We start from the raw sequence: 62,712 nt of genomic DNA, 5'->3' as shown, positions 1-62,712 counted from the left end.
GTGTGGAAAACTCTTGGAGATAGAGGTCTTGAGTGGCTCACCGAACTCTTTAACGAAATTATGAGGTCAAAACGCATGCCGGAGGAATGGAGGAGAAGCACGTTAGTGTCAATCTATAAGAACAAGGGGGATATACAAAATTGTGCAAATTATAGGGGAATCAAGCTCATGAGTCATACCATGAAATTATGGGAAAGAGTGATCGAACGGAGATTAAGAAAGGAGACTCAAGTTACTGAGCATCAATTTGGTTTCATGCCGGGAAGGTCGACCATGGAAGCGATTTATTTATTACGGCGGGTGATGGAGCAATATCGCATGGCCCAACAAGACTTGCACTTGATTTTTATTGACTTGGAGAAAGCGTATGATAGAGTGCCTAAAGAGATTTTGTGGAAAGCTCTAGAGAAGAAAGGGGTTAGGGTTGCATATATTCGAGCTATCCAAGATATGTATGATAGGGTATCGACTAGTGTTAGGACACAGGGTGGAGAGTCAGACGATTTTCCCATCACAATTGGTTTACATCAAGGGTCAACCCTTAGCCCCTACCTTTTAACCTTAATTCTGGATGTCCTCACGGAACAAATCCAAGAGATAGCGCCGAGATGCATGCTTTTTGCAGATGACATAGTCCTCCTTGGAGAGTCGAGGGAGGAGTTGAATGAGAGGTTGGAAACTTGGAGACGAGCTCTAGAAACACATGGCTTTCGCCTAAGCAGAAGCAAATCGGAGTATATGGAATGTAAGTTCAACAAAAGAAGGAGAGTTTCTAACTCAGAGGTGAAAATAGGAGACCATATTATCCCTCAAGTCACACGGTTTAAATATCTTGGGTTTGTAATACAGGATGATGGGGAAATTGAAGGGATGTGAATCATCGCATTCAAGCAGGATGGATGAAATGGAGAAAAGCATCGGGGGTGTTATGTGATGCAAAGGTACCGATCAAGCTAAAGGGAAAGTTTTATCGAACTGCGGTAAGACCGGCGATTTTGTACGGAACAGAATGTTGGGCGGTCAAGAGCCAACATGAGAATAAAGTAGGTGTAGCGGAGATGAGGATGTTGCGGTGGATGTGTGGTAAGACTCGACAGGATAAAATTAGAAACGAAGCTATTAGAGAGAGGGTTGGAGTAGTGCCTATTGTAGAGAAGATGGTGGAAAATAGACTTAGGTGGTTTGGGCATGTAGAGAGAAGACCGGTAGACTCTGTAGTGAGGAGAGTAGACCAGATGGAGAGAAGACAAACAATTCGAGGCAGAGGAAGACCCAAAAAGACTATAAGAGAGGTTATCAAAAAGGATCTCGAAATTAATGGTTTGGATAGAAGTATGGTACTTGATAGAACATTATGGCGGAAGTTGATCCATGTAGCCAACCCCACCTAGTGGGATAAGGCGTTGTTGTTGTTGTTATATTTGACTCCTCGTATCATTTGACACTTCCACATGACTTTAATTCACATACATAATCCCGGTAACTCTAATTGCTTTTTCTCACGGTGAAGATGCACAATGGTTACTGAGGTCATATTTGTCTTTTGAGTGTCATGCATGTCTAAGGTGGTCTTTTTATTTTTAAGCGCGAATTTGTATAAAAATATAAATTCGGTCTGCTGCTTAAAAAATAAATAAAAATGCCAAGAAGATAGAATTTGTCATAATAATACAGTATGCTCATGAACTATTGTACGGGTGAGTAAGTGTTTTGTACAAGACATCTTATATTAATAAAAGTAAAAAAAAAAAATGGTGAGATTTTTTATACATTTAAGCTGTGGAAAATTTTTAGAGCAATTTTTTATTTATTAATTCAAAATATTATATAAATATAATAATTAAGGTAATTATGATTAGTATATATATATATATATATATATACTCTGATTTGGAGTTTTAAATAATTAAATTAATAATTATTAGCAAATACAAATTTTAAGAATTTTTAATTTTTTTTAATTCAGAAACTATATAAATATAGTAACTAATGTAATTATGATATATATATACACGCATGCGTGCATGCACTATTTTTAATTCACAATAAATATAGTAATTAAATAACATTTTTTAGAGAAAACTTTAATCAACGAAAAAATCATAAAATTATATAAATATAGTAATTTAAATTTTTAATAATGAAATTAGTTGTTATCGAGATTATTATGACAAGTATTTTGAAATTATGAATAGTTAAATTAATTATCAACAATATATATATAAATATATATTTTAATTAAGGTAATTAAGATTATTTTAAATTAAGATAACTCTATAATTTTAAATTAACTAAATAATTACGGTGCATCATATTGAGATATTAATTTATAATACGTAATTTCCTTTTTGTAAATAAATACATTTATTTTGAGACATTTATCATCGCATGATGTAATAATACGATGAAGGATTGATAACCAAGATAGTTTTTTGTCTTGGATGGGATATTAATTCGAGAACACACTAAGTATGTATGCTTTAGTAAAAAAGGTCAACAACTTGATTAAGTGAAAATCAATATCTAATTAGTTCTTTGTTCTCTCATGGAAAAACCGGATATGCAATTAGCAATACGCAAAACACTTTGATTACAAAATAGTACAAAAGGAAATAAATCGATCAAATCTGATAATTGAAGTACGAAAAAAAAATCAGGATCAATATTTAGTTTACTTACCGTGAAGACTTAACTCAGACACTTAAATGCATAAATTATTGAGAAAAAAGAGAAAAATAAGAAGAGTTTGATGATCATGTCTGTGAATAATTTTTTTTTACACTTCAAATGATTCAAAATATTTTGTTAATATGATTTTTAAGATAATTATTTTAAAAGTTAAAACTTATTATATATGGTAAGTTGTAAATGAAAAACAGAAAAATAATTTTATACTATTAGTTTTTTTATAAAAAAATAATAATAATAATAAATATAATGTGTGATGTAATAATAAAAGAAGTCAGATATGGTAAAAAGAGGTTGAAATTGAAATATAAAAAAATTAAGATTGATATTTATGCATTTTCTTTTGTTTTAAAAAATAGGCTTTATGGAAGCATTTTTCTGCATTTTTTTTTTGTTTTCCAGAATATGCTTTCTGGAAGTATACTCGAGTCAAATGGATCTAAAATAGGTATTTTGAAAGTCTGTTATGCAATTATACAATAAACATTTCTTAATACACTTATAAATCTGGAATATATTATATAATACCTATTTCAGAAGAAGAAAAAAATTCATGCTTTAAGATTTTAGAATTAAAACATTTGGGAATAATTTAATCCACACCAATAAAAATGAAAATTACATGAAGCAACTGATGAAGTGCATAGAATAAATGCCCTTGTTTTTAATGGAACAGGCCGAAACGGGCCAATCAAACAAAATGAGACTTACAGGCCCATTTTTTCATCCAAAAATATTGGTAAGAAATTTCATCCGATGGACACAAATGAGGTAGGAATTAATTGATATATGATGATATGATTGCTAGTTTGCTCCGGAACCACGGCTTATAGGATATATTTTTTTGTCTGCATAATTTGTCTTGTTCTGTATCAAGTCCTCAGCATCTATTTCTGTCACCAACATTGCTTTGACTTTGACAATTTGGCAGATATCCAAACATACATATAATTTACCAAGAGTTTTTTGTCAAAGACACAGCTGTGAAATGTTGATAACCTGTTTATCTCACATCTCTGACTTTTTGTTTCTCAAGAAAAGTAATTGTATCAGTAAACGATAAAGGGTAAGGTATTTTAACTTGGAAAAAATAAACTTGTTAAGCATTCTACCCTTCTCTTCCTCTTGTGTGACTCCCTCCTTCTCTGATCTTTTCCCAGCCACTTCACTGTCTCCCTCCCCTTATCTGCTCATTTTTTTCCAACAACAAACTCTCCATATTTTCTTTCCATTGCTCCACCGATTCTCCCATGTGTTATTGTGTTGATTGAGTTTCTCATACCTTTCGGGAATTCTTTCCCAAATCAAAGGACATAGAGCAAGATAATCAATAAATAGGGAAGAAGTAGTATAGGTTTGTTGACTTCAAACACGAGAAGCCACGGAAATCCGCTTTCCTACTGGAACCAGATCTACAAGACGTTTCTAGGCAACAAACTGTGAGTTTAATGGAAAAGAAAGTCGTGGGTCAACGAAGACCCTTAACCACGTTTTAACGTGAAAATTTAAATTTTTATTTTTTTAATTGCCATGGCATTAAATGGTTGGTGGGAGAGGAAAATGGGGATACTTTGAGATGGATAGTTTCAATCCGATTCATATTAAGTTTAGACTAGACTTTCTAAAGATGGTGACTGGTGCCAGCTAATGATCAAAGTCTAGCTTGTTCCATTTATAAACCTGAGATTTTATTTACAGACCATATTCATGCATGATATAAATTAAGAAACGTATACACTATGTACTATATATAGCAGCAGCCAGCCTTAAAGTAGATAAACACTTCCCGTTTTGTGAATTAGGCATTATCCAACCACTTGCACGTGATAATTAAATGAGCAAAAATTTGCATTAAACTACATCAACAATTGCAATAATACGGCAATCACGTTTCTATTATTTTATTTTACTCGTTTTCTAGAATACAGGCGAAAAAAAGGGGACTTCGTTTTGTGTGACAAAGAAAACGAAAGGTAAACATCACGGCAAATAAAATTTAGCAAAAACATAATGATACACACTTGTTACATTGTATATCATGTATGAGGTATGACCACATCATTAATCAATTAGTTTCTTGTTTGCACCTTGAGCTACAACAGCATCATCCTTTGCCAATAGTCTTACTCCTGAGTTGGCACCACATGTTTCTCATCTTTCTTTGCGTTGTTTCCGTTCTCCACCTTCGCCATTTCAGCTTCTGTCACCGTGGCTGCAGCATCCCGGTATCTCTTGTATATGTCACTTTTGTAAAAGGTTCTTGTCCTAGCTACCAAGATGAGTGAAACAATAACACCAAAGAAAGTAGCAGCTGTGATAATAATGAAGGATAACTTGAAGCAATGGATCCCAATGCAGTTCAATTCCTGTCCTTCCTTTCTCTCAAGCCCCAATTCCGCAAGTTGCTTCTTGGCTTCTTTGTCATACAAATGCCCAGTCATCACCACATTAAGCACATATAGCCCTAGTGGACTTGCTGCACTTCCAAAGTTATACAAAGTTGCATAATATTTATGTCCAAAAAGCTCGGATATAATGGCAAAAAGTAAAGGCCACTGTGCGCCAAAACAAAACCCAATAATCACCGAAGCCGCATAAAGACCATTTGGCACGTCAAATGCAATCAGAAGGTGACCAGCACATGACAAGAGCATGGTTAGTGTAAGCATGAGAGGACGAGGGAACTTGTACTTTTGCAGATAATGTTCAGAAACAAATCCAGCGAAAACCCTTCCTAGATAATTCCAAATGCTTACTAGGGACACGAAAGTGCTTATGCTTTTCTTTGGGTATCTAAGCGACTTTCCTATCTGACCAAGGTTATCTATTGCGGTCAACGTGCCACCAATACCAAATATGCTACATATGAATAGTATCCACATGTCGATGCTGAATAGCGCCTGAAGTATTGTATAGTCCTCACCTCTTGCTGGTGGACTAAAAACATTTTCCCACCACCTGGTATCATTGGAAGAAACTGAATTGCTGCTAACATTAGTAGTCTCATTCGGTTTCACCTTTTCACCCTGATCGGTTACTATTTTCACCGGGGAGGGGTCAACCAAAGCGAGCCTTTTACTCTGCCAGACCTTATATTCCTCCATAGAAACAACAGCAAGTGGGAGGAGGAGCAGAAAGAGCACCATAGCAGAGCTGACACCAAACTCACTCTGAGTGAAGTTGACCCTTTTCTGTACAGTGATCATGACCAAAAGAAACCCAGCAAGGCCAAGAGAAATATACAGAAACTTGTAGAAAACATTGAGCTCATTAGGCTGCCTAACAGGCTTCATGTAACGAATGGTTCGAAGGGAAGCGAAGGAAATAGCAGCGGGGAGCCAAGCTATGAGCAAAATCAAAGCCCTTGTGTCATCATAGTATATGGCAGAGTAGAGTTGTGTGATGATTGCACCACTAAGACCGAGGTAACCTTTGAGGATACCTAACACGACCCCGTTTCTTTCTGGAAAGTTCTTGATACAAGTGACAAGGGAACCAGTGTTGGCGAAGGTCTGAGAGTTAGCGCCTATGCAGATGTAGAGACACATCTGCCACACTTTGGGTTTGGCTATTTTTTGGGTGACGGAAAGCCAAATCATGAAGTAGCCAAAGAAGTTGAGGATGGCACCAATGGCGAGGACAACCCAAGGTGGAGCGACCTCGTTGATTAGGCCTGAGATGACCCCAACGTTGGTGCCCAAGTCCTTGAAGAAACTGAGGAGATTGAGAGTGGTTTGGTCGTAACCGAGGGTTGTTTTGATGTCGCTGGAATAGAGACCGAACATGTAGGTGGCTCCAGCGGCTGCCATGATTAGAAAGGAGGCGAACACCACGAACCATCTCCCGGTGATGACTTGGACGGTGAGACTCTTGATGTCTCGCCATCCATGAACACCGGTATTCGAACCTCCAACTACCATGTTTGTGGATATAGACCAAGCACTTGCTGCTTGTGTTAGTACAAACTACAAAGGTGCATATGAGTGGAAATTAAAGTTCGTATATATAGTGTGTGACTTGTGAGTACTTTCCATATTATATAGGCGGAGTGAACCGTTACATTCTCTTCTCTACTTTTTTTACGGCAATTTCATTCTCGCCAACTACTTGTGCTTTCGGTTCTTAAATGTTCTCACTGTTAGATTCTGTAAATGATCATATATTTTTAAATCTCTGTCTTTGATTATTTTGTACGTCTTGCTTATTCTTATTCATTATCTATCCTTTTCATTTATTTTATTTTTTTTAGATAAATTGGCATACGTACAAAATACGCGAGTTAGACGTTCCTTAAAAAATTAAAGAGCAATGGACTTGTCTGATCCTAATTTAATAGATACATATTCTATTAATAAATGCAAATGAATAAGTAAGCAAGTGGAGAGTGGAGATTGATTTTGTACGTATGCCAATTTTTCTAAAAAAATAAATAAATGAAAAGGATAGATAATGAATAAGAATAAGACGAAAATTAAATTAAAGATCTGTTTGTTTGTTTTTATATTATTAATAACATGGTCTGATTATTTTAGAATTATATTTCAATGGCTTCTAAAATATCTGACTTTGTTTGTCATAGAAAATATCTTACAGGCGCAAGTACAGTTGTGTCCCTGCTTTGGAAAACGATTTCTTTTGTAATCACGACCTTTGGGCTCTGGCCTGCTGTTCAAACTTTCGACTTTATCATTGTGATTTCTGAAGCTTCCACACCCTATTTCAGGCTTAGAATAATCATGTTTAGTGTTTTTTTTTTTACATCAAATCATGGTAAGTTGTTGAATTTGTGTTTACCAACAAAAAGTTATTGAATTTACTTTCTTGTTAATTGTTATAAAGCTCAAAACTATTTTTCAACAAAAAATTTAGCATGCCGATCCAATTACAACTTAAGTTGTGCACGTATTAGAATATATGATACCTATTTGTTTTAGATTTAATTATAAAATACTTATTGATGTTTTAAATGTAACTGAAGCATGTGTTTAAATAATCTTAATTATAAATTATCTGTTAAAACGCATATTATAATATGTAAAGTTGATTTGGGCCGTTATTAACGAAACCAGGTCATAAGAAACGGGGCTGCTGGGCAACAGAGACTAAAATGAATTAGTTGACCCTGGAATATTGGGTTCTCCTTTAGACGTGCAACCAGATCCGCTCATTCTGAGATAAGCAGAATATCGTAATTATTTATTGGCTAAAATTATTTATTGGGTTCTCCTTTAATGTGAGAATATCCATGATCTTCATAGAGATTATTACATGCAGTATGGTATCGTTGTTGAAGATTATATAAAAAATTTCACATTATTATTAAACTATATAAAAAGTCGTCAATAAAATTTACAACTTTATTTATTTTATTTTTTATAATATCAACAATAAAAAGATTATATAACAAAATTAAAATATAAAAATACATAAATGGTAGTTGTAATTTATAGAGATTTAAGTTTTTTTTTATAGCATTATGTATTTTGTAAACCTGGCAATATTTTTCTTTAAAGAAAATATTATAAATTATTTTTAAAAAATCTGTAAGTACCACTAACTACACCGTTGATAATTTTGGCACATTTTTTGGCAAAAAAATTTCCTAATTTAGGATAAACTTTAGAACAACAACATTATCATTAATTTAATGCAAAATTTTCCAAAGGTGTAGTTGTACCCTTGTTTTTTTTTTTTTGTTGGAAAGTAGTTCCCTTGTTCGTATGCGTCTAATTTTGTTATTATTATTATTTTGAATGATAAAATGCAAGAGAGTTCCAAGAATTTATTAGAATAAGAACATGTGGTTCAAGACTCACTGAACTTATAGATAATTTACTAACAAAGTTTAATAGAATTTAAAGTTATATTCTTTTTAAATATGAATTCTATTCTTATATATCAACAGATAAATCTTTGTGTTGTTTACTATATATATGTCTAATTTATATAGTTATCAATTATCAAGAAAGTAGGGCGTGGGTAACGTGAAGGTTGGATTTTCGATGCGTATGTAATAATCCTTATTTAATTGGTTTGGCTGGCAGTTGGTAAGTAAGGGCCACGGTGCATCTCCGAGCAAGTTCCTATTTTATTCTGTAATTATAATATTATGACGATGATTCTGCCTGTATTGGATTCACTAGAATGATAGGGTGTGTCAAGTTTATTATATGTCAAAGATTATTGTGATATGAAATCTCTGATTTTACGTGTTACCTCGATTGATTTGCAGGTATAGCGTATATGTTGCACTTCCTTTAAATTACTCTATTGAATCTAAATAATTAACATAATCATGTACGATATTCTTATATTTACTCAAGTGAGAATGATGATATATTTAACGGGAGAAATTATATTGATTCTTATTATATAAATTTTTTGAACCAATGCTAGTCACATGTTATAAGTAATATTATTATTTGTGAATTGAAAAATACTCATATTCTCTTATTTAGGAGCAAAATTATTGTATTTTTTATATTTAAGATGTTTTAAGTCAATTATATTTTTTTTTCAAAAAAAAATGTTTAATTATAAATTTTTGATTGTGTGTGTAACCAATAGAAAAGGATATAATCAAATAATGAATCAAAAAAATGATTAAACAAGTAACTAAGTTTTATAAACTAATTAAAAATTTAAATAAAATAATTAACCAATAGAATAGTTTTTTTAAAATAAATGTAACGTTTAAATATTTTTAATATTTATTTAAAACGACTTCATAAATCTTTAAATAAAGTAATAATAAAAAATTTCATTTCATTAAAATGATATATTTTATTACATTAAGTGAATAACGTGATGTTTGTAAAAAAAAACGATTTTCATAAATCTAAAAAAATGAGTTTAAAAAAAGCTCAAAAAGATGTATGACACTCCTAAAAGAAAAGAGTGAAAAGCATGATCTTCATGTTAATTACTGTCAATCATTTTATTTACACCTTAAAAAAATTATTCATACACAAATGTTTATATATAAAGCCACTACCAGAAAAAAAAAGCAAATATAAACGAGATGTACATACAATTTTTCTACAATTTTATTTATCATAACTTTTTATTTTCTTTCTTTCTCTTTCTCAGTTCATTTTTTTCTTATCACATTTCCTATTAGATTTCGCTCACTCTCTCTCTCTTTCTCCACATTTCTGTTTCCACTGAAGATGATAGACCTTCTAACAAATATACAACCATTATTTTATATAATATTTAAGTCCTCTCTATTTTTTTTCCTAAATGGTGTTTTAATAAAAAAAATAAAGAAATATCATTTCAATGTTTGAAGCAAAGAATATGTTATTCTTAGATTACAAAGTAGATTTTGCTTCAATAAAAATTGAAGGCAAATTATGATTTTAAAAATTTAAACAAGGTATCTAAATCTAAATAAAACAAAGGTTTTCTATCATTATAATTGTTATTCCCTAAAAAAAATCATTATAATTTCTATAATGAATTTTGAAAAAAAAACTCTTCTCTCCAACTACAATTTAATTTAATAGTATTGTATCTTTTTTTTTTTAATTTATATAAAGTTAGTTTTATGGTGTACGTGGCCAATTATTATGATTGTACGTTAATTAAATTTAATATATTAATTTAAAAATTATAATTTAATTTTTATTTTTGGACCCTAAAAACATTTCTTAACTTTGTCTCTCTCATTGATAAAATATCACCATTTTAAATTAATATATATATATATATATATATATATATTCATTATTAATATGTTAACTCTTAGTTTTTTTATAATTTAAGATTTAGTTTATGTTTCTTTTTTTATTATTATTAAGAAAGCAAAAAAGTCTATTATTAAAAATTCATTATGAATATAACCATGAGATGAAAAAAAATATAACAACTAAAAATATTATAATTTTAATCACATGCCATATTTTAATTCAATCAAAAAGTGATATAAAATATAACTGTAATTTCAATCCATTTAAAAATTATATTTTTTTATAGCATACCTATATTTTTCTTTTAAAAAATGAGGTGGTCTAACTGTCCCAAGTAAAAATGGGATTAAATAATCCCATCCATTGACCCAATAAAATTACATAAAATTTTGTGCATAATTATCCAACAAATGAGTATAATTTTGTTGGATCACATAGGATGATGAGGTTGTTTAATCCCATTTTGGTTGAGATTAGTTAAACAAACCCTTTGTTTAATATTGACAAAATTAAAACATTAACTGTCATGACAAATACTATTTTGATTGCCATGTTGACTTGGTTAACTGTTTTCTTCCACATATATTCCCATTGTACAATTTTTTTTTTTGAAATATTATTCCAATTTAACAATTATGATATGCAGTTTGTGAATATTATTAAATATATTTTTAAAACAATTTCGATTTTAGGGGAGTAGAAGATGAACAATTTAGTCTTGTCAGACATTAACAAGCCCGAGAATACTTCTCGATGGATCAAGCCTGTTTGCTGCTGGCACTTTAAAGTCCAATATTGGTGCATCTGTTTTCATCAAATCCATGGTGCGCGCTTTTTGTATGGGAGCATGTCTTTGAAATGCAGATGGAGAATTTGTAGCTACAAGCTAGGACATCTTTTCAAGCTGGAGTTATTCCTAGTGTCGAAGCTGAAGCAGCATCGTTACTGGCAGCTGTTAATTGGATTATTGATACGAGGCTTCAAAATGTGATTTTTCAGATAGATTGCAAGCATGTTTTGCCAGTATATATCCACTGCATTTTGCGCTTGATATCAGAATTGGGATCCATTTTGACAGCATGTAAACAAAAACTTAGTTTTATTAACAAATCATCCATGAATGTGATCGCAGAAAAGTAAATTTAGTTGCTCATTCTCGAGTTTATATTAGTCTACAGTTTTATACTCCTTTTTTTATCAATGGTTTGCTTATTAATAAAATGATATGAACACACTTTTACAGTTTTTTTTTAAAAAATTTGCAAGCCACTTGCATGTGATAATTAACTGAGCAAACATGCATTAAACTACGTCAAATATTTTATTTGAAATTGTGCCTTTTGATGATTTGAAAAGACAACAGCAAACCTCGAAGCGAAAGGAGGAATCGTCAACGGCAATCATGTTTCTTTTATTTTTATTTTAATCGTTCTAGAATAAATGCGAAAAAAATTGCACGTCGTTTTGTGTGACAAAGAAAATGAGAAGTATACATAAGGGAAAAGAAAATGTAGCAAACTATAATGTTGAATATTACATATTGTCCAACATGTATGACTACATTATTAATTAATTAATTTATCGTTTGAACATTGATCTAATCAAGCAACATCGTATATCTTTTACCATTAGTCCTACGTCTGAGCTGGCACCACATGTTTGGAATCTTTCTCCGCCATTTCAGTTTCTGCCTCCGTGGCTGCATCCCTGTATCTCTTGTATATGTCACTTCTGTAAAAGGTTCTTGTCCTAGCCACCAAAATGAGTGAAACAATGGCACCAAAGAAAGTTGCAGCTGTGATAATAATGAAAGATAACTTGAAGCAATTGACCCCAACACAATTCAATTCATGCCCTTCCTCTCTTGTAAGCCCCGACGCTGCAAGTTGCTTCTTGGCTTCTTTGTCGTACAGATACCCAGTCATCTTCACATTAAGCACATATAGTCCTAGTGGACTTGCTACGCTTCCAAAATTGTACAAAGTTGCATAATATTTAAGTCCAAAAAGCTCGGATATGATGGCAAAAAGTAAAGGCCACTGAGCACCAAAACAAAACCCAATAATCACCGAAGCCACGTAAAGGCCATTTGGCACATCAAAGGCAATCAGAAGGTGACCAACACATGATAAGAGCAGAGTCAAAGTAAGCATAAGAGGACGAGGGAACTTGTACTTTTGTAGAAAATGTTCAGACACAAACCCAGAGAAAACCCTTCCCAGATAATTCCAAATGCTTACTAGGGACACGAAAGTGCTTCTAGTTTTCTTTGGGTATCTAAGCGAGGTTCCTATCTGACCAAGATTATCTATGGCGGTCAACGTGCCCCCAACACCACATATGCAAGTCATGAAAAGTATTAGCATGTCGACGCTGAACAGCGCCTGAAGTATTGTATAGTCCTCACCTCTTGCCGGTGGACTAAAGACATTTTCCCACCACTTGGTGTCATTGGAAGAAACTGAATTATTGTTGCTACCATTAATAGTCTCATTCGGTTTCACCTTTTCACCCTGATCGGTTACTACTTTCACTGGGGAGGGGTCAACCAAAGCGAGTCTTTTACCCTGCCAGACCTTATATTCTTCTATAGAAACAATAGTAAGTGGGAGGAAGAGCAAGAAGAGCATAATAGCAGCGCTGACACCAAACTCACTCTGAGTGAAGTTGACTTTGTTCTCTACAATGATCATGACCATAAGAAACCCAGCAAGGCCAAGAGAAACATAGAGAAAGTTGTAGAAAACCTTGAGCTCGTTAGGCTTCCTAACGGGCTTCATGTAGCGAATGGTTCGAAGGAAAGCAAAGGAAATAGCAGCTGGGAGCCACCCAATGAGCAAAATCAAAGACCTGGTGTCGTCATAGTAAATAGCATGGTAGAGTTGCGTGATGATTGCACCGCTAAGACCCACGTAGCCTTTAAGGATTCCCAACACAGCCCCACGGCTTTCTGGAAAGTTCTTGACACACGTGACAAGAGAACCTGTGTTGGCGAAGGACTGAGAATTAGCACCTATGCAGATGTAGAGACACATCTGCCACACTTTGGGTTTGGCTATTTTTTTAGTGACGGAAAGCCAAATCATGAAGTAGCCAAAGAAGTTAAGGATGGCACCAATGGCTAGAACCACCCAGGGCGGAGTGAGCTCGTTGATTAGACCTGAGAGGATGCCAACATTGCTACCCAAGTCCTTGAAGAAACTGAGGAGGTCGAGAGTGGATTGGTCGTAACCGAGGGTGGTTTTGATGTCGCTGGAATAGAGACCGAACATGTAGGTTGCTCCGGCGGCTGCCATGATTAGAAAAGAGGCGAATACGACGAACCATCGACCGGTGATCACTTGGACGCTGAGACTCTTGATGTCTCCCCATCCATGAACACCGGTGATTGCCATGTTTCTTGATATCAAGCAATTAATTTGATCTGCTTGTTACAAAATAGCTAGCAGGGGCAGGGTAGTACTAGCTGCCTGCAGATGCCTCAAAATTCAAGTCTCTGTATATTAAATATATATAGAGATGGACAGCATAGTTAAATGTTGCAGGTCTTTTCGACATTTTTTTTTTCCATTACTTGTTTCTTATGGTATTATTGACTAACTTATTCTTTCCACACTAACATGGATAAGGAAAAAAGAAAAAAAGATAAATGGTCACTTTTCGTTCCGCTTAAAGCAATAAGTAATTAGTAACCTATTACTATAACATTATAACTGCATCCTTACTGAGATTTTCATATCAATTACAGATTGCCATATCAAATTATCAATTACAAGTTGTAATATTTGTTTGTATCAATTATAGGAGATTTTGTAGATTACGTTCCTTACATTCAGCCTCTCTGCTCTGCTTATATGTTCGTACTTCAGCTTCCTAATGCAATGACATTTTTTCAGCCTATATATTTTCCTATTTCTTTCTTGGTAAAGTATGCTATGTTCCTTCATTTGAGATAGTAGCAAATGGTTTATCAAAGTACTTGCCACACTCTTAACTCTTAAGTTTTGGAGCTTTAGGGACAAACTCGGAGAGCACAATACACCCCTTCGTTTGAGGAAGGGAGTTAAAGCAATTAATGATTTGTAACCTATTACAATAATTACCATCATAACTGCATCACCACTGCTATTTTTGTTCTGTTTAATAATATTAGGATACCTTTTTTCCTACCAATTTTTTCGAAAAAGAAAGTTTATTTTTGCTCTTAACGAAACCAGCTCATTAGCATCAAAGGCATCTTTTCAGAAAAGAAAAAAAAAAGAAGAAGCAACAAGGAAGCTGGGCCATGATCTTAGAAATAGTATTAAATATATAAAACAGGGATTTAATTGACTTTGGATGTGTGCATCGAGAGATCTGGTCAATCTGAGATAAGAGAGTAGAAAAGTCACTCAGAAATTATTAGTGGCTAAAAAACTACAAGTGGTTCAACGATAGCTATATGAAGATCAAGGATATCCTCGGATAATAACTCTGTCTCATTGTATTTAGAGATAAGCGGAGTAGAAAATTCACAGAGAAATAATTAACGGCTAAAAAAGTACAAATTGTTTTCCAAAATAGTGTATAATGTGTGCGTGTTTGTCTCTTTCGTTGTCTCGTCTTCCTATATGAGTGCAAAGTTTAATTAATAAAAAATTAAAATACATTTTGAAAATTTGATTAGCCGTGTGTATAATGTAATGGTTGCAAAAAATTACTCTGACCATTTTGATTTCGTAAACATGTTAAAGATTGAGACGCGCACACTTCCCTGTACATACTGGTACTACTACATAGTATAATCTTTTATAGGCACGTGGCTTCATCATAGACATGGGTGTATCCTTGTCATTCAGCGATTTGTCAACTATTGGACTTATCAAATCTTCATCCACCTTTCAGTACTCTCAAGTCTCAGCCTGGTGCTTTCTCCAAATTCAGCTCATCAACCAACTGTTAGGTTAAAGATGAACGTGAAAAGTATAAATTAATATCATTCATTCAAATATCACTCTCTTAGTAAATTCCCCCAACAACTAGGAAAAATCTATAGATGCTCCGCTCCACCGTAATGATTTATGATTGAAATTTTCTTAATTAAATTACTAGTAAAATAATATTCTAATCTAAACAATTTGGCAATTGATGAGTCTAAGTAAGATACATGAATAGTATATCTATCTTCGATTTTTACGTATAAAAATAATCAATTTAGCACTTGTGGCCCCAGCCAAGGCAGCATCAAGTTGTAGCTTTGAATTAGGCTACTGAACAACACTTTACCAAGGCCTGACAACTAGTCCAAGTTGTGCATAGAAAAGAGACTCTCTTACACCCAAGCCAGCCAGCCGCAAAGAACGGGAAGAATACCATGCAGATAAAGAAGACTGAAAAATGCTAAAGTCAAAGCAATGTCATTTTTTCTTTCCACACAACAGCATCAGCATGTCTTTCACCTCAGAATATAAAATGTAGTGGTGATGGCAATAAGTTGGATGAGGCATTAATTCAAACTTAGGTCTAAAAATGGAGTGGCGATGGCAATAAGATTACTAATGTGCAACCCGTGGAAGCTTCAAAAGAATACTAGTTTCAAAGTTTGTGGGGGCTTGAAGATAAAGAATGCAGTTATTATTGATATGTTTTCAAATAATTTTTTTTTTTACAGGAGGTAAGAACTAGATGTAGCCCATAAGGGGTGGAGTAAAAATCTCATTATGCTCTCTTGCTTGCTTCTCATTTAATTGCATAATTAAATTGAGTTTATTGTGTAAATTAAGATATAAGTTAGATAAGTTTTAAACTAGTTTTTCCAAATTAGATGCATTACTATATTTAGTTACAACAAAACCAACATCTGATAATAACTAGAAACTGCATTTTTTAAAACAATTTTAAATTAGTTTCTAAACATTTAGATTTACTTTGATTGCATGTTTTAAAAAGTACGAGAAAGAAATTTCTTACTCTAGCTCTGAGCATAAAAATTAAAATATATCTTTAACGGTTAACCGTTTAACTTGAGCAGAAATAAGACTTTGGCTATGGTAGCCTGAATTTCCATGCACTTTAACGCAAAAATAACGAAGAAAATCCTTTGAGGAAACTACGTTTGAGGAAACGCAACGTTAACATAAACATACACCTAATCTAATGAGAGTCACTATTTACCTCTTTTGGTGACTCTGATTTACTTCACATATCAATAGTCTACAGAATTCAAACATTTTAACACCATAGAAGATAATATTTCAATAAAGATATATATTATACATATCTTACTAAAATAAAGAAAATATTAAAAAATTGAATCAGACATATGTGATAAAAAAATTTAAATAAAACTAACCTAGTTAGTTTTTTAGAGAACGCATATAAAGAAGCTGTTTTATTTGAAGTGTTCAAGTGTGTTTCCTCTAGAAGAAGAAATTTTTACACAATCATACAACAAAAAAAACTAATATGCATATCCCTCTATTTATTATTGATAATGTAAATTCAAGTTAGAAGGTAACTAAATCTACACTGTGATTTTTTTAAATTTTGCAAAACCAAGTTGAGAATTCGAAGTTCTGAACCCAAATTCTCATTTGTGTGTTTTTTTAAGATAATAAAATAATATAAATAAAGGAAATTAATTCAAAATAATAGTTAAAAAATAAAAATAAAAATAAATTAATATTTATATTTGTTTAAGATATCACACATTATTTATATTATTTTATTAAATTTTTAAAAAATTATTTAAAAAAACACAATTGAGAATTTGGATTGAAGGACCAGAATTCTCAATTTAGTTTTGTAAATTTTTTTAAAAAACAACAATGTAAATTTGAGTTTTTCTAGAATTTACATTATGAATAATAAAAATATGTCTGTGTAAATAATAGAAGAAGATGAATATGTAATATTAGTTTTTTATTGTATGTTTGTGTAGAAATTTCTCCTCTAGAAAAGCAAAATAATGTTTTTGTTTAACGGCAAAAAAAGGATTTAATATGTGAGGGGTTCCACAGATGACAATTACTAATAACTAACCGTTAACCCAGGAATAATACAACACCGCCCCAGAATAGACTCAATGCCACTGAAAACTCGAAGATATATACTATGCCCCCATAAATGCCTTTCAATTGCTTCTAGCAAGATATATACATTACCCCTGCATCAATGCATGAAAATAACAGCTAAAATACCAATATAATGGTATTTGCCCATTTGGTAATCAGGAAAAGTCACTCAGTATTAAAAAACATACCAGTGGAAAAAACCATGTCCATATATAGCTAGAGATTTTTATCAAAAAGAAAATTCCAAAAATCGAGATTTCACTTAAACAAGTTCTCGAATGGTTAAGTTTATTTTTCTCCTGAGGATAGATAGTTGAGTTGTTGGGAGAGGATTCGATGACAGTGATTTTTCTATTTTTAGGTCATTAGATTAATTTGATGGTTCAGATTTTGTCATTTATTTCAAAAGATATTATTATTATTATTATTATTTAAAATCATACAAATATTACTAAGTACATATGTTAACTATTATAAAATTTAACAATCTTTTTTATGCACTTCTTGGGTATTTTTCATTAGAAGTAATACTATGTTAATCGAATAGAACTGTTATGAATCGTAAAATATTTTCTAGATATCATTGATTAAATTGAATAATTATGTACTAATTAATTTACAAGTTGAATCGTATTTTTATGATTTTAAAGTATAAAAAAATATAAAAGCTAAGTTAATTATAAAATTAAAAAATATCTTTTAAACAAATGAGAATATCTAAATCGTCGAATTTAATCTAATGGTCTAAAATAGAAAAAGTGATCCAGACATTCACTGAATCCAAATCCTAGGGATATAAAAAACTGAAAATTACTTACTTTGTCCTATAATAATTATTGTGTAAAAAAAATCTAAAATAATTATTGTTTTAATTTTTCAATATAATATAATTATTTTTTATTCATATCATATATAATGTTAATGATGAATAATAAAAATTAAAAATAAATTAATAATTTTCTTGATTTGTATAAAATTGATAAGGTTAGTCATTATATAGTTTTCTTTTTGAATGAATTATTTGATTTTTATAAGTTGTACACTTTGATTATCATTATTGACCAGGATATTACTGGTCAATGGCACTAATTTCCCGGCATCAAAATCTACTTTATCTTCTCTTTCTGGAAATTACTTCAAGAAGGAATAAAAAAAAAAAAAAAAGATGTTAGATTTGAGAAGTTATAATTTTCAAAAATCTTGACTTTTGAAGTTTTGATCGTCCAATCCAGATATACACTTCCGCTTCCCGTACTACCTTTGGGTTGCCTAACCTATATATAAAAATAAAAAGTTTAATTATTTATTTCATTCATATAAATGTACAAACTTTATTTTTTAGTTTATATGCTAAAAATAATATTTTTTTAGTTTATATACAGAGCAAGTTTAATACTTATGCAATATAAAAATTATCCAATTATAAATTACTGTTTAAATTACTTTAATATTATTATTTTAAAAATCAAAAAAATTATCACATAATCAATTATGATTAGATACTTTGTAAAACATTTTTTATATATATAATTTTTTAGTTTCAATAGTTTAGACTGAAAATAAATTTAAAATGTTATATATAAAACCTAAAGGGATTAAAATAGTATGAATAAATAATTTTAAATTATAAAGACTAAAAATTAAAATTTGTATAATTTTAAGAACTAAATAAATAGTTTAATCAAATCAAAAACACCAAGTTATAGCCCATTTGAGCATCATATCAATGTAGTGTGAATGACAGAATCCAAATATAGGAAATTTTGAATGGTCGGTCCACCTAAGTTGAAACTTAAATGTTTTATTATGCAATAATTTTGTAACTAATTGTTCAACATTATTTATCTCTAACGTCATCACGGCGAAGAATATCCTTTCCGATCCATGTTTGAAAAGTATCAAAAGGAATCAGCACGTAAAATTGAAAGGTAGCGTAGCTTATAAATAGAAGTATTTTTTATACAATTATAAAAGTATTTTGATTTTTAAAACAAGTAATTAGACACGAATAAAAATAATTTTGTATATAAGATTTTACTTACTTAAACCGAACTTTGGATAAATATTAAAAAAAAAAACAAAATAAAGACTTTGCTTACGTTCCACATTATGAGTCAACTCTAACATGTATGTTGATATATATGCATTCAACAAAGACAGCTATTGGCTGGTCAAAGAATGCATCGTGGATACGTTCCCACGCAAACATGGACCCAATTAGTAGTTTGTGACATATTTAATGCATTAGTTATTTCCAGAAGAAATGGATAAGCACTAGTACAGAACACAATTGGCATGTGTAGACAAACCGACAAACAATGGACTTGGTTTTTTTTTTATTAAGTAGCGTTACATACCAAAAGTTTTACTAAGAGCTTATTTATTTTTGGTCACGATGATATATGCTTGCATTTTTATTCTTTATCTAAGTAATATGGTGAGCTCATTCAAATCAGCAAGTAAAATAGAAATTAATCATTCTAGTTCTAGATGAAAGAAATACGATACGACAAATCATTATATAAAGACACACTGACACAAGAGGTGAGCACATTTAAATCTGCGTATAAAATATCAGGATTTATTTTTATTTTTATTTTTTTGGTTAAACTAAAGTTTAAGTGGATTGAATTTTGAGGGTTTAATTGGGTTAAAATATTTCAAAATGCTCAAAGATATATTTATTACTTATCTATTAACAAAATCCTTATATGGCCAACGAGATTCAAATCTATAGACTTGGGTTTTATCCTTATCATAAGAATAACCTTTGTTGGCACAAAAATTGGTTGTTATAAATGAAAGGCTAATTATTTATTAGGAAATGAAATTCAAAGTTCTTTATTTGAGTGACTACGAAATTGGAGCTTACTTGGGTTTCCTTAAAGTCAACTTGCATCTCGGAATATCCAAATGGGAGGGAGAAGTCAAGCCATAATATGATCCCAATCCATTCCATGACTAATAAAGCAGATGATTTTATTTCCACAACTTTTTTTCTATTCACACGTGTGTTTGAATTTTTTTACTAAAAGTATTTTCTTTTAAAACTGATTTTCGAAATATTATGCCTTAGCAATTGAAAGTGTTAAGATTTCAACCTTTTCAAAAACTAATTTAAAATATAACATTTCTGGAGCAATAAAAGTTAAAAACAATCGCCAAATGTTACTATCCCATCAAAAAAGGAAGACCAGTCTGCTATGAAGCAAAATGTGACACATGCCAATCATGCATTCACAAATATAATTTCCAATTATTCCAATAATCAGTGCTTTCAATTGCTAAAACTATTATTTTTCCCCTTATTTAACAAACGCGTTCATTTTTTGTACACCTTTTCTGGTTTCTTTTATCATTGTTATAATTAGGGATAAAAAAGGTTGGGTCAAGGACGGATTTATCTATATCCATCCCTGTCTCTGAAAAAGGCCAAGCGGATTCAGGTGCAAATTTATCAAAGATGAGGTAAAAAAATATAATCAAATTTCATTTCCATCATATTTTATCGAATTTGAAGAAACATGTGGAAAATCCATCTCATATTATTTTAAAATAATTGTTATTATATTTTAAATAAATCAATATATATATATATAATTTAATAAAGAATAATAAGATGGAGATATTTAAAAACTAAATTATATTTTTAGTTAAATGTACAAATTTTAATTTTTTTATAATTAGTATTATATTATTTATTTAACTATTAAAATAATTATTCTATATTTTAGTAATTATAAAAGTAAAATATAAAATAATTACGTAATTAACAATTACATATAATATATAATAATAAAATTAAATATAAATGCATGATTATATTATTAATAATTATAAAAATATAGATAGCGGAACCAGTACGAGAACAAGTGTGAGATGAAAAGTGACATATTCGACCCTACTCCCACCATCGCTTTCTCAAACGGAAAAAAATCTGATCCCAACCTTAATCAAAGTGAATTTTTCCCGTCCAACTAAAAGTGGGATCTAACGGTATCCACATGTTTAATTTTTAATTGTCATGCCTATTTTTTTTTTTTTTTAACAAATTACCATGCCTATTTATAATATAGTTCTTTAACTTAAAAGTCAAATATTGATATAAAAAGAAGTCAAATACGACTTATTTCTTTTTAATTAATTTGTATATTCAATTCTACTTTACGTAAAGGAGTTAGATCGACAAACTTTTCATTGGCCTTTACTTAAAAGTAACCTGCCACATTAAGGAGGAATTAAGTCCAATCATACCCTAAGTTACACCCATTAATAATATCTTCTAAAAATGATTTTAATTTGGACCAAAAAAAGCTAATTTTATTAAATTTTAAATCTTTCGGACTTTAGCCTCACATGCTATAAATTCTTTTACAGGATGTTATATTAGTAGTGGGTAAACAGGGGTAGGTTTGAATGAATTTTTTTGTGGCCAAAGAACAAATTTTTAACCTACTTCTAATGCTCTTAAATATATTTTTCAACCAAATATTGAAAATGAGTGGTTATTGACAAAAAATGTTGAGTCAAGAATTAAGCCCGAAAATAATGACGAGTTATACCAATTCTACGTATTTCAATAAACACATGCCCCTTTCACCTGTGTACTCTTCCTGGGTGAACACTTATACCTGACAAAGAAAAGTTTGGAATGCAGCGATAAATCATGCTTACTTGCATTAGGGAAGTTAGTCAAAGCGTCAAGCAAACGCGGGGGAAAAATCAACAGGGATTGGCACGATCTAAATAAGGAAACAAACTATGAAATCCACAATCTATGAAACTACAATCTAGCAGTAGCAGTTGTCCCAAACAGGATGTCCTACGTAACAAGAACAAGAACTAGGTCTCTAATGTGGCTTCTGCATTTGGATTTCCCGTTAAAAACATCAGCAGTAGAAATCAGTAGCGATCAAGTGATGAACGAGAACCCCTGCTTGGGCGGTCATATGGACCAGGTCTACCCCTATAACTCCTTCCTTCATCTCGACCTCCCATTCCACTTCCATACCTATCAGCACCTCCTCGTGGACCACTGTACCGGTCATACCCTCTTTCCTTGCCATAACCATTTTGTGGGTAGTCTGAGCCAGCGCCATATCGATCACTTGCAAATCGATCTCCACTGGTTGGATACCTACACAGTTTTTCATTAATAAATATGGTGACAATGATAAATACATAGAACTCATGGAATATCCAATAAAGGTACTGCTCCATTTTATTTATGAAGAAAGAACACATACTACTCAAAGGCAAATCAGATTAAGTGATCATCAGATCAAGTCTTTATGCAATCAGAGTCTTTGTAATTGCCATATTATCAATTAAATGAAGTAAGAATTTATTTTTTTTAGAAAAATGGCAAAAGCACCACCAGAGCAGTAATTTAATAACAACCACAAACATATGTATAGTTGTATACCTGTCACCAGCATAGCGGTCGCGGCTGCCATATTTGTAGTCACGGTTATCAAAACGATCCCTATCTCCATAACGTCCTCCATCATACCGATCATCAACGTATCGATCACGTTCACCACCCAGGCGATCCCCATGTCCACCAGCAGCTCCAAACCTAGGACGTGAAGGAAATGAACTACCACCCCGACCACGACCACCTCCTGCCAAAGGACAATCTCGGGCCCAATGCCCTGGACGCCCACATTTGAAGCAGTCATCCTGTCCTACCCTATCTCCAGCACCATAGCTTCCCCTACCACCTGATGAGTAGCCACCTCTGTAACCTTGGTCTGCATCATCACCCCCCATCTTGGGCTGTGCTTTGTTGACTGAGATGATACGATCACCAATTTCCCGTCCATGCATTTCCTTGATTGCATCCTCCATTCCCCTACGGTCTGCAAATGTGATAAACCCAAATCCACGTGGACGGCCTGTATCCCTTTCCATCATGATCTACAGGAAGCACCACTTGAGAACCACATGCTAAGTAATAGCAATTCACACAACTAATGCTAACAATTTTTTATTGCATTTATGAGGATGAACAATACCAATGCTTCTTTTGATGCAAATGACCACTGTATAGCCATTATTGTAAGACTCATTAATTGAGAACACACAAAATGTCTACCAGCAATGGATAGATAGCTAAGTCAGCACAAATAAATGAGAAATACCAAGCTACTATAGTTAGTAGAAGAAACTGCAGCATATATGAAGCTACTCCCTGACAAAGTTCATTAGAAAACCAGTAAAATAGAACCACATCATAAAAACAAGATGAGGATAAAAAGAAGACAAGTAAAAGACAGGTCAAAATAGCTCTCATGTCGCAAAAAGAATAAAAAGTGCACATTGACCATCATGTGGTGAACTCTCCGCCCACACAAAGCCAAAAAAAGAAAAAGGCCCTCTTTACAAATTGCTTGGACAAACTGGGGGCCTAAAAGAAACTGTTGTAGCTAATGATTTCTTGTTAACAGTCACAAAAGTATCAATTTACAAGATTTCAACTACAAAAGCTGGAGCCTAGTTGACCACAATGTTGATCTAACAATTTCTATTCAACACTCGAGCATCATTGATTAATGTTGCCTGATATATATTCTTAATATTGTGAGTTACTGCCCAGACTCCATCTCTGAAAATAATCTCAGATATTTCTGGGGGTCATTCTCAATTCAACAAGGCTTAACCCATCACCCACCACCCAAACTTAAATAGATAAAAACATAAGAAAGAAGTCACACAATTGCAGCATAATCATTACTCCAAATTGCTGATGGTCAATAAAATGATTCTTACAGGAACAGAATTAAAAAAAAAAATATTTGAAATGGGCATTCAGTTCGGACAAAGTATTATCCATAAATAAATGGAAACATATGACTGAAGAAAGTTTTGTGTTGCAAGTTAAGTTTTAGTATTTTATTTACTAGATACAAACAGCATTTAATTAAAAAGCAAAACTTATAATCAGGCAACTTACTTCTGTGTTACAATGATAAAGCACCAGAATGGTTTTCATATAGCTAAGCCATTCAGAGGAATTCCAAGTCCATATTTGACAACAAACATCTCTTACAACAATTACTTCCACATTCTGAGCTAGAATTTCAGCATGTTCCATACTGGTTCATGACTTCATGAATGACCTTTAACAATCTAATTCCTCAAACATACTCTTAGCATCTGACTTATTTGAAAAAAAAGCACTTATATTAGGAACTATTATTTTCCGACCCAGAAGAATTAACATTACAACGATATGTAGCCACAAATGAATAATCACAAAAATCCAACTGTAGGGCTTTCACTTCAACAGTCACCGGATCATTTTGTCGTAACCCCAATTTTATGATGAGTTTCACATTGTATATATCTTCATAACAAAAACTCTGCCAGCAAATAATTTTCCATAATTCTGAAAGACAGAATGCAAGACAGGCATTCACAGCATTCCATTATGGAGATCATGCTTTCATTTCTTGAGCAATTCAGCTACATTCTGTGATTTATTCACCTCATCAGATGCAAAAAAAAATCAATCTTATGTGGCAACAATACTGAGCAACATGGGAGATGAATGCATAACATTGACTACACTGCAATTATATGCCTACCACTCTAGGTAATTCTGCCGCCTCTTAACTGACTTATCCAACAACACACCAGCATTTTAGCAGAAAATCATTCTTATGCAGCTGTGGATTCTTTATCTAAGAGCACACCAACAAAATCACGGCCATTCAAAACCAAAGAAAACATCTCCAACCAATGAACTCTATTCCAAAGTAGAAGAAAGTAATGACTAAATCAAAGGCATTCATTCAACCTTCAACACTGTTAGCTATAATAGGCAGATCAACTGGTGAGACACAGTATCTCATAAAGAAGAGAGGAACTCACTAACTGAACAGCAATTGCCTATGATCCCAATGCTTCAGATTGAAAATTTTGAGCTCTGCAGCACTTAAGTACTAACAGGACCCGTAATGATGCAGAACTTGATGGTGTAGAGTCATACGCAGTTTGGGTATTTACAAGAATATGTTACAAGAGCGTTGACATCAACCAGACACAACAATATCCAAACACCTGAACTTTACATTGCTATGAGAAACTATTGAAAACTGCCAAAGGTGCAGCAAGTTGGGTTGCTCAACTGATGCAAATATGAAAGACTTCTTGAACTCACATAACAAATCACTTTAGCTGGTCTACTGAGCACCACACAATCACAGCCCATTGAAATGGTTCTATCTATACTTTGAAGGGAACAATATTAGTTAGTGGGGAATTCTCATTTCCATTAAAAACAGAGAGTACATTACTTTCTTCCTTGGGAACTGCATTACGTATGAAGTATCTGAATCTTTCCAAATTTCAGGACCACAAGAAATGACACCTTACCAAATGCATTGTCAGTATATAAGATGGCACGTCTGTTGCCCATGCTTCTACAACTAAAGAAACGGGTATAAGCAGTTTTCATAGCATATCAAAATATCAAGGGACAACAAAAATTGAAAAGGCTTCATGTGAGATAGCAGTCGTTAATGTCCTTTTTCTAATTTCCTACAATCATATTGGACAATAATTGATTAGAGACAGAAGCAAAAGAAGGAATGTCCAGCATAATAAGTTTCTTATATATGCCACTGGTAACCATTGCCATCATGTAATAGATTTACTACTAGAATAAGAGGGAAGCCAATTTACAGACAAGACATGGCTTCTTTAGTTTGGACTTTGGATTTGGACAGGAAAAAAATTTCTTTACCCAAAAGAATTGTGTAACTCAATCAAACAAGTGTCATGTACTTCTCAGTTTATTAATCATGCAATCAAGGCATAGATCTGTGAGCCATACAAAACAGGTATTAAAAAAAAAACTCCAAAAACCATTTTATGGTATTAACTATCTCTCTCTCTGTCTCCACTTGTGACTCGTCAGCCCAATCATAAAGCTAAATACCCATTCCAAACTACAATGATTTTATTAAAGAATCATAAGGACAGCAAATCTCTCTGCCAAATAGCAGACAGGTCAGACTGATATTGGCTTAACTACCTTCCTTGCACCAAATTCCACATATCCAAACCACACAAATCTCCAGCTCTAGCTCTACAGTTACTACCACAAGCTATCATTTTATCAGAAAATTGAAAAAAATGAGCTTCAGCCACGAAGAAACCATTCTGGTAAAACATCTTTTAAAAATTCCATCTGCAGCCTCTCAAAGATCACAAGATTCACAACCAGCAATCCAGAAAGACAAAAAATAAAAAATAAATAGTACAGAATCCTATCCTATCATAAAAACTTCACCCAGAAAACACATGAATTTTTTTTAAAAAAAGAAAAATCGCTAAGCAGTAGACTCAGCCAAAACCAGGCCTTGCAATCGCCCCAATCCTTAATTAGAGACCACAACGGCACAGAAAAGGATCTCTTCAAAATAGTATCATACAAAATTATCATTTATTTTGATACGCAGTTAGATTCAATTAAAACGTCAGATACAAAATAAAAAATAAAAAATGCCCCTTCCACTTTTACTTCGAGAAATTGCATAACTAACATCACGAAAAACAAAAGAAACAAGATCCCCTTTTCATAGTAATTAAATAGTTTGATATTAAAATGTGGAAACATTTCTGTTTGAAATTGGAAGAGAAAGGAGTACCTGGCATTCGAGAATTTTGCCGTAACGAGCAAAGGCATGCTCGAGTTGACGCTCCGTAACGTCCCAGGATAAACCTCCAACAAATATTCGATTCTCTTCCTTCGCAGCCATCACTCGCTTCAAATCTCGCTAATTCCTGAACCACACAAATCCAAATGCCGACGGTTTAAATGTTAATAGAACAAAATTGCAGGGCGAAGAAATCTTCTGCAACTTGAATTTTGAGATACTTACACAAGAGTAACTGTGGAAATGGAAATTACAGAGATGTGAAGGAAACCCTCGAAGTTGAACTCCACGATAACGCAAAAATGAAACTGTTTTATTTTGAGTGTTAAGGCCGTGTTTGTTTCAAGGTCTATCCTACGTTTGGAGAAATGATACTATTTGAGAAAACTATAACTGGAAGGGATTATAAACACGTTAATATTAAATATTTGTGATAATATTTTTTTAAAAATTCAAATGATAAAAGATAAAGTTATAAATATAGTTATTTAAGTTTTACATTTCGAGAATGTTTTTTAAAATCCAAAGAATCAGAAGAAAGAGTAAAGATAGGGAATACTCACGTTTGTAAATTGTAAAGATCCATACAGATCATTTGTACTTAATAGGATACAATATGAATTCCTATAAATAAAAAAAAGAGAGGATAAAATATGAATATTCATTCGGTGGATATGGATATCAAAATATCTACTTTGTAAATATCCATTTGTTTACAATTATATTTATTAAGTATGTATTATGATTTCTAAAAAACATTTTAAAATGAGAAAAAATATATTTTTCATTATTCATAATGAATATTTCACTAAATAAGTGCATAATTAATAATATATATATATATATATGTAATACTTTCTCACTAATTAATTAATACAAAATATATAAATAAATTTGATATATCATTTGTAATATTATTTTATTTCATAAAAGCTTTAAATTGATAAAAAAAAAATATTTATGATGTAAATATGATATGATATTAAATTATGTTATATGACATGATTCGAATATCCAGTATCTTATAGATATTCGCTAATGAAAGTGAGCTGAAAATAAATAATAAGTACTGTTTTGTCAAAAAAATATAAAATAATAAATACTGTAACAAAATAAAATAAAATAAGTACTGTCCACACATTGTTGCAAGAAACTGAACGTGTTTGGAAACGTATTGTAAACGTGCTTACGTGCATAAATCATAAAATTGCATCATCTGAGGATAAAAACGCAGAGCCTAGGCTACCATTAGTAACACCTACTTCAACTTCCACAAAATAATTTTACAACCTTAAACACAAATACAGCCTAATTTATAAACATGCACGTCTGTTTTTTTTTTTTTTTTTGAAAAAAATAATTGGTTGCGTGAAGTATAATTTTAGTTTACTGTAGATATCTTCCACAAAAACAATTTTACTCAAGGTAAAGCAAGTGCTAAATTAATCTGTAAATTGTATGGATATATGCAAATATAATTAAGTCACAGTAGAGAAGATAGTTCTATAAAATGTAGGACTATCTAGAATTTTCAAGAATTGAAGCAATTTGTGATAACACTTTGTGAATTTGTGATTTTTTATTTTTTTTTTACTTAGAGCGAAGAAGGAAATCAACAACCGGAAAAAAATATACAGAAAAAAGTTCTTTCACCATTTTTTTTTATCCTGTTATTAATATGGAATATCTTTCAATCTATTCAAAGACTAATTTTTACTAAAGAATTTGATTAATTTCTTTAATGATTTTTTTTCCAAACACCTTTTTTCTATTAACATGTCTCAGATCCTTTTTTAGTATTGTGTTTAGAACCATAAGATATTTATCTTTTTTCTTTTATTTTTTCTCCTACTAAATAGCCTAAAAATATCTCATTTATTATTATTTTTTCTTTCATTTTTTCTACTATTTTTTATGAACATTAAACAACAAATCCCTTTGGTTTTGTTCCAAAAAAGTTGAAATGTACCAAAAAATAACCTTTGGTTAAAATCATCATTAAGCCTTATTTGAATAAGTTTCTTAATAAAGAAGGAAAAAAATAGATTTATCCTATAAACTAAATATATTTTAAGCACAAGTTAAAATTAACTTTTTGAAGAAGCTAAATGATTTTGGCTTCATCAAAAAAGTTAATTTTAACTTATGTATAAACTAATTTTGATTTATGAAATAGTTTATATTTTTTTTCCTTCTATACGTGGTTACGGAGAAAATTATCTAAATGATGGTTAAAGAAAACGAGGAACCATTTTCGTATTTTAACATAAAGACAACAATTTTTTGTCCTTTAATATCGGTAATACACTTTTTAAATATATATATATATACGACCCTGTCAATATATATGTATATATATAACGTAAAAAAAATTAAGAAATATAAGTAAACATATACAGTGTCAATTCCTATATTCAAAATTCGATGTTCAAACAGTAGGACTCATAAAATATTAATTAACCAAATGGCACAAATAATCACTAAATTAGTAAGCTGGCCTTGGAGTTCTTTTAGTAGTCTAACCGTCAACGAACTTAACAGAAAAACATGACAAAACAGAAAGCAAAAGCATTTCACAACTTTTAAAGCGATTAACTTGGAACATATTTATAAATTTAGTGTTTCTGTATTTTTAATGCTCCAGCTACACAAGTTAACGAACAAATACATATGCGTACCATTATAAATTGAAATATATTGGAGGAGTAAAATAATTAAATATTACATTTTATGTAGATTGATTTTTTCAATATATATATACCTTGAAACAAGAAGGGGTAGCTTGGCGGAGGATCAAACTTCCGTCATAAATGTCACACCCCAATTGAGCTACAAGCTCTTCTTAGGCTATAAATAAATTATTTACACCACTTGCATGACTGTACATGTTACATATGCATCATACATGTACAAACCAGTGAAGTGAAATATGTTAGAATTGGGAAAGAATTTGAATTATTCAGGAAAAATAGGAAGCCTTGGTGACACTGATGCCATTGCCGCTGTCACCAGTAGACATTGAGGTAGGACTTGTTTTCTTACGGCCAATAGTAGATTTAGAGGGTTTTTTTGTATTTAGCCTCAAGGGAAGAATTTGCAACCTGGGATTCTGATCGCTACCTGACTTTTCAGCAGCCAACTGATAACTTTGAACGAGTTCAAGCTGCCGGGCAATAATTTCAGAGCGTCTAGGAAGAAGTTCCACAGGTTCTCCACCAGGAATCACAATGTACTCTATTGCAAGCCTGACCTCCTGCCAGCCAAGTAAAAGAAATTAAAATAATGTCAATGCTATAGAGGTTTAGATATAAGAGTTTAATAGACATGTATAATTAGTGTATAATTTTACACGGTCAGTTTAATCAGAAATTATTTATGGTATCAATAATTTTTAAAATAATTATTATAAAAGTCAGAAACTTATCATTCATAATAGTTTATGATTGAATAAGAGTGTAAACTTTTTTCACAATGCATATATTATTTATTCTAGATAGTGGATATGATACTCTAGGTTTTGTCTTCATATGAATGAATGCAATGTATATGGGAAATGGCCTCCAATTCAGAAAGCCAGACATTAAATCAATTGTCAAGTGCACCATCTTTCAGTTAAGCGCAGAAATCAATTGCTGGACTACTAGTACCCAACATACATTTTAGTAAAATCAAATACTAATTAAATAAATGTGAAGGGTGTGTACCTCCAAGGCATCAATCTCTTCCAAAGATGGTTTTCGTTTAGGTTCATCATCCTCGATTTCAATATCCAAACATTCATTTAATGCCTTCTTTGGTGTAGGGCCAAAGGATTCTAGCCCAAGGATCATGCGCACTGCCTTGACCATTTGTGCCATGGTATTGGACTGAAAGAAACAAAAGTTTGTCATAAGACATAAGGAGATTTACATTGAAGAATAGCTAAAGATGCAGCAAGAGGGCACCTTGATAACAAATACAGGTACGTGATGGAATTTTGCCACACCACGGATCCATGGGTTTTGTCGGATCTCAGAACTGGATGCTAGAATTGCTTCAGCAGTTCCAATGTCATCAGTCACATCTATTACATCTTCAAGCCCCATTACCTTTGCAACTTGTAGTAGATCAGCTTCAAGAATCTGTACTCATTCAACAAGAAAACAATGCTGATTAAAAAGAAGAGCCTCAAAAAATATTTTGGGCAATCTATTCTTTCGAGTTTGAAATCTATGCAACTGGAAAATGATAGAGTTATTAAAGTTTCGGAATCATGATAAAGTTTCCAATCACTCAAGACTCTATCCATCACATGCAACCTCAAACTTACTTTATAAGTATAAACTTGCATTCGTGAACTCCTCGTCATCACAGGTACACTGGTACTCCAGTTCGTGGACCAAGTACGTGGATGGTCTTTATCATCCTTACTAGATTCAATTTCAGAACTCGTGATATCATTGTTAGTTAAATCAGAAGTTTCTCCAAGGGTCACGCTCTATTCAAATAAATGATTCAATAATATTACAAATGTGGGAAAGCACTACACATTCCATTTGTATGTGGTTCAAAAATTTAAGACCGATTCACTTTGAGAAAGAAGAGGGGGGCCAAAACAGAGGAGTGCATTTAATTAATCATTATTGATTATAAATCATAAAAGTGAAAGGAAAATTAAAAGTGCAACTTTGCACCTCTATGCCACCAACAAGAATCTGAAGATAAGGATTTTTTATTATGTTTTCAATGGTCATTCCATGTGCCGTTCCAACCAATTGAACTCCTCTTTGAGCAATAGTACTGGCTGCCAATGCCTCAAGCTCCGTTCCAATTTCATCAATAATAATGGTTTCAGGCATGTGATTTTCAATTGCTTCAATCATAACCTGCATAAAATACACATAAACGGTGTCACAGAATATTGTAAATTATTTAAAAACCCTTCGTATAAGAAGTAATCAACTAACACAAAAATGAATGAGATTTGTACTAACACCATGCTGCATATTCACATTTGGAACTTGCATCCTCCTGGCCCTGCCTATTCCTGCATGAGGAACATCTCCATCACCTCCAATTTCATTAGAGGTATCCACTATTACAACACGCTTCCAGAACTCATCAGCCAGCATCCTAGCAATCTCTCTGCACAAGAAAAAGCTTCCTTCTTCAGACAAGCAAATCAAGTAAAAAGGCACCTAAAAAATGGCTAAAGATGTCTAGAATAGAAAAAGTCGGATTTGATTTTCACACAATGTCAATGAAAAGATTTTACACCGTTAATCAATCAGAAATCATCCCAAGTATAACTTAAGTTAATTATTATAGAAGTCAATAAACATATCATACATAACAATCAATTATTGGATAACAGTCTAAAAAACAGACTAATAATAATCAACTCATTTTGACCACCTAATGCATTAACAAGGTAAATAAACTTGTATACTGTGAATGCATTGTCATTCTAATTTTTATTTTTTTTATGAGTAAATGTGAATTATTAGATTGTTAGTTTTTATTAGCAAAGAATGAAATCCGTGACTTTTCCCTCCTTCCCTTCTTTCTTATCGAGTCAACCAACCTTATATATCCGCATTGACATCCTAATTAATGTAGGTTAATTATAATCAAGTCGTTTCGACGAAATAATAAATTGAGAGAGTGAAAATGTTGACCTGATTAAGGTTGTTTTACCGACTCCAGGAGGTCCAATGACCAAGATAGAACCTCCATCCTCAACCAAATCACGGATGATTTCAGCACTGCCACCCACAGCTCGACCCACACGACAAGTAAGCCCAATGATTTGCATTTTCCGATTCCGAATCGCACTTATCCGATGCAAAGACCTATCAATACCTGACCTGTTGTCATCAGAAAACTCACCAACCTAAAACCAACCAACCAATCATCACACATCAGTCATCACAGCTAAACTAAGTAACTAACACAACAATAAAAATTCATTACCTTTGAAATGGCATGGCGTAAATCCTCTTGCGCAATGGGTTGTTCGGAGATGACCCAATCACCGGAAGGGAACCGTGCCAGAGGTTTTCTACCCAAATCCATGACGACCTCTATGAGGCCTCCGATTTCGCTGTGGAGATACAGTTCCCTCGGCAACGTCAGAGGGAGCAGCTCCAGGAAGAGGTTCAGGTCCTCCGGGCGAGACGTCGATGGAGAGGAGCCGTAGAAGCGATCGGAGGGGCGGCGAATCTCCGGCGAAGCCGTACATGGGATTCCGTTTCTAGGGAAGCGTGGTGGACGGAGGGAGGATATGAAGTGGGAGATCTATGAGGAGCACGTGCGAATTTAGCGCCCTCATTCTCTTTATTATATCTGCTATGTGTTGCAGAGGTGGTTGTTACTATTATGGAGAGATTCTGTGGTATCTTCTTTTCTTCTATTGTGTTAGGACTTTAGGAGTTGCTTAAGGAATAGGATTCGCTGCAGTCAAGAAACAAAATCTTCACCCTAAACTCTTATCGTTCATACTTTAAAAAGTTAATAGAATATTAACACAAAAATATTTAAACCATTGGATCGTAAGATCCTGCAGTCAATAATCTATATCCCTTGTTATAGGAATCTCAATTTCCTGCAATCAATCTCATTTCCTCTATAGCAATTTCGTGTTTAAATTAACTTTTTTTTTTTGGGTTAATCTTGACTAGATAATTTTGATTGGCCATTGGATTGCTACTAAGTCAACTCATGTTTAAAATAAAAATGTGTAAATATAAAATTTTGATACACAATGTTACATTTACCGTAAAAAAATAAAAAGAAAAAAAGAGATACACAATCTTACACCAATTATTCAAGACTCTTATCAACAATATTCAGCTCTACCGACTTCATAAATTTTTTTAAAATGCAAATATTAACACTAAAGATGTCTGATAACTATCTTTCCAAATGAGCCATATCAAAATAATATTATCTTAAGGCAACAAAGAAATATTAAAATTATGCCTAACTTAATTAAAGAATTATAAATTTGAAATATTATCATTATTATGTGAAGTTGCGCCGAACAAAATTAATCCGAAGGTAATTTATCCCCAAGCCCAAAAAATGTCAGTTTTTATTTTTAAAAATATTTTTATTTTCAGAAACTCTTTCAAAAAGTTAAAAAAATATCTATTTTTTCAAAATGAACTTGAACGAAATAATCCTTAAAATTTAAAAATACGTCACGATCCGGTTAATATCGGTTACAACCAATTTATAAAGCTGTGATCCGTTTCCTTCATCCCAATTTATCCTATTTGCATATCAACTTGGAGTACTTGCATTTGTCCATTAAGATTTAAGGCATTCAAACCTCTTTAGATGAGATTCTTACTTTTCACGAAAATGAATGGAGTTTTTTTTTTTTTTTTACAGCTTTTTACGAAAATGATTGGAGTTTAAGCGTCCTGCAGACATCCGAAAAAAATTAAATTTGACTTTTAAAGTGAATTGCGGTTAAAAAAAAAAAGAGCGTGAAGTTATGATAATTAGTTGAATTTTTGTAAATTTTAATTTCTCTGCTATAATTTATATTTCTTTATGCGTGCATGTTTGCATCACAATATTAACCATTTATTTTTTTAAGTTATAATTCAATACCAATATTTTAAACTACACTGACCGTTGTTCTAGTGAAAGTATTCATAGTTCAATAGTTCAACTATTATATATTAGATAATAAACCAACATAAAAATTATAAGAAAATTAAGTTAAATAAATTTTAAATTAATTAAAAAAATCGTATTTCTTATTCTACAAGATAAAAAATTCACGATAAAATAACTAAACAATAATTGTATATACCTAAGTCTCATAAAGTTTAATTTATTTTAAAATTGTTTTATGCCATTAATTCTTACCCAATTACAATTAATTCTTAATTAATTTTTTACTTCATCAAATTATGGATGACCTAACCAATTGTCTATTCATTGCCAAATTGAGCAATTCGGTTTTTTGCTTTCTTTATAAATGAAAAATGTTCAATCTTTTTCGCATGGAGAAACACCTTCCGAAGCTTTGATTCTCTAATACGAAAAAATAACTACTTGTCGGGCATCAATTTGGTAGCATGACATCATCCAACTGTAATAACAAACTCACATAAAAATGTTATTTAGGATTATGGCGTCTCTAAACATTTTTTTATAAGCAGATGCTAAGGACATGCTAATGTACTTAAAGAAAAAATATTTTTATTAAAAGACATAAAATTACATCATTCATAATTTTTTTTTTATCTTCTCTTATAATATCCACAATAAATATTTTTTTCTTTTTTAGTTTCTTAATCAATGTTGTTCTTCTGACATTGGTTGGCAAGATCCTTTTTTATACTGGCAAGGGATAGGAGGTCATGGCAGGTCACCATCACTATTGAACAGCAAGAATTTTCATTTTGGGGTGGAGCGGTTAATTAGGATTTTTTTAAAAGTTTGTTACAGTTGAAATTATCGGTGTGGAGCAAGACTTGTACAATGGTGCTTGACACTTTAGGGGGAAACAACTAAAGATCAGCCTTGTGAGAGACAAAGATCACGAGTGATAATCAGTCAAGTTACAGCACTTGGGATGGTTCTACCCACTTTGCAAGGAGAGATTATAGTACATAACTTAAGTGCACCCAAATTGGGTGCACAATGCGTTGTGACCCACCAGTTTCACTTTGAACTACTGCTCCAATGATGGAAAAGTTTTTCATCCCCTCTTACACAAGCAAGGACAAAAAGATCACCCCCAAGGGCATTGATTCAACACTGTCAACATCATATGCATACAAGCAACTGAAGTAAGCATGGTTTTCCTCCCAACAGTATCAACCCCTCTACTTCTTGTTTTATTACTTCCTCCAAGATGCATGCATTCCCATTTCTATGGCATTAGACAGTTTCCCAGGGACATCAATAAAACAACCTTGGAAACTAAAGACAATTTTTTCCCCCAAACTAGTCCATTACATTCCTCAAGCATTGGAAATTTACACGTGGATTTAATGGATGAAGGGATGAATATAATGAGAGATTAAGTGTAGGCACATGTTTGTCTAAACATAACAATCCACTCACGTTGACTGTTTATATTGAATTTGGCTGTCATCCTACAATGGTAAATTTATTTTAAACTACAAAAGGGTCGAAATAATGAAATCTATGACCTGGGGAGGATTAGGCACGAAGCTGAGCATTTTTAGCAACCAACCCCAACCATAATAACAAACATATTTGCTAAACATGTCTTGTAAAAAACACAATGAATAATCACTAACCAATAGCACAGCCTTCATGATTCAACTGGAGAGAGGAATGACTGAATTCCAAAAACAATGAAAAGAATTCCACCTGAGAGTGCAACCTGCAAAGTATTGAGAACAACATTTAGATAACATACAGGCTCAGCTTAATGCTATATTACAGTAATATGGTAGTAAATCAGAATTGCACACTACATCAAAAAGTGTTCTAAGGACTCATGGCTATAATGTTGTATTTTTATTCACATATTGCATCCTCTTCATTATTCCATCACCTGTTCCATTAATTCTTATATATTCTGTTTTCATAACTCCCATTTTTTTTTTGTAGTCTGAAACTAATTTTGAATTATTTAAACTCGATGCATGAGGACTTTCTCAGATACAGAATATTGAATTAAAAATTTAAAAGACAAGGGGGGAAAAAACAGATGGACAACAAGCACTGATAATAAAAAGGAGTAGAAATTGTTACAATTTTTTCAGATATCTGAGAAGCTAAACTCTTCCCTCCAACAACAGCAGCAGAAGTGCACAATGCTTGTCCCCTATGAAAAGTAATTAAGAATTACATTTGTCTCCTACAAAATTGCAGGACCTTAGGATTGTGACACATCCTAAATACATATTTATGCATCTAGACAAACACAATGCATGTGCAAGGCATATACACATTACACATGTATGAGAATTACAGCAACAAATTATTGAAATAACATATGCCATCATGGGCAACCAAAGGAAAAATAGGCAATGTCCCAAGGAAATAGGTTGAGCCCAGAATAAAGGCAGAAAAATTAAAAGTCAAAACTTACAGAATCCCTCCAAGAACCACACCAAATGGGTTCTCATCTGCAGCCAAACCTATGGTAGCCAGCTGAAACAGAAAAAAGTTGTGTGCTTAATGAAGTGATGAAGCGGACTACAATAAAAGAGCTTGTGTGGCTATGCAATATCCTCACCTGGCTCTTGTCACCCCATTCACCAAAAAAGGTGATTGAAAATGCCTGTAGAATAGAGATGATAAAGGGGATTAAACTTAACCCAGTTCAGTGTTCAGCTACATTCTGTATAGAGATACAATGGTTAATAATTTATTACCTGTAAAAAGATAGGAGAAAAAAACTGAGATAAAAATGACCGTTTATGCTTTTTTGTGGCATCATCATCCTGGGAAATAAAACGCATAATATATACAGTATTAGAACAACCAAAATAAAGCATCCTTGAATTCTGTTTTAGTATAATATCATAATCAACTAGAGACTGGAAATAAGTTACTTAATTCTCATCCAGCTGTTAAATTGGGAGTCATCCAATTGTAAATTTTACTATTGCAGCTTTGCCTACAAGATATTAAGTCCTTATCCAATTACTAAATATTTATAAAGCAATTTATTTGCAATCTAGTTATCAAGAATCTCTCTCTTGGTTTCTGTTGTAGTAGTTGTAAGAATTTTCCAAGGATCTCATAACCACTTGACAATCATAAGAAGTAAACAAAATATGTTCTATTGAAAAAACATATAGAAGGTGTTTGGGGAAGCTAATGTAGGTTTGTAAAACGGCTTGTAACCTCCTATAAGCTTTGTTTAGTTTATTTTAGTAAGTTTCAAGAAAAAAGCTCTCTTTAGCTTATTTCAGTAAGCTTCACAATCAAACTTATGAATAAGCTATCGTTAATAAGATCTTATTGTATAAATGTTTAACTCTGTTGTTTACCCAAATGAGTCCATTATATGTGTTGTGATCATGCATGGCCTTAAAGCCTGACTTAACATTTTGATGCATATCAGAAGAGTATGACATGGGGACAGACAGAGAATGAAGACAACACAAATTTTATTTTACCTTATTGCTATTTTTTGTAGCTCCATTGCTAGCCTTCCAATCTTTATCCTAATAACAATACCATGGTGCTGTCAAGAAGAAAAAAAAAGACTTAAAATAAGAAATCAAATAGTAGTGACAAACCAACCAATTTAGCTTCAACTTCAGCCAATTCTTCCGCATCCCTGTCCATAGAACGAAATCATTAAACATGAGTCCAAAAGTCTCGATTCAGATGCAAACTTATTTTCATTATAAAAGGATTGGCAAAATGATGTGATTGAGAAATAATAATCACCCTTGTTCAAATATAGCATCTTTCAAGGACCAAAGTCCAAATCCCAAGAATAAAAATGTTGTAATGTGATGAGTCCATGTGCGAGAGATCTGCAGAATTATACGAAGTTTACTAAAGGCAGAAATCAAGGAAAAAGAAAGAGTAATATAGAGCTAAACATATATTGTGGAATTTCATTTGTAAACACATGTAGGTAGCAATTGGTGGATGGGGTCAGCAGGTATTGAGTGGGTGTTACATATTATTTAGCAACATATATTGTCTTAATAATTTGTAACCGGTCTACTTAATGCTAGTTATACCCGGACAGATCATATTTGTGGGGTTCCTTTTCCATGTCAAAGAATGATGTAAACGGGACTGGCACATCTGGTGCTTTTATATACGAATATACTATTTTGCTGAGCAAAAAAAAAAATATAGAGCTAAACAAGATGTAGATAACACCTCTAATGCATACATGCCGAATATCTAAAATCTCAACACATACACTATGTTTATTTGATGGAAGGATAGCACCCCTTAAGTATCTATATTCTATAATAAGAACAAACAAATAATGATGAGAATTGTTAGTCGAGACCAGCAACAAAGAGTGCTCACCAGATTTGGAGCTGCCCAGCCAACAAGAGCAGAGAGAATGGTCATCACCTAGATTTTTCAAAATTTACAAGGAATTATGAAGCTCAAAAGGAGGAAGAATAGGAAAAACTAAATCATACAATAAGCAAATTATGAAACCTTCAGAAACAAAGATAGCATAGTAAAAAAAAAAAAAAAGGAGAAAGAAGAAAAGATGCTTACAATCAAAGCCGATAAGCAACCTGATAAGACTAGGCGTCTAGGGTGTCGCATAGCCAGTATCTAGAAATCATGATATCAAACAGTCAGAGTTCTAATTTTACTCTCGAGACAACAAAAACAAATATCAATGCCCTTTCTCATCGTCAAGAGCTATGCAAAGAGATAATAAATGAATAATACTAAGCATTTCTTCAAACTCACTCCACTAAACATGGCCTCCGACCGTCCGACATATGTTTGCTAGAAGTAGAGCAATTAAAAACGTTTTACTTTACATTCAAATAACAGGAGACACAACTGAATACATATTCTAAAATTCACAATAAAAAACGTTTATGTACTTTAGTTAAATTTCAACCAATAGACACATAACATAACGAATTTTTTTATTAAATAAATTAACAAACAAGGGTTTATCTCAGTTAGTTTGAGTCCAGAACATCACTCTAATAATCCAGACACGCAGGCCCACAGAAACCGACCCATTAATCTGTTGCAACCGATTACACGATCTACAAACGAATTAGAAAAAAAAAGTAGAAACTAACCGCAGCTGCAAAAAACGTTTTGTCACCGATCTCAGAGAGAATGGTCATGGCCAGTGACTTGGAGAAACCCTAATAAAACAGCAATAAATAAAAAGTGATTGAAAAGCAAATCCAAAATTAAGAATGGAAATCTTTAATGAGAACGAAAGGTTCCGCACCTGAACGATTGAGCTCATGTTGGCTGGACGAAGAAGAAGAAGGACTCAGAGAGAGAGAGAGAGAGAGAGTTATGTGAGAGTGTGTTCGTTGGTTATAGTGAAAGTTATCGGAGGAAGGAGAACATTGAAGAAGGACAAATGTATAGTCGCTGCTCAGAGTAGAAGGTGCACGTGTGAGTGCGTGGCTTCTTTTTTGCTTTTAAAAAATTATATTTTGTGCAGAGCATGGGATTCAATTCCCTTCCTCAGAATATGGATAAAAATCATTCAAAATTAAAATAAGCATCACAAAGATGCATCTTTCTACAATTTTTGTTTATTTTACCCATTAAGTTTCCATGCTTTTTTAAATGAAAGATGCTTTTTGCTTAAAAATTAAAATTACAAAATCATTTTAATTTCTACTTTACAAATAGAAACACGTATTTTATATAAATTAATATTACAACATTTTTAAAAAAGTTTATCGAAACAATTTTTTTTTGCTTTCATTTAAACCAGTTGAATTTTTGGTGAACAATAAATTAGTAGTATTGTAATAAATAAAAAATAAGTCCATTCAATATAGACCAGTTTTTTTTTTTTTAGTGACGAGCCATTATTTTAACTTTAGTGTGCACGGACAAAACACAATTATTAGATTAACATATTTTATAATTTATCGGGAAAAAAACACAATGACCTTTTCTCTCGGTGGTTTTTATCCACAAAAACAATACGGTGTATGTAGTAATTAAGACAGATTCGAGAAGGGAAGAAAATAGAAGGATGAAAAATAAGGAAATTTTAATCTCTTTACTTGATTTGTTTAATAAAGTGACAATTTTTTTTCAACACTAAAAACAATGTAGTTTATTTTTTATTAGTATTTTAATAGCCTTTTTTTCACAAAAAAATAGCCTTTTTTATGTATCCAAATCACTTTAACCAATTTTTTTTCCATTTTTTTCAATTAATGTCGCACTAATATTCAAATCTTTTACTCTTGTATAATCACACATTTTTTCCAAATATTCTCATATTAATTACAATTAAAATATATTAATATTGTAAACAGATTATACAATCATCCAATATTTCAATATCATTAATTTTTACAATATGTTTAAGATATTTTTTTAATTTTGTAATTATGTAAACGATTTTATACTAACAATGTATCAAATAAATTTATTCAAAATAGCACAAAAGGTATATTATGTTGCCTTTCATGTTCATTTTGGGAATTGCTTTTTAATGCCAAATAAATTAAAAGTATCTATTTACATTTAGCAATGGTACTAAAAAAGTATTGAATAATATTCACCCGAACATCACCTTTGATTGATTCCTCATGGGTGGAGGGGGTGAGGAGTTGTAGTTTTCAAGCTATCAGGTTATTGATGTAAAAAAAAAAAAAATCTATCAAGTTGAAACACAAAAACCATTTCGGTAGCTTCTTCGATTTTTTTTTATTTTTTCATCAAATTTAAATTCAACCCGTATTTAAATCACATCAAATTAAAGATTGATTAAAATATATGAATGTTATAAAATTTTAATATTTTTAAAATTTCTACCCAATAAAAAAACAATTCAACCATAGCATGACAACCGGAGGCTCAAATGATGATGTAATGGGAGATTCTTAAAGCTAGAACTTGAAACAACTACCATACAGCCATAAACGACAATTTGTGAGCTTTCCCAATGGTAAAAGATGTCTAGCTTTTATAAATTTTTAATCCGACTTTTTGTTGGTTTCTTCCATGAAAAGGTAGAGTTTGGACGAATGATCTAGTAGTTAGAGATACAAAGATTAATCAAAATATCAGCAACCTTATAATTAATCAAGGGGTTTATTAACATAGTAGGTGTTTGGCTATTTATTTACTGAATTTTCTACTCTGTTATTTCATGAATGGATCTGGATCATCTCCTGCAAGAATCCTCTAATCTCTCTCCAATAATCTTTTTGGGCCCTTAGATGCATTTAAACGCTCTGGCATCTAAATTACTGTTCATACTGTTAAATTATTGATGGTCAAGAGGTCTACTTTGGTTAAACATATTACATGAATTAGTTTAAATTTTTTATATTCTCTTTGATTCTTATAAATAAAAAAATATTATTTATTTATTTATTCAAATTAAAACTATACTTTAGTAATTATTATTATTATTATAATTCATTTTTAATATTTTATAAATCAAAATTTCGATTTCTCGGTTACTTTGAATATTTATTTTTTATAAATAAATCTTATAATTCGCCAAAAAGAAAAATTAGACTTACAGATATAATTATGTTAGCATGTCAGGTCATGTAAAGGTAAAGTTTTTAATTTTTAAAAGTTGGTGATAAAAAACAACAAATTTTCATTTAAGGTAAAATTCATCAAAAAAAAATTAAGAGTAAAAAGTGCAATTAAGTCTATTGATTAATATTATTTTTATTATACCTATATAAATTGTACTTATATTGGTATCTATTAAGTGAATATTTATGAATTATATATATATATATATATATATATATATATATATATATATTGTGTGTGGGGTATACGTGAGAAGATGTGGATATTTATTAAAATATAATTATTTAATAAAAAATAAAGTAAAATATAATTATTTAAAATATACATTTATATTAAAAAAATCATAACATACTTATAAAAAAATATATAATTTTGAAATACATGTTTATGCTAAAAATAAAGTAGAAGGATTTATCTTATATATAATTAAAGGTATTTATTTATTATTAATTCTAATTATATAAGCTAATATTTAACACTTCCCAACCTATAATCTTTTAATAAGAAAGTAGTATGTCACATTAATATTACCTTTTGGGTGCAGCTTTTTAAATCTGATCTATTTAAATTTATAGGGTTTAAAAGAAGTTGGCTGGAGGGGGTTTGAGACATAATATTCCTTCCATTCACACCCCTTCCCCCTATCACCCCCTTTCTTCTTCTTCCTTTCCATGCAAGTTTATCTAAGTAAAGTTTGAACTTTAGGCGCACAAAAATAAATGGTTAGTAGTTTTTTAAAGAAAAAAGTCACGTATATGAGCAGAAAGGCCGACCTATAACTCATCCATCAATAGATAAATTAAAACATTTTTAAATAAATGGTCCATTTTTTTTTTCATTTTTCTCTTTCAAATACTTTATTTATCTCTCTCCTTTTTTGTTTTTTCATTATTCAAAGCACGTGTTGTCTCTAATTTATAATAAATAAGTCTTTTTCACTTACTCCTTTTGCAAAGTTGTAAGATGTGAAAATAAAATCAGAGTAAAATATATAAGTGAAAATTAATCCTCATTTTTTAAACTAATTTTTGAAGTTAAAATGAACTCAAGATTCTAAAAGAAGAGAAATATGCGGCATTGTGTCATAAGTTGATGTGTAAGGTGTTCACATGTGCAAGCCTTCTATTTTCACATTAAAAAAAATATTTCTAAAATAAAAATCTTTGAAAAGAAAAAGCTCGTCAACTTTTTATCCTTTTTCGTTTTCCTTATTTATTTTGTTCATCGACAAGTATATGAGAATTCAGATTTTGTTTAAAATAATCAGCAGAAGGACCAGATCTAGCATGAGATTGGTCTAGTTACTCCATTGCCTGTCGACTTGACTTTGGGTAATTTACTAATAAACGATGTATAGTTTTATTATAATTTTTATGTTAAAGTTAATGACATTTTCTAAACTCATAAGGGCGAGCCTTTTCTTGACCTTTTCTTTTTATGTTGACAATCATAGCAGACAAAAACTACCAGTAATACAGTAGTAGTACATGGTAAGAAACTAGAAAAGTAATGGGTTTGACTTTTTTAAAATATTTTTTAGACAATAAAATCTAATAAATATTATTAATTAGAAAAATAAAAATTATAACCATATTTTATTTTAAGATATAATTTCTTTATCTTAAAAGAAATTAACTTGACATTTTTATAATAAAAAATTTAAAATTAAATAACAGAGCTTCAATTTAAGATAGAACTGAAAAATTAAGTGATTTTTTTATATATATACTAGGAGGGGATATGAGCCCCAAAGTGAAAATTAAAACATTTAACGATATATAGAACCAGCCAAACCCATCACATCAAAGTTATGAACATTACAATTTACAATCACATATTCACATACACCGCGTGGCAACTCCACTCTAACTGCTCTAAAAGCTCATCGAAAAATACTGTTTAGATAAAAATTACCGGTCCTTGACGTTTGTTAGACGTTAATTTTCACTTTCAACTTTCATCTGCGTTTGTTAGACAATTATTATATTTTTATTTGATTAAAGGATTTTTTCAAAAGCTGAATTACATTGAATATTTATTAACTGTTATATGATTGTTCTATTTGAATGGACGATTTAAAGTTTCAACATTAAATATAGTTATCTTTTAGAATAATTTTATCCAAGGAAATACAACATTGTTTTGGTGACAAATGAGGAAAGAATTCGAATTTTTTGTAAATAAAAACTAACGAACCAAATAACAATTAATATTTGTTGAAAAAGCAAACAAACAATAATTCTATCCAAAATTGTGTTAAAAAATAGTAGCAGTATTGAAATCAAAATTCAAAACCCTAGAAATTAAAATAAATCCTCCAGCCAACCATTGACCTTGTACCCTCGAAGGTTTCGCCTCATTTCTTACGTTTACCAAATTCATGATTTTATTTCTACGTAGTACATAGTATAATGTAATGTTTCTCCATTGCTCCCAATATGGATTCTCCCTCTTCCTCTTCCTCCTCCTCCGAGTTCGCTTCCATAGGCACCACTGGTCAGGTACTACCCCAACTCTCTCAAATCAATCATTGGGAGTGTACTTATAGTGTCTTAATGCCAAAAGTTTTAGTCTTTGGAAATGAATTTGGAGTTTCTAAATTGGGTTGTTTTGTTGTGACAGAGTGCTGCTCGGAGTGGCGGAGGAGAAGGCGTGACGGCGGAGCAGTCGCGACGGTGGCACGACGTGTTCTGGTTAGGAATATTCTTAATCCATTTGATAGGGATGGGGTTTCTTATGGGGGTTCTTGGTCTAAATAGGTTCGAGAGAGAGAATAGGCTTAACATTGACAAGTACACGTCCCGGTTTTCTGAGAATGAATCCGGGTTGACCGAGACCTACTGGCCACTGTATGCTGCTGCTGGTGGGGTTGGGACTTTCCTTGGATGGAGTTGGTTGTTGTTGTTGGGTTTTCAGGCTACTCAAATGATGAAGGTTTCTGTTCACATACTCACCACTTACCTTGCTGTCATTAGTGTTTTGTGCTTCTGGGCTGGCCAGATTTTCTGGGGGGTTGCTTTTGCTATTGGAGCTTCTATTCAGTTCCTGTATGTCATTTCAGTCATAGACAGGTATTGGCCTCAATTTGTCTTTTTTTACATTTTTTTTTATGTTGGATTGGATTTAAATTGTTTTCTTGTTAGTTGTTACTCCAACTGTGGATTTAAAACCAGTTTCAGTTCTAATGGGCTCAGATCTCTTAAACAAGTGGTTAGGGGTTTGAATTTTGACTCTTGTGTATGAAGAAAACTTGGTCGGGAGGAGGTAAACCCACCTTTTAGTGCCTTCAGTTCTCTCGAAGGAAATTAGTATCCGTAAACGACCGGAAATACCCCTTGTAGGTTTGTAATCATATGTGTATCAAGAAACGTTGTGGGTCAAAAGACAGACATTGACCTTGGTTGTTAGTATGGTATAATTAAGAATAATTTGCCATTGTTTTGTTTTTTCGGGTATCAATTCACTGTTCTTTTAGAACTGGAAAAAAAAGATGTTTTTTTTCCTCATAAGCTAATGGGATTGGAATAGTAAGTTATTCTTAGTATTTTGGTTTATCTAAAAGTCAACAATGCATCTCAATTTAGTTTTCTTCTTTGCCGTGTACTGTAAAAGTGGCGATTGATTTGCATATTTTGCAGGACAATATCTCTGTTACATAATGTCCTTGTTTGAATATATTCTCTGTTTTTTTTGCCATCCAATTCCTATGTTTTCAACAGTGTCCCTTCCCTGGAAATGCAAATAAGCATTTGTGAACTTGTTATTCCATTTTTAAATAATTTTTCTTTGTATGTCTTCAAAGATTAATGTTGCCAGTTTCTAATTTTGTGGTTAAGTTTTTCTGCAGCTTCTTTTTAGCCTTTGTATAATTGATTGAGTCCATAAGATGGTCTCTTGTGGCTTCTTTTCTTCTGCAGACTTCCATTTACGATGTTGGTTCTGCAAAAAGCTGTGAAGATGGTTTGGAATATTCCCGAGGTTATGAGAGTGGCATATGCATTTATGTTTGTCGTGCTTTTATGGATGGCCTTATGGTCATTTGGAGCAGCGGGTGTTGTGGCTTCAAGCATGGGTGATGGTGGACGCTGGTGGCTTCTTGTGGTGAGCTGGCAAGTTTTGCTATCTGTTCTTGTTTGGATTGGTTTTGGCATCAGATTTCTAAACTTTCCACATCTGATTACACTGATATTGCTATTCATGCTTGCAGGTTCTCTCTGTGAGCTTATTTTGGACAGGTGCAGTACTATGTAATACTGTGCATGTTGTAGTGTCTGGGATGGTGTTTCTTGTTCTTTTTCATGGTGGTAGAGATGCAGCTTCTATTCCAGCTAACTCCTTAATGAAATCTCTACAGTATGCTTTAACAACATCTTTTGGCAGCATTTGTTATGGTTCGTTATTTACTGCAGCTATTAGGACACTACGGTGGGAGGTAACCAATCATGATGACCTATTTGATTTTCATTTCCTTAATTTATGGAGGCTTTTGCTTTCATTTTTTCTTCTATTAAAATTTTGATTTGTCTTTCAGATACGGGGATTTCGGTCAAAGATTGGCAATAATGAGTGTTTACTTTGCTTGGTTGATTTCCTTTTTCATCTTGTGGAGACTCTTGTTCGTTTTTTTAACAAGTATGCATATGTTCAGGTACAATTCTTTGTCCATGTCATTAATTAGTCTTCTATATGATACTAATTGCATCTTCTATTATGACAGGTTATTGTGGATTTACAATTTTACATTTAGTTTAATTGCTGGTGCTTCCTTAGGAAATGCCATTGCCAGAGTTGTCTTAGTTTAATCAGTTTATATATCATCAAAATCATATTTTTATTGCTTTAGCAAAGTCAAGGATATGAAGTGGTTAAATTATTTCAAGCATTAGTATCTGATATAAAAGTTAAAAATGAATAAATAGAATAAATGTTACTAGAATTCCGATAAAGATAAATTTAGAAAGATATGGAAAACATTTATGCTCTGGCACCACTTGGCATTGCAAGAAAACACAACGGTAATGCATTTTCTTTGAATGGTGTAAAAAGATCAGTGTGGGGCATATTCCAACATCAGATTTGTTATGAATTGTGGATTGTTAAAAACAGTAGTCTATTTTGTTTTGATGATTGAAATATAGCATAATGACAAATTGTGTTTATTTTTGTTGAGTGTACGAGTTCTTGGAAAACTTAGTCTGGCATGCGTCATGGTTATGTCCCTTACAGATTGCTGTTTATGGTAAAAGCTTTAACCATTCAGCTAGAGATGCATGGGAGTTATTTCAGTCAACTGGGGTTGAAGCACTTGTGGCGTATGATTGTTCTGGTGCTGTTCTTCTAATGGGCACTGTTTTTGGTGGGCTGATTACTGGAACTTGCTCTGGTGTTTGGGCATGGGTTAAATGGAAAGACAGAGTTATTATGATTGGATACACAACCATGCTGATGGGGATGGTACTGGTAAGTTAACAATCTCCTTTAGAATTTGTTCTTGGGACTTGGACTACATGCTGCTTGTTAACTTTTTATTCTCTAAAAATGGTGAGAAATATTGAGATATTGTGCATAAACCACTTGTGACCAATTGGATTGTATCAGTATAATTGTTTCAGTCCTGTGGGCTTTTCCATAAATTAAAAAACTTATAATTGTGGCACGCCATACTTATCGTTTCCTGTTACATGTTGACCATGAAAAGTATTCAAACTGTGCAATGCTGAATACGTTCATTTTATTTATAGCTATGTATGACAGAGCTAAATTAATTATGGCATGCCTTGAATATTACTCATGTTGTGTGTTGAGTCGTTGACTATTAAAGTCAGTCAAAGCTGTATATTGTTGAACGTGTGTTATTTTTGTGTGTACATGTGACTTAAAATATGTAATTATTCAGGTTGGATTGGCCATGGTTGTGGTGGAAAGTGCTGTTACATCCATATATATCTGCTATGCAGAAGACCCCTTATTGATTCAGAGATGGGATGCTGAATTTTTCAACCAGATGTCCGAGACTCTTCATCAGAGACTTCAATATAGGAGTGCTCGAGCAAGGGAAGTTTTAACCCACAATCGACTCGATGACATTGTACAACAAAACGCATCTATTTAAGGAATCACATTGTTTGTTACCATAGCAATTTGTTTATCCATTACATGCACATTTTTCTTTTCATATTTCTAGTTAAATTAATAGGAATAGGAGAGAGTCTCTGGGGGTATAGTTTGGCTAGCTATCAGCAGCAATGTTGAATGTGAAAGGGGAAAGAGAGGTGTAACAGTACGCTGTGATTGCCTTGTGTTCAAATTTGTGAATTGATGTGTAAACTACAAAATGTACAGTTTCTTAAGTTTTTTGGCAAAAATATTGAGATGTTTTTTTGGGTGTGTTTTTTTTGCTGCATAGTTTTTGGGTGAATATTGTTGATATTGGTTTGAAAATTCCAATTTCATAATTAACATTTTTTTCGTGTGTATTGTCATCTTAATTGTTGAATTCTGCATTTTATGTAATTCTTAATGTAGTTATATTTGTTAAATTAATTGTTAGTACAACATTGTTTAATAATTAGATGTGAATATATGGGCCATGATTTGCAAACTGGTTCGTTTGATTTGCAGCCCATGTTGACCTGAGTCCATATAATGTTATGATGGGTTGACTCATTTTGCTTGTGAATTAAACGGATGCGGATTTTTTTTTATAGTAGAAATTGAATACGATGTAAGACGATTTATAATACTCACAGATCAGCTTAACCAACGGTTGGGAATTAACTGCAGCTGCAGTTGGAGACAGAAGAAAAAATATAAATTATTCAAACTATAAAGTGCTTACGATTATGATCAGTTGTAAAATGTTTGTATACCTATTCATAAGTGAATTGCTTACGATTATGATCATGCAATTATTTTTTCGTTGATTTAAATACGATGAGTAGTGATAAAAAAAATACGATGAGTTCTTAATTCCTTCCATCATTTTGAAGATTTAATATAGTCCGTGTAATTTCTTTTCCATATGGTCTTTCTATTACTTTGTTTTTGTCTTTTTTGAATTTTTCTTTGATCTTAAATTTTGAAGGGTTATGATATTGTAGAGGAATCAATTAAAGAACTTTTGAAGTTTAGAGGTGAAAAATTAATGGACAAAACGAATTGTTTTTCAGGTAAAATTTTACAACTAGCCCAAAAACTGAAGCAGGTGACTATTTCTGACTTAATTATCAGAACTCAAATGGACATTTTAGCAAAGCAACTTCCAGAACCTTTTGCACCGTGTAGATTTTGTTTCACATTTTTCTTTTGGCATGTGCTTTTTGATGAAGATGATTCCAATTTCTATATCAGTTCATTTTTTATTTTTTAATCATTTACTATAAAACTATATTTTGGCTTTATTCAGAGTTCTGATATCTCACACAGTTAACCTGCACGCAACAGCTGCAAGCTTCTGCGTTATGTTTGAATTGTTGATAAGATTGATGATTGTACTACTTTAGCATCAGTCTCACAATTATGTCTTTCAATTTTTTTAAAAAGACTAATAATTTTTTTCTTTATTTTAAAAATAGTTTATATATATATATATATAAAAAATAAATTATGTGTGATAATTGATAACATGAACACGGCCACTAACGCTTACATTTCTTAAAGAGTCATTGCCTTGAAGTAATTTGTACTAATCTTTGAACGTTGCAAACTAAACTGTAACAACTTTTCAGAGAACAGATTCATAAGGTAGTAGTAGCATTTTTAAGACCAACTTATAAAGTATATACATACTATCATGTACATATACTTTGAGGTTTATTAATTAAATAAAGTGTATAAATAAAGGAAGTCTGACACAAAAAGCAGAAGAAAAGAGTTTGAGGTGATGCGTCATCAAGTGGTATAAATGCTTTAATACGTTTTCCAATTTTAGCTTTACGCTGTAAGTTCCAGACTTCCAGGCTTCAGCTTCACCACACCAACGTTAGCGTATAATATAGACATACTACATACTACTACTTCTTCTACACACTGACACTGCAATGCCAAAGCAAGAGGTTGAGGTTCCTTTCAAGCAAAGATTTTACTTTATTTAACCTTACCTATCTCATAGCTTAGCTGCTCCTGTTCTTGTAGCTTAGAACCCAGAAGCCCAGAACACATTATTAATATTACACGCTAATATTTTTAATCTTAAAATATACTACTATACAGTAATGTATTAATTTGTTGTTTCTTAACTACTTGTGAATATATTTTTTATTTTTTAAAATAAAAATATTTTGAGATAAATTAAAATAACGAAAATACCACTAACAAATACTGTAGTTGTACTCTATTGTAGTAAAAGGGAAAGAATAATACTGAGTAGAAAATTGAAGCCTTATTTTTTGTTTTACTTGACCTCAATCTCATCACCATCCCATCGATCTCAGCATATGCACTCCTTCCGATAGCTCTACCCTCGCTTTATGTGACATGCATATTAAATATCTCAAGAGTATGTGATACTGAAATAAATACTCTTACTGCCCTATCATTTTACGAATATAAACTTTTTTAAAATGATAAGGCTACAGTTAAGTTATTATAATCATTTTAAGATTTATTTTCTCATTATTCGCGTAGAGACATCAAAATCGTTGATAACTTTTTTTAAAAAATAATTAAATAACTATATGTTCATCTAAGTAAATTTAGTTTACTGAAAATTATACTATTACCATAAATCTATAATAGAATAGAATATATTTATTTAATTACTTTAAAATAGTAATGATTATTTAACCTGCATTTATATCAGAACCTTTGCACAGATGATAGAGATCAGAGCTGAGAGCAGCTAGAGCTGAGAGCACAGTTGTGTAGTATCCTATTCCTGGAGGAGGCTGGAGGGAGAGAGCATGCAGAGCAGAGGATCAATCATATAATAATATATTTTGTCCAAACACTTTTTTCTGTCTTGGGATATGGATCAAAGATACGGGAGTAATTGTATAAATTACTTTGTCAATTTAGTCTTCAAAACTGTACTAATAATTAACTGAAATATTCTTAAAATATCTTAATAATTATGTATAAAATAATATCTTATTAATTGTAACCAAGATCCATTATTACAATTTCAAAGTTAAGTTGATTGATTATTCACTCACTAAGAAACTAAATGTAATTATAATAAAATTTTAAGAGAAATAAGTATACTCCGTAACATTACCTCCGTCCCAAATATAGGTCTCCGTAATAATACTGGTCAGTAAGATAAAAAATTAACGTAGTTTTAATGATTCTTTAAAGTAAATAAATAACTCAAACATCCGAATCCGAAGATTCCTCGGAATACAACGAGGATGGATTGCAGACTATAAACTGTAAAGTGAATAAAAAAGGAGTGATTTTTTTTTTAAAAAAGTAATTATTTATTATATTTTTAAAAGCTCTCAAAAACCTACAAAATAAAATAAAATAAAATAAGCCGTACTGGTGATGCAACACCACACTACAGTCCACACTCTTCTTAAAGCTTCATTCATCCAACACTTTATGCTTCGAACTGCATTTCCATATTCTGTTCTGCTTCCACTTGTGTTCTTTAACATAACATCAAAATGAGACGATGATGCTACTTTCCTAATCAGTTAGCTTAGAAAAGATGCAAAGCTTCAACACAACCGAATCAGAATCGACCTCACCTCTATATTCCCATTCTCCCTTCTATCACCGGTAAATATGATTTTTATTTTCCCTCTTTTTGTGAAATGAGTAACGATAGCTGGAACAAGGATTCACACGCAGCAACAAATGCATGTGTTTATACTTTTCATGATTAGATATAAAAAATGTATCTTTTTAAAACAGAGTTTCCTTGTTTTTTCTCTGGTCTGAAACAGGGGAAATGACCCCAGCCGAAATCCAACGCGTTTCTCGGATCTTCAGCATTCTTTTCGGCAACACGATGCCGTTGATTTAAGCTCAAGTTAATACTCTCTTTCTCCCAGTCCTTACAAATATATTTATAATAATTTTAATTTTTAAACTATATCCTTTGCTGCAGGTTCTGTGTTTGGTGCAAAGTCGAGCAATGTGGCTGTTGTTGCAAGCAACTTGCAGTGTGGGACATTCAACACGGTATTAATCTTCTCTTTCTTTTTCCTTTTCGTTTTTAGGTAGATACGTTTTGTGCACGCGTGCCTTATCTATTTTTGCGTAGAACCTTGGGTGTGCAGAATTTGGTTCGATAGAGCAGCGAGGCATGTTTCAGAGAGGAACCAATAGCGCCACCACCGTGTCCATGGGGAACCGGCACGTTGAGAACTGGGCAGAAGATAGCCAACACACTGAAGATACTTGCACAGATATAGACACCGATGATAAAAACCAAGTGGGTCTCTATAGAATTCTTGGCATATTGTTGATTTGGAAAGTTTTTATTACAAAGGCTAAAATACACTTTTTCGGTTACTCATTTTGTTTTTTTGTTTTTTAGTTTGGTTCCCCAAATTTATCTAAGTGTCTTTATTAGAACAAACTGGTCTTTTTACACTATTTTTGTCACAGATGCCACAACCACTACATCAGATGAATGTTTGTGATGAAGGTTGAAGTAAACATCCTTAGTGCTAAAACTTATAGAATGAGTAGTTTGGACTAACAGAAAACACTTTATAAATGAAGTAAAACATTTGAAGCAATGGAAAAAGATAAAAATAAATAAATAATAAGACACCAAGCATTTTTGCCTATTATTAATTAATATCTAGGTATTGGATAGTGATACTGATGATGAGAATTGTGGATTTTAATGTTTGACAGTGTTTCTCAACTGTGTCTTGGTGCAATGGAGTTGGGGACGGGGCACTTGTAGTTGTAGACTCACAGGATCAAAGTAAGACTAAGGTTAAAGCTGAAGACCAGAAGGTTGTTAGCTGCTTGCATCAAAACCTTGTGCTTATTATTACTTCTTGTTTTGTTGTTGATAGCTTACTTTTTGTGAATGCTTTCTTTTAGACCGTACGTAGGCTAGCTCAGAATCGTGAGGCTGCGAGGAAGAGTCGGTTGAGGAAAAAGGTAATTGCTCTTGGGACAAGTTTGGTTCTAATTAACTTGTCTAAAAGCTTTTAGTTGAGGTAGTTATCCCAACTGGCTTATAGTTGAGGTAGTTATCACTCATATTTTGTTAGTTAGTTTCACTATTACTAGTTGATTTTTATTTCTGCCCATCACTCATAGTGAAATAACAAGTTCACTTCTCACATAAGTCTTAGGATTACGCTAATGGAGCATGTTTGAGTGGTTTAGATTGTTTGGTTTTAAATAGGCATATGTGCAACAGTTGGAGACCAGTCGAGTTAGACTTGCGCAATTAGAGCAAGAACTTCAACGGGCACGTCAGCAGGTGTGAGAAGTTAAAGGTTTTCAATATATAATTTGCATTCAATTTATTTTTGTTATTATTCTATTTACTGTTTTTTGGGTTGCTATTTTCTCCAGGGTGCATTTATTGCAACTGGAAACCAGGGGGATCGCAGTCATTCTGCTGTTGGAAATGGTAATTAAAGATGACTATTTCATTCATAATGTCAGAAACATGGTGGTTTTATTGAGTATGTGTTTTTCAATTTTTTTTTCTGATATCTGTATAATATAGAATGGTAGCTGGGGAAGACAAAAGGAATGTAAGTTATTGTTATCGTTATTCCACAGATACTTGTAATGTTAGGAAGAGAATTTGGTGTCTTTGCATTGGATACTGAAGTTGTATGATATTGGTGTATAGATGATTATTCACACACGAAAATCTCTGCCCACAAAGTCTCTTAGGCAACTTAAAAACATGCATGCACGTGTATCTGGTCATATTCAAGAATGATGATGAGGATTTAAATCTAAATCATTTTACATTTCTTGAATCCAAACATTTTACCTTTCTTACATTTTCAAATGATTTAAATTTAAAATGTAGGGATGTTCACTTGTGCATTTTCAACTTTTTGAAAATCTTATTGACGTCTTGAGGGGATGATCAAAATTGATATGTTTGTCTGTATCTTGTTGGTGCTGGATAGGGTATTATCATGGCTAGATATTGGGGTTACCTTCTTAATTCCAAAAGTGATAAAAACCATTTGCTTAATTTCTTGAAGCTCAAGTTTCATGCTGAATATGCTTAAGTGTGCTGAGATTTAATTACTTTTATAATATGGGAGGGAATGTGAATATGTCATCTCTGATTTTTTTTATTTATTTTTGTATCTTTCAGGTGCCCTAGCATTTGACATGGACTATGCCCGTTGGTTTGATGAGCATCAACGGCTGATCAATGATATAAGATCAGCTATAAATTCTCAAATGGATGAGAATGAACTGCACCTTCTTGTAGATGGAGTGATGGCACATTATGATGAATTATTTAGGTTGAAGAGCATAGGGGCAAAGGCTGATGTATTTCACATACTTTCTGGGATGTGGAAGACACCTGCAGAAAGATGCTTCATATGGCTCGGTGGTTTTCGATCTTCGGAACTTCTCAAGGTGATTGATTGACCATTTGAGTTTCTCACATTTGCTTTTCTATGGTATAGAGTATATATTCTGTCTTGAGTGTTAATGAATCTTTTGTGCAGATAGTTAGAAACCAGCTTGAGCCGTTAACCGAACAGCAGTTGATGGGCATTTACAATCTGCAGCAGTCTTCCCAGCAGGCTGAGGATGCATTATCACAAGGCATGGATGCATTGCAGCAGTCTCTTTCAGAGACACTTTCTTCCTCCTCTTTAGGGCCCTCTGGTTCTGGAAATGTTGCTGAGTACATGGGCCAAATGGCAATTGCACTGGGCAAGCTGGCCACACTAGAGAATTTCCTTCATCAGGTAACAACTAATCCTGGTCACTAGTACTTGATTGTAACACTATCTTCTGTTCTATTTTCAGTTTTCACTTGTAAAATAGCACATTCATTCTTTTCTTATTCCATAGATTTATATTTATATTTGAAACGATTAAAACGTTTATAACATGAAATGTATACAGTGAACATTTTATTAAAAAAGTAAACAGTAGGCCATTAAATCATTATTGCTAATTTTCACTACTACCAAAAACCTTCAAAAGTTTATATCAATTGTATTCTGAGTATGTGTTGTCTTTCTTAGGCTGACCTATTGAGGCAACAAACTCTGCAACAGATGCGTCGAATTTTGACCACTTTCCAAGCTGCTCGTGCGCTACTTGTGATAAATGATTACGTTTCACGGCTTAGAGCTCTTAATTCATTATGGTTAGCGTGTCCTAGAGAGTACTAGGTGCCAGCCACACCGAGAACAATACTTGTTTTCCATGATATAATCTTCTCTGGAAGTTGCTACTTACTGCATCTTGTTGATCTGTACAAGTTTTTAACTTTTGAGAAATTTGTATATTATTGATATGTCAAGCGGATATTGTGCCAATGTTATGCGTAGGAATAGAATTACGTAGGCGTAAATGCAAATCATTGTCACCTTTCGACTTACTACTAGATGGCATTGCAAATAACTTTTATTGATAGATATAAATCATTTGTTTTCCTTTCCTTTCTTATCCACACATGGTAAAAGGAAATCCCAAATTTAAACACCAAAACTATGATGACACCTTTTTTTTCATCTAATAGAAAATTACATTAAGAAAGTATCACATCCCCTGTAATGACGGTACATATCAGTAAGTTGAACAAAAATCACCATAGAATGAAAAGGCAAACTTTGTACAGACTTTTCTCCCTTTTTATCTTCTGCAATTTGTCCTCAAACGAATCATCATTGTAACCTATGCTATATTTATTATGAGCAAGCGACAATAATCAATTTTCACTAAATACAAATTTCCTTAATCTTCAATCCTTATTTACCACTGGTCTATAGATTTTTCTCCTGCTATTGTTCATTCTTCCTGCCAAGAATGAAAAAGAACACTAGTAAGATATTCAATTTTCTTCAAGCAGTTTCGTCATATGCAAGTCAATGGTTGCATAAATTTATTCAAGATGAAAATAATACATAGAAAAATGAAATAACATTCTACTAATATCTATAAATTACTTCATAAAGATGGGGGGGATTTATTTTTATTTTTTAAATGCCCATTGAAAAGTTTATCTAATCAAGGGATAACAAAACTCTACCTGGTCTTTGGTTTTTCCTGCATGCCACTTGTGGAATGAACACCCCAGTACCTTTACCATTCTTCCACAAGTTCACTAGCCAAAGGGGTGGTGAACCAGAACTATGTCTTTCCCACAAAGAAAAGTTGCTTGCGGATGGAGATGCACAGTTAAAGCTGTAAGCTGACCTGTTTGAACCACCATTTGTGACATTAATGGGGTTGAAACTTCTTGTTTCTAGTAAATCTTCATTGTCTTCAGATGTCAATAGCAGAATCTGCCTCCTAATCTCAGCATAGAAAGTATCTTCTTCATATTCTGCCTCAGACATAACACTAGGAACTGAATTCATCTCCATAACAAGATTTAGGATTAACCAAGCTTTCTAATGAAAAATTAACTTGAATTGCAGGCTTATGTTGCTGTAAGGAAATTATGATTTGGGACGTGATAATAAAAGGGTGTTTAGGTTTATGTATAGATGGATGAATAAGAGAGAAAAGAGATTACTTTGAGGTCAGTGTTGTGAAAGTAGGAGTGTGTAAATCTCATCTCCGATAGTGTCCAAGTTGGAAGAATATGTCCATTTCGTACGTTAGCAAATGTCCGATACTTTAAATTTTATGATGCAATCATTAAATCAATATTTACCAAATCAAGTGGATCAGAACACATGGCATTTGGCGGTTACTTTCTAGTGACATTAATGGTCATTATTCATCACCCAACATCAACATCAGGGCATGCTTATGGTTTGGGTTACCTTACCATTAAATATCAATTTTTTAAATAACAATTTATTCGTAACCTCGACCTGTTTGTGTTACAAGTATTGGAAGACGTTAATTAAGAGTATCTTATTGGTGTTGGTTCACTTCTTATAACTAACGTTAAAACGGTCAAATCTTATATGCTGATATTTGGATTGCTGAAACTCTGATTACGCTATTAAAAAAATAAACACAAGTTTGGTTCCATTTTTGGCATGCTCTTTGAAGAATTGCCCATGATACTGTATTCAAACTAGGAGCCTGTAATGTATTATGATTATGATGAAATTCTTAACACGAAGGGGGACACAATAAATGTCACAGATTCCTGACAAAAAATTCGTGGTTAAAGATAATGATTGTTAGTTATCTTAGACTAGTTGCTTCAAGCCACTAATTTTAACCAAGATTTGGGTGATATATTAACGTCCAAAGCAAAGTTTTCACCAAGTCACCTTTCCTTTATGTATTCAGGAGCTTTGACACGGTAAAATAAAAAATAAAAAAATCCAACTTCTCTGTAACTTGATATTAGCAAATGATCAGTTAAAAAAAACAGCTTGTACCTCAAAAAAGATACACTGGCCTCAAATTGATATTGCGAGTTCTATATTTTAAAGTGTTGTTGAGTATAGAAAATCATATAAAAACCGATTTATTGAATTATTGTGACTTGTTGTGAGCTCTTTTTTTTTTCAGGACAGTGATACTAGGTGTTGTCATAAAACATCTTTATCATAATTTTTTATTTATTCGTATAATTGAGAGGTGGATTGGGAGGTGTGGTGAAGATCTACATTGTATAATTGAGATGGCATAGGCCATAGACAGCTGTTGGCAAAAGATTCTGGTGGACAATTTCCTCCGTGGGCCATCTCAGAGTAGTTTTTTGTTGGGCTTTGGATACCATCAATACCTAAAAAAGAAAGAAATAGAAGCAAAGAGATTCTCTTTCACAATCCAGCAATTCCAGACTTAGGCTTCGTTTTGGGTATGCAAACTAAAGGGTGAGCTGATAAGACTGAAATAACTTACAATGACGTGAAATAGATTAATAGCAAGTCATTTTCTTATTTAGATTTTTTATTATGGAAAAAAAATTCATTAGTATTTGATAAGTGAACGGCATGTAATGAATTGTGATTTTTTCTTTTATGTTATACTTATCCAAATATTTTATAAAAAAATATTATTATAACAACACTCTAGTTTTTAAATAAATTAAATTGTATAGTTACGAGATGATGTGCTTAGTCAAACGAGCCATTAGTGTTCTCAGCAATTATAAACTGGGAATCAAATGAGAACCACTTCTAGGGAATTAACAATGCAACTCACATAATTTTTAATATGTCATTGGGAAAACACCTTTTTTATTATATAATTTCGTAGTATTGACTGCATACAAGTTTATGAAAAATACTTGTACCACAAAAGTTATCTAATTATATAATTATTTTAAAAAAATTTAAACAATAAATGCTCTCATGATAAATAAAATATATTAAAAAAACTTAATTATTAAAATTTATATAAGTGTATATAATCAATTCATTTCTCTAAAGGAACATTAAAAAAAAAACTTGTATATATGATAATTTCTAATTTAACCAAACATAAAGACTTTGATTCTTATAAACATGTGTAAGCATTCATGAGAATCTTTATAACTGAGTGAACATATTTTAATTATTGTTAAGAATCATAATTATTAAGAATCAAGATTCTCAAACATCTCAGACATCATGCAGTAAAAAGAAATTCTCAGACATCATGATTATTAGATATGAAAAAAATTATCTTTTATCGAATGCTCCCTAGGTGGTATTATAAAACACATGTTCCCATTTTATGGTTCATGAGAAATCTATCATCTCAATTATGAACATAATGCAGAATGATTTATTAATCTCTTCTTTATACCGAAACCCTTTCTACATAAAATAATGAATCAATTCATAAACTATTAATTATATTTATATATATTTATATCAGTTATTACTATAGCTCTCAGATTTACATTTATCAATAATATTTTCCAGAAAGGAGAGTATTTAAAATCAGCAAACATGATGAAATTGTCGGTATTGAAATGATTTTTAGTTTGTGGGCCATTTTAGAGTCATTTGGACTGGGCTTTGGATATCATTGATATCCACACAAAAAAAATGGAAGCAAAGAGATTCTCTTTCACTATCCAGCAATTCCAGCCGAAGGCTTCATTTCGGGTATTTAACATAAGCGGAGTATAGTGAAATAGTAGAAAATGGAGTGAAATAGATTATGCTAAAATGTAATTCTTAATTTTAATCTTTTTATTTTTAAATAGAGATAATTAATCTTTAATTTTTTAAAATAAGTAACTTTGGTTTAATCTTAAAGTTTATATATATTTTATTTTTTCCCATCCAATTGAATTCTAATCTTAACATAAACAATGAATTAATTAGTTAAAATATAAAAAAATATAGATAAAATTGAATATTAGACTGAAATTGAGGATTTTAAAAAATTGAGAGGCTAGATGTCTTTCCTTTTAAATTAGAGAACCAAAATTGTGAATTGGATAAATAAGAAGATCAAAGTTATATTTTACAACAAAGTTATCTTTTATTTAATATTTTATTATTGAATCCAATATAACTTTCATTCTATTATTTTAGAAATCATTCTCATTCTCATTCTTATTCTTATTATTGACATTTTTATAACCTACTGTTTAAGGATAGTATTTAACTTATCGTCAAAGACTAAATAATAGATTAAAGCAAAGGATATTCCTCCGAATGGCAAGGAAGTTAATACTATAATATGGAAAATACTATTTTTTACTCATAGTAATTACAAATATGTGATCATTTTTTAAAATAAAAAACTTAAATTCTAATTCACCACATTGCGGAAGATTAACTATTCTTTTTAACCTAACCTTGTTGGTGAAAGTAAATACTACTTTACATTAGTTTTTTTAATTCTAAATTATGAGGTTGAGCGAGTTTAGGTTCTCATAAATTTGTCAGAATCCAAAAAAGAAATACTAAAAAATCTATAAAAAAATTCTTACTACAAATACTAATATAAAAATAATTAATAACTTTGGCAAAAGAAGAACATATGGGGCATTGCTCCTAGGCCCAGTAACTTTCATAAACCATTCCATATTCCTTGATCTACAAGTGTGCATAAAAAGAACTTAACAAGTACAACTTTTTTAGACAAGAAGCGTACCACTTTTTATCTTGTATCTGTCTCATCTATTTTCCAATCCCTCCAGTTGCAGTCGAGAATGAGAATAGTCAAGATCAGAAAGTGCAGCATTAACAAATTGCATAATACTTTTATCAGATCTCTTTGATTTTTGTTCTTTGACTTGTGCGACAATAAGAAAATTGAGCGTATGTTAAAACTGAGATGTTTATTATGAATTTGGGTGTATCTAGGAATAAAACATTGAACCTATAAGTTCTTTAGGGTACTCTGTTATCATTACTTAGTTATGTTAGATTAATATTACCTAAAGAATATACTAATTTAGATAAATTGGGTAAAATGAGTTCTGATAAATGATTAAGTTTAATCTATTTTCGTAGATTGAAACTATAAATGCTAATATGAAGTTATATTTAGATTAGATTGCGGCATAAGGTGAATAAGAAAAAGAGTATTCGTAGTCCTCTTTAGAATGTCATTCTTTAAGTCTCTGCTCCACCTTAAATTGGAAGCAGCACGTTGATGCTATTGATAGATATCATGCCCCGGTTATTGGTTGCGGCAATATCAAATTTAACCTTGCTCGTAGATGAGGTTTGCAGTAACATTTTTTCACTCATATTGAGTTAATTATAGTTGGAAAGAAACATAGGGAGTTACTATATTATTTGCAACATGTGTAGAAGAGAAGTGTTGACTTGCTGCCATTCGGCAAGCACAAAATCAAGATACTCATAATTCTTGTAAACAATTTCGTTGTTTATTATTCTTAAACTATTATATAAATCACAAGCAAGAAAAATAATATGTATATTCGAAGACTTAAATATTTAAATCGTTGACTAAGCATGAAGTATATATGCCATGACTCTTACGTCTTCCTCGGTTGTATAGTCCTTCAAAATTCTGTTCTTTGAATTTTTGGCAATTATCAAAATCCTCGACAACTCGTTCCACATTAGGAAAAAAATGATCCTTCAATTTCAACTCTAGAATGGTATTATTCCGTTCTTGAAAAAGAAAAAAAACTCAAAGAAGATGCATGCATGTAACTCAAAAGACAAGCACCATTCCTGCACAATCAAGAGGCTTGCTTTTCTCAAGATAAAATGAAAAGGACAAGCAATAAGTTCTGACTTTCAGAGCTCCAATTGAGGTTTATTTGCTTTATTTATTAAGTCCCAAAGTTATTGGGGTTCACTGAGTAGCATGTTCAATGGACATCCTGAAAACCGGTGACCCTCCATACTTAGATGCTTTGTGACCCATAATGATTACCAATTAACTATCATCAATTATATATCACTCTCTAAAAATAATATCTAGAATGATTTAATTCAACCTCTCAAGTGTGTAAATGTAATGTCTCCAAACAGTGTACCTGAAAATGAAATGATGCTAATGGGAGGCAACCTAAAGTTAGCCCGTAATGTTTGCAGGCCACTACGCTCAGTTGTTTTAAAATGTCAACAATGCCATGCTACATCTTTTTCCATCCTTTTTAGAGTTGCCCAACATGGTTGCTCAACAGAAGCACCATATCAATAGTTGGATTTTGACATTTTTTTCGTCTTCTTTGTTTGTACTCATCCTTACGATGCGTATGCTTAGAAACAACTATAGTTTTTTTTCTTTCTTATCTCCTCTTATAACCACACTAATGGCATGTAAGGGTGGGGTGTAACGAAATAGAATGCCAAAGAATAATGGTTTGTTATTTTCCTTGGCCAAAGGTAAAATAGTAAGAGTTGTTAAAATTAAATACGAAATTGTTATACCACATTTGCTTCTCCAATAATTTTTTAAGCTTATTATTTTGGTATCACTTGAAAACAAATTATACCAGTATAATATATATATATATATATATATATATATATATATTATCCAATCATATAATATCATGCTATTTATATTATCACATCAGATTAAAGACCTCTTTGTAAATTTAATATTTTATTTTTAATTTAATATTTTATTAAACTATTTTTTATCTTTAATTAATTTATATTCTTTCTTATTCTAGCATATTCTTTCCTTTCCTGTATATAATTTTTCTCACTATCATCAACACTGGAGTACTTTTCGTGTGTCACTTCTTGCACCGTGCCTCTTACCTAGTCATTGACCATAGTTGCATAAGAGCTCTTGTTTCCGCATTCCCATGTGCAAAAGTTGAGTATTATCAATATATTTTTTCTTTTCCTTTTAAAAAAAATTCTCTAATTTTATATAATAAATTGATCTCATTATTTTTTATCTGACATTAGAATGAATATATATTTTATCTAATATTAGAACAAATATATC

General features: G+C 31.9%; 8 protein-coding genes across 16 annotated transcripts; 2 read left to right on the top strand and 6 right to left on the bottom strand.

Annotated features, from left to right (window-relative positions):
* Positions 1-4,551: 4,551 nt before the first annotated feature.
* Positions 4,552-6,816, bottom strand: LOC114372260. The gene has a single exon (XM_028329737.1). It carries the CDS (start codon positions 6,606-6,608, stop codon positions 4,812-4,814), a length of 1,797 nt encoding a protein of 598 aa, XP_028185538.1. The 5' UTR covers positions 6,609-6,816; the 3' UTR covers positions 4,552-4,811.
* A 5,053-nt stretch (positions 6,817-11,869) lies between these two features.
* LOC114372389 lies at positions 11,870-13,891 on the bottom strand. Its single transcript, XM_028329907.1, has one exon. It carries the CDS (start codon positions 13,772-13,774, stop codon positions 12,014-12,016), a length of 1,761 nt encoding a protein of 586 aa, XP_028185708.1. The 5' UTR covers positions 13,775-13,891; the 3' UTR covers positions 11,870-12,013.
* Positions 13,892-22,076: 8,185 nt separating this feature from the next.
* LOC114370926 (glycine-rich RNA-binding protein RZ1C-like) lies at positions 22,077-27,451 on the bottom strand. 4 transcript variants are annotated; one of them, XM_028328330.1, is made up of 4 exons: positions 27,322-27,451; positions 27,088-27,223; positions 22,857-23,350; positions 22,077-22,568 (listed from the first exon to the last, which is right to left on the bottom strand). In XM_028328330.1, exons 2-4 carry the CDS (start codon positions 27,196-27,198, stop codon positions 22,334-22,336), a joined length of 840 nt encoding a protein of 279 aa, XP_028184131.1. In that variant the 5' UTR covers positions 27,199-27,223; positions 27,322-27,451; the 3' UTR covers positions 22,077-22,333. The 4 variants fall into 4 exon arrangements, with proteins under 4 accessions (XP_028184131.1, XP_028184128.1, XP_028184130.1 ...); XM_028328327.1 differs by lacking the exon at positions 27,322-27,451 and adding an exon at positions 24,387-25,863; XM_028328329.1 differs by lacking the exon at positions 27,322-27,451 and adding an exon at positions 24,387-25,854 and having other exon boundaries at positions 27,088-27,201.
* A 2,320-nt stretch (positions 27,452-29,771) lies between these two features.
* On the bottom strand, positions 29,772-34,741 carry LOC114371863 (uncharacterized protein ycf45-like). Its single transcript, XM_028329175.1, has 9 exons — positions 34,718-34,741; positions 33,049-33,372; positions 32,754-32,968; positions 32,070-32,220; positions 31,770-31,961; positions 31,406-31,573; positions 31,041-31,217; positions 30,801-30,962; positions 29,772-30,349 (listed from the first exon to the last, which is right to left on the bottom strand). The coding sequence occupies exons 1-9, from the start codon at positions 34,739-34,741 to the stop codon at positions 30,056-30,058; spliced, it is 1,707 nt and encodes a 568-aa protein (XP_028184976.1). The 3' UTR covers positions 29,772-30,055.
* A 295-nt stretch (positions 34,742-35,036) lies between these two features.
* LOC114370861 (GDT1-like protein 5) lies at positions 35,037-40,180 on the bottom strand. 6 transcript variants are annotated; one of them, XM_028328258.1, is made up of 13 exons: positions 39,986-40,178; positions 39,828-39,896; positions 39,280-39,339; positions 39,079-39,126; positions 38,476-38,564; positions 38,326-38,362; positions 38,199-38,246; positions 37,449-37,517; positions 37,310-37,354; positions 37,163-37,224; positions 36,823-36,895; positions 36,363-36,448; positions 35,037-35,182 (listed from the first exon to the last, which is right to left on the bottom strand). In XM_028328258.1, the coding sequence occupies exons 1-12, from the start codon at positions 40,001-40,003 to the stop codon at positions 36,377-36,379; spliced, it is 690 nt and encodes a 229-aa protein (XP_028184059.1). In that variant the 5' UTR covers positions 40,004-40,178; the 3' UTR covers positions 35,037-35,182; positions 36,363-36,376. The 6 variants fall into 6 exon arrangements, with proteins under 6 accessions (XP_028184059.1, XP_028184061.1, XP_028184060.1 ...); XM_028328260.1 differs by lacking the exon at positions 35,037-35,182 and adding an exon at positions 35,620-35,853; XM_028328259.1 differs by lacking the exon at positions 35,037-35,182 and adding an exon at positions 35,620-35,803.
* Positions 40,181-44,604: 4,424 nt separating this feature from the next.
* LOC114369343 (CTL-like protein DDB_G0274487) lies at positions 44,605-48,677 on the top strand. Its single transcript, XM_028326564.1, has 7 exons — positions 44,605-44,786; positions 44,908-45,356; positions 46,203-46,386; positions 46,493-46,717; positions 46,817-46,933; positions 47,512-47,745; positions 48,182-48,677. The coding sequence occupies exons 1-7, from the start codon at positions 44,724-44,726 to the stop codon at positions 48,395-48,397; spliced, it is 1,488 nt and encodes a 495-aa protein (XP_028182365.1). The 5' UTR covers positions 44,605-44,723; the 3' UTR covers positions 48,398-48,677.
* A 3,100-nt stretch (positions 48,678-51,777) lies between these two features.
* LOC114369626 (transcription factor TGA2.2-like) lies at positions 51,778-55,835 on the top strand. The gene is made up of 11 exons (XM_028326851.1): positions 51,778-52,005; positions 52,173-52,258; positions 52,337-52,410; positions 52,493-52,663; positions 53,095-53,199; positions 53,290-53,349; positions 53,600-53,677; positions 53,773-53,830; positions 54,542-54,813; positions 54,906-55,151; positions 55,434-55,835. Exons 1-11 carry the CDS (start codon positions 51,935-51,937, stop codon positions 55,581-55,583), a joined length of 1,371 nt encoding a protein of 456 aa, XP_028182652.1. The 5' UTR covers positions 51,778-51,934; the 3' UTR covers positions 55,584-55,835.
* Positions 55,836-55,888: 53 nt separating this feature from the next.
* Positions 55,889-57,000, bottom strand: LOC114369627. The gene is made up of 2 exons (XM_028326852.1): positions 56,444-57,000; positions 55,889-56,211 (listed from the first exon to the last, which is right to left on the bottom strand). Exons 1-2 carry the CDS (start codon positions 56,778-56,780, stop codon positions 56,156-56,158), a joined length of 393 nt encoding a protein of 130 aa, XP_028182653.1. The 5' UTR covers positions 56,781-57,000; the 3' UTR covers positions 55,889-56,155.
* Between the last annotated feature and the right edge of the window lie 5,712 nt (positions 57,001-62,712).

This window comes from Glycine soja, chromosome 10, assembly GCF_004193775.1.
Source record: "Glycine soja cultivar W05 chromosome 10, ASM419377v2, whole genome shotgun sequence".
NCBI classification, from domain to species: Eukaryota; Viridiplantae; Streptophyta; class Magnoliopsida; order Fabales; family Fabaceae; genus Glycine; species Glycine soja.
The sequence above is the reverse complement of the archived record's forward strand: the minus strand, read 5'-3'. Positions and strand labels throughout refer to the sequence as shown.

Coding starts and splice junctions, on each gene's coding strand:
- LOC114369626 (XM_028326851.1), top strand. CDS start 51,935: ATGCAAAGCTTCAACACAACCGAATCAGAATCGACCTCACCTCTATAT. Junction 53,200..53,289: donor TTAAAGCTGAAGACCAGAAG/GTTGTTAGCTGC, acceptor GCTTTCTTTTAG/ACCGTACGTAGGCTAGCTCA. Junction 53,350..53,599: donor AGAGTCGGTTGAGGAAAAAG/GTAATTGCTCTT, acceptor GGTTTTAAATAG/GCATATGTGCAACAGTTGGA.
- LOC114369627 (XM_028326852.1), bottom strand. CDS start 56,780: ATGGAGATGAATTCAGTTCCTAGTGTTATGTCTGAGGCAGAATATGAA. Junction 56,212..56,443: donor CAGGAAAAACCAAAGACCAG/GTAGAGTTTTGT, acceptor CATTCTTGGCAG/GAAGAATGAACAATAGCAGG.
- LOC114369343 (XM_028326564.1), top strand. CDS start 44,724: ATGGATTCTCCCTCTTCCTCTTCCTCCTCCTCCGAGTTCGCTTCCATA. Junction 46,387..46,492: donor GACGCTGGTGGCTTCTTGTG/GTGAGCTGGCAA, acceptor TCATGCTTGCAG/GTTCTCTCTGTGAGCTTATT. Junction 46,934..47,511: donor ACAAGTATGCATATGTTCAG/GTACAATTCTTT, acceptor TGTCCCTTACAG/ATTGCTGTTTATGGTAAAAG.
- LOC114371863 (XM_028329175.1), bottom strand. CDS start 34,741: ATGAATACTTTCACTAGAACAACG. Junction 32,969..33,048: donor TACGCCATGCCATTTCAAAG/GTAATGAATTTT, acceptor GGTTGGTTTTAG/GTTGGTGAGTTTTCTGATGA. Junction 31,574..31,769: donor TTCTTGTTGGTGGCATAGAG/GTGCAAAGTTGC, acceptor TTATTTGAATAG/AGCGTGACCCTTGGAGAAAC.
- LOC114370926 (XM_028328327.1), bottom strand. CDS start 24,527: ATGGAACATGCTGAAATTCTAGCTCAGAATGTGGAAGTAATTGTTGTA. Junction 23,351..24,386: donor TTTATCATTGTAACACAGAA/GTAAGTTGCCTG, acceptor TGCTTCCTGTAG/ATCATGATGGAAAGGGATAC. Junction 22,569..22,856: donor GACCGCTATGCTGGTGACAG/GTATACAACTAT, acceptor AAAACTGTGTAG/GTATCCAACCAGTGGAGATC.
- LOC114372389 (XM_028329907.1), bottom strand. CDS start 13,774: ATGGCAATCACCGGTGTTCATGGATGGGGAGACATCAAGAGTCTCAGC.
- LOC114370861 (XM_028328258.1), bottom strand. Junction 39,127..39,279: donor GTTGCTTATCGGCTTTGATT/GTAAGCATCTTT, acceptor TGAAAAATCTAG/GTGATGACCATTCTCTCTGC. Junction 37,225..37,309: donor AATGGGGTGACAAGAGCCAG/GTGAGGATATTG, acceptor TTTCTGTTTCAG/CTGGCTACCATAGGTTTGGC.
- LOC114372260 (XM_028329737.1), bottom strand. CDS start 6,608: ATGGTAGTTGGAGGTTCGAATACCGGTGTTCATGGATGGCGAGACATC.